The following is a 72,089-nucleotide window of genomic DNA, read 5'->3' on the forward strand; positions in this document are numbered from 1 at the left end:
CTGGACCAAAAGAGTATGGCATGTCATGGGCTACATATAGAGGGGCGCTGTTTCGCTAGCTCGGATGCTTTCTCTGGTGATATAGTTTCAGCATAGAGGAAGAGGCGAAGCAAGAAGGCTCACTCTAACCCAAATCTGTCCAGAATAATCCCAATGCGTTTCTATGGCAATAATATGCAGACCTAAGCTTGTCGTCTGCCTTCCCGCCTTTGGGACAAAGACTCCCATTGTTAGGGCGGAGACATGAGCATCTCTTCATTATATACAGATCTCTGGTTCAGCCTCTTGCGAATTGGAAAGGAAAGTTGGCGGGTGCACAGTGCACTGTTAGGATGCTGGAATACTCTAAATGTTTCACCAAAATTATATAATTACTCCTGTCAAATTTGTTATTCACCTCACACAAGTCAACAAAGTCTGTTTTTCTAACATTCTTTGTGAATGATAGTTCCTCAGTATTTGAAAAATCTTTCCAACACTCCCAGCCTCAATAATCACCAAGCCTCGGTTTGAAAGATCAAAATATCATGATCTGATGATCCTATATATCCAGTGGAAACGTCATAAAAAAACAGCTTTCTGACAGCTTTCGTGAAAAACTTTGAGGGCCCAGAATAGGCTAGTTGATACAATGTTGCAAGTTTGTTATCGAGAGCTTCGGGCATCACCCTGTGATCATTTTATAAAATGTTGAACTTCACTAGCAATAGCTCAAGTCAAGACAGATAGAAAGGGAGGCAGACAGACAGAGTAGAGAGATGTGATTGAAAGAACCAGAATTTTCATCAGGATATTTTCTAATGTTTTTAGGCTTTAGGCCTATGTATTTTACTTAGTTGATGATGGAAGTTATAGGCTTACTGCTGCATTGGCCTATAGGCTATCTCTGAGTTCTATGCTCTCATTTCTTTAGCCGCCAATGGATCACAGTGTATCAATGTGTCCATATGGCAGAGGCTAGTGCTCTAGCCATAGTTTAATTTTAACCGGGGGCGCTACTTTGGTCTTAGAGCATTTCACTCCCATTTGTGAATACAAATAGTCAAGTATGATCACATTTATAGTAAAATAAATGCAGCAGTAGCTGTTTCAAAGTATTTCTGCCGCTTTGTTTCATAGCTGGTAAATTAATCGCACAAAGTCAAAGAACTACGAATCGTATATAGCCTATCCCACCTCGTGCTGCAACACCACCTGCCTAGGGGCTGTGCGTACGTGAAGATCTGAGTTAAATAATCATTTTTAGAAGCGCTGCGCACAGGCATAAAAGTTGGTCTAATTGACCAGAAACTAAAGTCTACTGAAGTGAGACTTTGTCCTTGTGTTTCTTGGCTATTTACATTGTTTTGTTCACAAGCTAGGTTGTTTTTCAATGTTTGAGTTTCAACTGCTAGGGAAGAGAAGACAACGCTGCTACTAGTCAGACTCTCAAACTCACATGCACAAACATGACTCAAGTCGCGTTACCACGTGTCTTGTGTTTTGTTGGTGTAATTTTAGCGGGGAAAATGTATTTTGGCTGGTAGATTTTTAAATCTACCTGACACAGTGGTTGGTGGACCAAAAATTTAATTTTAGGCACTGACTATGTTTCTATACACTTCTACATGAATGTGTATGCTACCATGATTATGGATAATCCTGAATGAATCGTGATCAATGATGAGTGAGAAAGTTATAGACGCACAAATATCATACCACCTAATAAATGCTAACCTCCCCTGTTATTGTAATGGTGAGATGTTCGCATGTCTTGGGGGTATGATATTTTTGATCCTGCTCAGATTTTTGCGTGTGTAACTTTCTCACTCGTCATTATTCACGATCCGTGGCGATTTTAGAATGTAAATCTTGGTGGGGCAAACTCCCTCTCTTTTTTAGATGCATGCCAGCAAAGCCACTACACAACAGTAAACAATACATTAACTGCACTACAACGGTGACAAACGGTGCCCACAAACTGTTACGGCCTACATAAAGCTGTCCCAACAGCAGAGCTTTCTTTTCAGCACCATGGAGTGAATCCTTACCACCGCTACACCTGGCTATCAGCGGAGCATTGTCTGGCAGCGAAACAGTTCATTCAGCCTCATTTACTGCCTTTTTTAAAAACATAGCTGATATGGCTGACTTGCTTAAACAAATGTGGTTTCTACCTACAATTGAGATGTACAAACTATGGCATAAGCGAACAACGAGTGTATAAGAGGCAATCCGTAATTTCAATTAAGACATTAATGAACGAGCTAGGACTGACGTAGTCAATATAACTATTTGTTCAGCACTTTTAACATGTACAGTGACAGAATTCAAAACATGGGCCGTTCTTACAGTATTCTCCCTGTACACCAAGTCAGAACCATAGGATAAATAAAGGGGGCATATAAGCAGACAATGAAAGCTCTTACAATATTTGATGATTACACTTCTCTAAAACAGGCTATAGGCTACATGTGCACAACCAAGTCAGAACAGTAGGCTAAGTTATGAGGGGGAAAGGGACCAAATTATTAGGGTGAGGCACATGGGCTACTAACATCTTACTACACAACATACACTTAGTATTACTTTCTTAGCTACAGTATACATATCTCCCTGGCATATTACATCATTTATGCAGCAGCATACAATACATTTTTGGACTCACCTTGTTGTGCTGTGCTCACTTGAACAGGAAGGTGGGGCGGCGGTGCTTCTTGTGGGCATATTTTGTCATCAAACTTTGTCATCAAAGTCTGGCATTCTCTGGATTTATGGTGCTTTCAAGACAACTGGGAACTCTGAAAAAAACAAGGTCGAATCATGACGTCGGTGATCTTTAGGTCGGAGTTCTAGAAAGAGGCCCAAGTTCCAGACTTGGAATTCCGAGATGGATGACCGTTCAAAACTTATTTTCCCAGTCAGAGCTAGTTTTTTTCAGAGTTCCCAGTAGTCTTGAACTCAGTGAAGTCACAGATTTCCCAGTCCCGAATTTCCAGTTGTTTTGAAAACGGCAGAAGTCATGCTGGATTGACATTATGGCCAATGTATTCAACCTTTTCTGGCCCATGGTGTGTTGCGAGTTAATGTTGATCCTTTTAAGCTTGGAAAAGAGACCCTTAAACCCAGACTTGGACCACACGCCCTCTCCACTGAATAGCAGGCTAGTGATTGCTTTGCAAAGCTTTGCAGTCCTTCCAAACCACTCATTGTTGAATTTGCGATTTCCAACTTGTTGTGTAATGTTTATGTCCAATGGCCGATGAGCACCTATACGTTTTATCTATAATTTCTCTTCATATGACAAGGATTGAAAAGGATTTGCCAGTAGATTATCGACTTGATTCATGATGATGACTGCTTGTCTAGCTTGCTAGCTAAGATTTTGAAAGTATGATGTTGACATGATCAGTCCAATCAAAGCTACGGTAGATATAATGTGATTTGATGTCATTTTATCTGTGGCCAATGACCTTGAGCCTTCTTGGGCACTTTTAATGTAAATCTTGGCAGCACCCAAGGGGCTTGAATTTTCGAGCTCTCCCTGTAGATTTTGCGGTGACGTAGTGTCCCCATGAGTGACAGAACACTAAGCCAATCACGGCGCAACTAGAGAACATTACCAACCCCTACACTCCGTATTTTCCTCTGGCTGCCCCACCAGCACAGAAAGCACTGAGCTAGGCTGAAACATCTGCATTTTGGAGCTGCCTTACTCAAGAAAGCAAAAAAGAGACCATGTTTGAATGCGGCTTTATTAAGTAAATTATTTATTTATTTTACATTGTTTGCAAACTGATATGTGACACGTATTAATGTCAAAATAATATGCAAAACAGGGAACAACAAAAAAAAGATTAATGCTAAACAGGTGGGGCTCAAACAGGTGGGGCTGAAAACAGGTGGGACTCTGCCCCACCTGCCCTGAATGACGGGTCGCCACTGTTCACGATTCATTCAGGATTATTCGTAATCATGGTAGCATCCATATTAATGTAGAAGTGTTTAGAAGCATATTATATTCTTATTTACAATAAAAGTGACTCCAAAATAACACAATACATTATTTACCATTCATTTCTATTGGGCACAAAATGGTCTGAAACACAACCAAAACAAAGAGCAATGCATTCAACAAATGTGTACGGTCTCAAGCATGATGCAGTCATTGCTCCCCTGACGTGGGCATGTTGTTGTCATACAGTATTCCATATAAGGCATCCAGACCTTATGAAATTTATACAGTATACCTTTAATCTTGTAATAAATTAAAATCTAGTGATACATAACGTTTCTGCCGTCCATTGTGACATTGTGGGAGGATAACCAACCTTTCAATTAATAGCAATGCATTTCTTAGCCGCTATAAATGCTAGGTTACACAGTTTCATCTGATAAGTCTCTAGTATCAACAGTTCCAAGCAAACAAAAACAGGGAGAAGGGAGAATCTGTAGACATGCTGAGAAAAGAACATACTCTTTGCCAGAATTCAGCCAGCCTTCACAAGAGCATAACATATTGAAAAATTTCCCCTTTTGTGTTTTACACCTCCAGCAGAGGAACTACATTTCTGGCATATAGTATGTTCTATGGATGGTCTTAAACTGCAGTAATTTATGTCTGAGATTATATGAACATGACTGAACATTCAAACATATCTACATCCATTCATCATCATCAGTAGTGTCTACCAGGTCTTCCTCACATTTTTGTTTTACATGTTTTGTGTCATCGGGAAAGCCCTTGATACAGTTTGGAAATCAACTTTAGAGGTTTGTCAGACTGCCTTAAAATAGTTTAATTTTTTGAAGCTTCTGGCTTGTCCAGTGTGCACAGAAGTGTTGCATCTGCAAAAGTTCACCTCAGTGCCGTCACAGACAGGTCTTCCCTGCTTGCCTGACCCTGCTGAGACCCCTGTCACCATCTGATCCTGCTCAGATGAGGCATGACAAATGATTACCTTGGTGTACATTTATACATTATTTATCCAAGAATAGAATCAATGGTTCAATTATTGAAATTACCATTTTTCCCAGATCCCAGATTATAGCCTACCCATCAACTCAAGATGGAACTTTGTATCCATTCACTGATTGTTATAATATACTGCAAAATTCACCTGAGCTCCATAGACTGGTCTTCACTGGCTGTCTGACCCTGCTGGGACCACTGTCACCATCTGATCCTGCTAAGACATGATGAGCATAGTGATGTGTACTGAATGTGCACCTTACAGTGAAGCCTGTAGAGCTGTTTATACTGTGTCAGTGTGCAAAGTAGGGAATTAACTAGGGAATCTGACAGATCAATAATGTTCCATTGCTATACTGACTGTGATTGGGGCAAAAATCATATCTAACGTTAGACAACAGCTGCCTTTGTTCGCACACTCTGTGGTGTCTGCGTGGTCCTAAATCCAGCCGGCTGAAACCACCAAACAGCCTATCCGACCGCTCTGAGGCGTCAGCATGTCCCCCCCCGTCCCATGAACCCGCCCCCCCCCCCCCCCGTCCCCCCGTCCCCAGTGAAAGTAGCGGCCCTGATTTTAACTTCTGGAGTTTTATCAGTTGACTTCAGATTTTTATGGTTAACCACGTGACAATGATTTAGAGAAGCGAAAACGATATTATTGAAATGAAACTGTTCCACAAACATGTAAATATTAATAACTGGCACGCAGATCGTTAGAAATGGTAGGATACAGTGCCTTGCAAAAGTATTCAGCCCCCTTGGCATTTTTTCTATTTTGTTGTATTACAACCTGTAATTTAAATTGATTTTTATTTGGATTTCATGTAATGGACATACACAGAATAGTCCGAATTGGTGAAGTGAAATGACAAAAATTACTTGTTTCAGAAAATTCTAAATAACAAATAAAGGAAAAGTGGTGCGTGCATATGTATTCACCCCATTTGCTGTGAAGCCCCTAATTAAGATCTGGTGCAACCAATTACCATCAGAAGTCACATAATTAGTTAAATAAAGTCCACTTGTGTGCAATCTAAGTGTCACATGATCTGTCACATGATCTCAGTAAATATACACCTGTTCTGAAAGGCCCCAGAGTCTGCAACACCACTAAGCAAGGGGCACCACCAAACAAGCGGCACCATGAAGACCAAGGAGCTCTCCAAACAGGTCAGGGACAAAGTTGTGGAGAAGTACAGATCAGGGTTGGGTTATAAAAAAATATCCGAAACTTTGAACATCCCACAGAGCACCATTAAATCCATTATTACAAAATGGAAAGAACATGGCACCACAACAAACCTGCCAAGAGAGGGCCGCCCACCAAAGCTCACGGACCAGGCAAGGAGGGCATTAATCAGAGAGGCAACAAAGAGACCAAAGATAATCATGAAGGAGCTGCAAAGCTCCACAGCAGAGATTGGTGTATCTGTCCATAGGACCACTTTAAGCCGTACACTCCACAGAGTTGGGCTTTACAGAAGAGTGGGTACAAAAAAGCCATTGCTTAAAGAAAAAAATAAGCAAACACGTTTGGTGTTCGCCAAAAGGGATGTGGGAGACTCCCCAAACATATGGAAGAAGGTACTCTGGTCAGATGAGACTAAAATTGAGCTTTGTCTGGCGCAAACCCAACACCTCTGATCACCCCGAGAACACCATCCCCACAGTGAAGCATGGTGGTGGCAGCATCATGCTGTGGGGATGTTTTTCATCAGCAGGGACTGGAAAACTGGTCAGAATTGAAGGAATGATGGATGGCGCTATATACAGGGAAATTCTTGACGGAAACCTGTTTCAGTCTTCCAGAGATTTGAGACTGGGACGGAGGTTCACCTTCCAGCAGGACAATGACCCTAAGCATACTGCTAAAGCAACACTCGAGTGGTTTAAGGGGGTCTTGGAATGGCCTAGTCAAAGCCCAGACCTCAATCCAATTGAGAATCTGTGGTATGACTTAAAGGTTGCTGTACACCAGCGGAACCCATCCAACTTGAAGGAGCTGGAGCAGTTTTGCCTTGAAGAATGGGCAAAATTCCCAGTGGCTAGATTGCCAAGCTTATAGAGACATACCCCAAGAGACTTGCAGCTGTAATTGCTGCAAAAGGTGACTCTACAAAGTATTGACTTTGGGGGGTTATGTCTCTATACTATTGCATACTTTGTCTTTCACAAGAAAAAATATTTAGCATCTTCAAAGTGGTAGGCATGTTGTGTAAATCAAATGATACACCCCCCCCCCCCCCCCCCCCCCCCCCCCCCCAAAAAAAAAAAAAAAAAATTTATTCCAGGTTGTAAGGTAACAAAATAGGAAAAATGCCAAAAATGCCAAGGGGGGTGAATACTTTCGCAAGCCACTGTATATTGTAAGCTTCCACAAACTTCTTTACTATTACACCCATTTAAAAAAGCGCCTGCACACGTAGGAGGTCCGGTGAATAAACGGGCCTGCATATGGAAATCAAATGCCGTCCAACTGATTTGTTCTGGCACCGGGTCTGCCTCTCTCCACTACGCAATTAACATCCCTGTTTGACCTCTGTGTGTCTGTGTCTATGGAGAATGGCAGGTAAAGTCTCACCTGAAAGTACTGCCATGGTGAGTAAAACTACTGTAGTTGCTTCCATCTCTCCTGATGTAACAAGTGTTGGTGATTCAGACTGAATCTGTCCAAACAATTAATAAGGGTATTCGGTAATATTATATACAAATTAGATCAAATGTCTTCATAAGTGATACTGCAGCACAATGGAACAAATAACCAAACTCCAATGACGCTTCAATAAGGAAGCTGCACTGGATTTTCCCTGTCAAAGTGTTGACTTCTACATGTATATTACTATACTGATTATATAGATAACAATACTGGACTTTGGTGTTGACGTATTTAGTAAAGCAAACAGTTTGATAATCTATCATTGTTAAAACACAACTTTTCAAACCCTGAATTTGAGAGTGATTACATTTCCACAGACCCACCAAACAGTGTCATGTCCAGGCTGTCGAAATAGAAGATTGTGCCTTTAGATAGAAAATAGGTTAGTTTGAGATGCTTCCTCAGAAGGAGGGACTACCTATCCTATAACTAACCACCACCATCGGGAATCAATATTGTTTCATTTCATATTAATTGACGACGGCCATTGCCTCCTGACAGATTTCACCCCCAATGTCTATGCTATATTAGTTTAATTAATTAATACCTTCTGTTGACTGTGACATTTTATACATACAGTATAATGTATACAAAATATACATTATTGACAAATACTTATGGGAATGTCACTATTATCAGGCGTCCTACAAAGGTGAAGAGATATCAATGCTATTGATATTGTACATTTGTAAAAATGGAAGAATACTGAACATGTTTATTTTTTGTATTAAAGGTAGCTGAACAACAATTGATTTATGTCCATTGCACTTTTCTCTGCATTCTTCTCCTTTTATAGATCAATTGTCCCTCTTAAAATGGGCAATGTGCAGTTTCTACATCCATTATTGGACTTATAAGTTAATGATATGCACCTATTGATTCTTGAAGACTATAACTTTTAAATGCCTCATGAGCTTAGTTCAACTGTTGTTCCCCATCAGAACCCAAAATATAAGCTTGTTTTACGCCAGTGTTTGTAAACAAAGTAAATGTAAACAAACACTCAAAACATGGTTAAAACTATACTTTTGATATCATGGATGGTAAGTCCTTGCATCCATAGCTCTGTTTATGAATTTGAGAGTGGTTGTATTTCTCCAGACCCATCCCTCAGGGGTGGGAATCCACTTTCTTATTGTTTAAACTGCTGATTGCCCCTTTAAGTCTCTGCTGAGAGTATTGTAATGGTGAGAGAAATTCTGATTTATCAAATGTCTGTCATACAGACTGTAGGTCTGGCTCCACAAATAGAAGATGTAGTGTCGAGAACGATGCTGAGATGCTGTGATGACAAGAAATCCGCTGACACTGTCTTCGATTATAATTGTTTATTACATTGAAGATTTCAGCGCCAATTTACAGACTTCTGCAGACATCTGGAGAACAACCGGCCCAATCTCTTAATATGTTGTTACTACCCTCCTATGTCCCAACCATAGTATTTATAATCTTTGACATGATATGGGTGGTTTCCCCTACAGACCAATCCCAGGACGCCACATAACAGACTTCCTCTGTTTTAGGGTGCCCCTATAGAAATGCTCTCCAGATGCTTCCACAAGCTGAGTCAACTTCCTCTAACACACCATTTGCAAACGTCAGCAAAGTCATAAATTGTTTAGATACTACAAAGACAAAGCTGCAATAAGAGCAATCTACGGTAACACCAAAACCTGTCATGAGGAAGAAATAATAATGTTATTATAATATACAAATTGTATAAAACCAATTCTTCTGTCTATGAATTTGAGAGTGGTTTCAAATTTACCCAGCCCCATTCCTCAGCTTATTAAACAAAGTGGCAGCAGGGTCCGACTGTTGAAATAGAAGATTGTGCCTTTAAATCATTTTTTCCGTGTATTAATCTGTTATTCAATGCGTTTTTATGGGCTAATAGCATTTTTTTTTATATATATATACCTACAGGGTTCCTAAAATTTACGAAATGATCCTTGGTATGACCATCTTAGAAAAATTCCATATGTTAGCTTAGTAGAAACAGCTCCGGGTCCATAGACTCTAGGGGGTTAAAAGGTAAACTGAGTGTCTCCTGAGTGGCGCAGTGGTCTAAGGCACTCCATCGCAGTGCTAACTGTGCCACTAGAAATCCTGGTTTGAATCCAGGCTCTGTCGCAGCCGGCCGCGACCGGGAGACTCATGGGCGGCGCACAATTGGACCAGCGTCGTCCAGGGTAGGGGAGGGAATGGCCGGCAGGGATGTAGCTCAGTTGATAGGGCATGGCGTTTGCAACGCCAGGGTTGTGGGTTCGATTCCCACGGGGGGCCAGTATGAAAAAAAGATATATGTATTCACTAACTGTAAGTCGCTCTGGATAAGAGCGTCTGCTAAATGACTAAAATGAAAATGAAAAAATGTAAACAGGTTATTATGAGATCCATCCTCATGGTAGGAGGGACTAAACATCCAGTACACATTTACATTTACATTTACGTCATTTAGCAGACGCTCTTATCCAGAGCGACTTACAAATTGCATTCACCTTATAGCCAGTGGGATAACCACTTTACAATATGTTTATTTTTTCATTTTTTTTTTTCTTCTCTTTCTTTGGGGTGGGGTAATGGGGGGTAGAAGGATTACTTTATCCTATCCCAGGCATTCCTTAAAGAGGAACACTCCCCTATGTATTTATATATATATATATATATATATATATATATATACTGTATATATAAAAACATTACTGTAGAAGTGTTCAGAAACATATTATATTCTTATTTACAATAAAAGTGACTGAAAAATGACAGAATACTGTACATTATTTACCATTCATTTCTATTGGGTACAACATAATCTGAAACACAACCAAAATAAACTGCAAATGCTTCCAACAAGTTTGTAGAGTCACAAGCTTTATGTAGTCATTGCGGGCTAGGAATATGGGACAAAATACTAAACTTTTGACTACTTTAATACACTATAAGTAAATTTGTCCAAATACTTATGACACCTTCAAATGGGGGACTAGATACATAAAGTGCTTTCATTTCTATAAACAACAAAACAGATATGTTTGAAAATACCCTCAAATAAAAGGTAACATTCTGTACCGTCACCTAATATAAAACATTTTATCTCAAATCCAAAACGCTGGAGTATGGAGCCAAATTAAACGTTTTAGCATCACTGTCCACATATGTACGTAGGTGAGTGTAACTAAACCAGATGAATATATTACACCACCACGATCAGGAGTCAGTATTGCTTCATGTATTTTTAATTGACAGCAGCCAGTACTTTTATTCCACATTACTGTTGACTGTGTCATTTTTCTCTGTATAAATAGTTATCTACTCTATATTTTGGGGGCAATGGTTACAGTGGACTGTACTTACATTGTAGCCTATTTAGGGTTAGGGCTTAGGTTATGGTTAGGCCTATTGGTCATGGTTAGGGATTAGGGTTAAGTTTACTGCTGTATATTGTAACTAATTGTAATAATGAGTAATACTTGTTACACTGCAATTACATGAGTAGTTACAGCGTTTTAAGGATCCTTCATGTAATGTAAACTGTTACCTACATTTTTTCTAATAAAATTGTTTTGTAAGGCTTCTTTATCCATCACCAGGCAATTTCTGATTCTATTTGACCAATACTAATAACTACCTTGCGCTATTTCATCAAGTTTTCTGTGAATCTAATAGGTAATATCAGTCAATGGTTTTACCATTTCGAAGGTGGGAGGACTTCGAACTCTACAACTGGATGTGTTCCACTTGAACTAAATTCTGCACACACACAGACTGCTGCTGCACAAGCAGGATGTCCTAGAGACGGATTCTTCTAATTGGATTTTCCCCATATATGTTATCTTCATTTACTGGCTGTTATAGGTAAGAGGGAATCATTTGAATGACTTATTCTGCCTTGTGAAATTATAAATGTGCGTTGTCATTGTTGGCTGTGTGGCCTATTTCGTGGAATAAAAAGCAAATGACGTTAAATTCAGGCCCGATCAGCCTGTTTAGAATGCATCTTGGTGAGCAGAAAAATTGCCAATTTCAGCCCATTCAACGAGACTTATGGTTTTCATGTTCTTTATGGCTCTCAATGAAAATATTTGTATGTAACTCACACATTGTAACTCAAACCTGTTCTTGCCTCCCCAGGGTTTTGTTATGGAGCAGGTGTATTATCAGACAGGTCCCTGGTTGGGGCGATAGGAGGTAGTGTGACATTTAACAGAGCATCAGCCCAGCCATTTGTAACATTACAATGGAAAGTCAATGGTACAACTAATATATTAAACTACGTCAGCATTTCCGACACTTTAAAGCCTGAAAATGGATACAAAGGCAGGATCAATCTGGACAGATCCTCAGGATCCCTGGAGCTCATGAATCTTGTTCTGACTGACAGTGGACAATACACAGTGACCATTATAACACCTGAAGCAGGATCAGAGGATGAAAACACCAAACTGGAAGTGTATGGTAAGATGTTTTGTATTCTACTTTTATCAGTCAATACTTTCCCCTCCATTTTCTAGCTTTAGGTTTCACATCATCAGTCCAAATCCTTCATTGTAAGGCTGGACTGCAGAAACATTTCAAAGCCATATATACCATACTACCATACCATAATGCTGACACACCATATTTTAGTAAATGGTTTTGAAGTAAAGAACACATTTATTCTGGCCAAATCTCAGACATATCTAGTTGATTTTCAAGTTATGTTCTGTAAGTGGATTAAGCTACTGTTTGTCATTACCTTTGCATTAGTAGGTGTTTCTCAAATCCAATGATTTCACTAAGTGTCAACCATTACTTATGACCATCTCTTCCCATTCACAATTATGTTATTTTTATGTGTTGTATATTACTAGTGTATGATGTTATTGAACAAGGCCAAATCTGTTATCTGCCTAGTGCACAACATTTACATTTTTCTCAACATCATTAATGAAGTAAAGGTGTGTTAAATGCATTGTCTACATATTTGAGGAGACACATTCAGTACCTCTCAGAATGAATATGGTCAGCTTGTGATGGAATTCCAAATCTATTTGTTATTAATACCACTGTTGAGCTCTTCTGAATAACACTTACATGTGTGCTCCATTCTGCTGTGTTGATGAAAATGTGTGATACTGAAGCCAAGCCCTGAATATTGTATGGCTTTGGATGAAATAGACTACCAAGGAAAGAGAAAGTTGTTGCTCCTCCTTTGGCACCTCCCCCCTATCTTACCACTGGCTGAATGGCAGCTTTGAGGTCACAGCCAGTGATGGAGTTCAGTTTGGTGATGGGAACAACACCCTCACCATAGTCAGTGTGACCCGGTGTGACAAGGGACCGTTCAGCTGTAATGTGTCCAACCCTGTCAGCAGTCACATCAACTGCCAGAATGTAACCCTCACTATCAGCTGTGAGTCTCTAACCTGCATGTCTAACTCTTCTTAGTTCACTGCATGTGGACAAAGCCATTCATGTAACCTTTGTTTACCTTTCACAATGCACTTCATATGGTCATCTTCATAGTGCCTCCTGCAGTGCGTGTCTGCTACTGTAAACTTAATCTGTTTAGAAATAACAAGACTCACCATCATATTAATAATCCACTATATTCTGGTATTGAATATGGCATTTATCATGCTTTGGCACGGTGTTATCTTTCTGTGGCTTTCATTTCTACCCAATCAGGCCCACCTACTGTATGTTTTGGGTGGCTGATTGCTGGTGATGGGATACCTAAACAAGATAGATGCATTTTGTGCTGACATTTCTTGCGTTGGTCATTTCAACATGGTCTCTATACTCTAGAGCACTACTGTACATCACTTTTGGTTGAATTACCTTCATTAATGCTGGTGTTAAACATGGATCATGCATTGCAGATGGTCTAGAAAACACAGTAATGAAGGTGATCCCATCAGATGTACATTATGAAACAGGATCAGACCTCAATTTGTCGTGCTCAGCTGAGTCCAGTCCTCCTGCCCAGTTTCAGTGGGCTCTGAATTGAACACTGCTGTCCAATAAGGGACCAGAACTCAGGCTGGAGAACATCCAGGCCAGTCAGAGTGGTAGCTACAGCTGCTCAGCCCATAATACCAGAACCCTGAGGTACCAGACATCTGAGCTCTATGACATCACTGTGCTGGGTAAGTGGTAGAGAGGAAATGGAGATGGAGAAAGTCATGGGAGGAGAGAGAGTGACTGGTTCTGAGGGAGTCAGTGGTTGAACTGTTTGTGTTCAAGTCCTTTGCAAGGTCCTTGAGTACACATTTTTCCTTTTCCTTCCATTTTGTACAAACATTTGGATGGGTAGCCTTCTTGTGTGTAGCAGAGAAGATAGTCCCTTTCAACAGAGACAGTGTCTACAACACATGGGAAGAGAGATCTATGAGTGGCACGCAAGACAACAAAGCAGATGGCATTGGATTATTAGCTGATACTGTACTGAATACTGTTATGGGTTATTCAATGCAGTGTTTGTTGTCAAGTTGAGGTTTGTGCTCAAGTCCTATCCAAGGTGTTTGAGTACACCTTTTCCTTCCATTTTGTAAAAGCGTTTGGACGGGATGCCTTCTTCTGTATGTAGCAGAGAACAGGGACGGCCTGTTCAATAGGGCGATATGGGCGACGCACTGCCAAACGGGAAAAGGAAGGGATTTTTTTCTAATCAATTATATCACGGCAACAGTACTAGTTATCAGTGTTCTAATCTGATCTGACTGCCACTAAATGTCAAATCAGGCTAAAGTCGTGCTTCAAATGGCCCCGCCCGTTTTTGGGGCGATTTCAGTCAGGTTGAAAATCGCCCAGAAGTCTCTCATAGCCTGTCATGTAAAATCTATTTTTTTCAAATTTCAAAGCTTTCAATACATTCTCTATGGGTGTCTGTGGGCTTGCACTTACGCGCTTTCGTCATACGTGACGTAACCATGAACGTAACTAAGAAAATAGCAGCTAGCAGCGTCTCTGTTGCGACCTGCAGTGTGGCGTTATTTTATGTTTTTAATTTGTAGACTTAGTTTACAAACATTCTGCCAACCATGGATTTTTACAGTGGTGGGTTTTGGACTGATCTTGTTGATCGTGTACATACCCGCTACGAACGGACTAAATAATGAAAACGCTGCTGGCAGCTGAATCCAATACAGCTGGGAGACTTGGCTGGATGACAGAGTCCCGGACAGAGAAGTGGAGCCGGCCGGCTTCACCCTGGTCAGAGCGGACCGCGATCCTGGTAAGAGAGCGACTCTGTACCCCCCGACATTGAACTGCTTTCTGTGTCACTGCGACCTTACTATCTGCCCCGTGAGTTCCCCCAATTGTTTGTTACCGTTGTGTACTGTTGATAATCACAAGTTTACTGGAGAACTGAGACCAAGTAGAGACTTTGGACAGGGTGGATATGGTATAATAAAGGCAGTTTATTCAGAGGTAAAGATATCTGGAATCGCGTGCACGGACCCGTTCGTCAAACTCTTAGGGAGCTATCTGAAGAGAGCCCCGAAAACATTGTGTGCAGACATTTTATACAATAAATGATGTAGGTTGAATCTAGTAGTTCTGATCTTCTGATTGGTCCTGATGAGTTGGGCGAGGTCCCCTCCACTGTTGCATTGGCTCTGAGTTGGGTTCTCTGTCTTCAAATGTTCAGCCTAAAGAGAGGGGATTTTTGTGTGTGTGTGTGTGTGTGTTTAACAGTGATGATGTGTGTGTGTGTGTGTGTTATCAGTGATGATGTGTGTGTGTGTGTGTGTGTGTGTGTGTGTCCTCAGAGCAAGAACTCGTGAGTTGGAAGAACTGAGAGACCTATGGCGTGGGTGTTGTCCTTGGCCACCTGCTGACAAGGCTGACAAGATAGGACTCTTTTGTCCATTGTTATAGGATAGGAACAGCATTGATTGAAAACAAACGCCCAACACAAAATGGGTCATGCACAAGATTTTAGTCAGACCAAGCTATAACATTATATATTTACTACGACAGTACATTCAACCAAAAGCTAATATAACAAAGGCATCAGAGATTATTTATAATCTGTCACAGAAACTGGAATCCATCTCCCCAGATCAGTCAATAAATGCTTCTGGTATTGACTTATATGCTGCCCCTGTCTTCATGTTGTTGCTGGACATATCTTTTTTAAAATGTGTGTAGGTCACCTAAATCATCAGAAAAATTGCCCCTCCTGAGAATTTTTTCAGGAGCCGCCACTGGCAGAGAAGTCCCTTCCAACAGAGACTCTGTGTTCAACACATGGGAAGAGAGCTCTGAGTGGCACATGAGACAAAGCAGATAGCATTGGATTATTAGCTAATACTGTACTGTATATGGGTTATTCCATGCAGCGTTTGTTGTCAAGTTGCTGTGGTTGTGAGGACATTTTCCAAAGGAGCATTCTATGTTGTAGCTTGTCAATGCTCTGTCATGCAGTGAGGAAAAAGCAAACCATCCAACATGATCGTCCCTTTGTTACCATTCAATGGCCTGAATAGTGTCCATATACTGAGAAGAATGAACACATACAGTGCCTATAGAAAGTCTACACCCCCTTGAACTTTTTTTCACATTTTGCTGCCTTAAAATTAAATCTAAAAAGGATTACATAAAAATAAATCCTACAGATCTACACAACCTACTCCACTTATTACTTTGTAAAAGCCCCTTTGACAGCCACTACAGCTGTGAATCATTTTCATTAAGATTCTACCAACTTCACACAACTCTTAGTGCAACATATATCTATCGTTTTTATCAAAATTGATCAACCTCATAATTTTTGGTTGGGAATTCTGGTGTGTCTTTGGCATAAAAATGTGTGCAATTGTCTCGCTGGTAGAATCTTAATGAAAATGAATCACAGCTGTAATGGCTGCCAAAGGTGCTTCCACTAAGTATTATTTCAGGGGGGTTGAGACTAATCCAATTCTGATATTTCTGTAAAAAAATATATAATATATAACTTTCTTTCACTTTGAAATTGTGGACTAGGCTGTGTACTGTGCCTTGCAAAATTATTCATCCCTCTTGGCGTTTTTCCTATTTTGTTGCATTACAACCTGTAATTTAAATGGATTTTTATTTGGATTTCATGTAATGGACATACACAAAATAGTCCAAATTGGTGAGGTGAAAAGTAAAAAAATTATAAAAAATAAATAACGGAAAAGTGGTGCGTGCATATGTATCCACCCCCTTTGCTATGAAGCCCCTAAATAAGATCTGGTGCAACCAATTACCTTCAGAAGTCACATAATTTGTTAAATAAAGTCCAACTGTGTGCAATCTAAGTGTCACATGATCTGTCACATGATCTCAGTATATATACACCTGTTCTGAAAGGCCCCAGAGTCTGCAACACCACTAAGCAAGGGGCACCACCAAGCAAGCGGCACCATGAAGACCAAGGAGCTCTCCAAACAGGTCAGGGACAAAGTTGTGGAGAAGTACAGATCAGGGTTGGGTTATAAAAAAATATCTGAAACTTTGAACATCCCACGGAGCACCATTAAATTATTTAAAAAATGGAAAGAATATGGCACCACAACATACCTGCCAAGAAAGGGCCGCCCACCAAAACTCATGGACCAGGCAAGGAGGGCATTAATCAGAGAGGCAACAAAGAGACCAAAGATAACCCTGAAGGAGCTGCAAAGCTCCACAGCGGAGATTGGAGTATCTGTCCATAGGACCACTTTAAGCCGCACACTCCACAGAGCTGGGCTTTACGGAAGAGTGGCCAGAAAAATGGCATTGCTTAAAGAAAAAAATAAGCAAACACGTTTGGTGTTCACCAAAAGGCATGTGGGAGACTGCCCAAACATATGGAAGAAGGTACTCTGGTCAGATGAGACTAAAATTGAGCTTTTTGGCCATCAAGGAAAACGCTATGTCTGGCGCAACCCCAACACCTCTCATTACCTCTCATTTCCCAGTCCCTGCTGATGTTTTTCATCGGCAGGGACTGAGAAACTGGTCAGAATTGAAGGAATGATGGATGGCGCTAAATACAGGGAAATTCTTGAGGAAAACCTGTTTCAGTCTGCCAGAGATTTGAGACTGGGACGGCGGTTCACCTTCCAGCAGGACAATGACCCTAAGTATACTGCTAATGCAACACTCGAGTGGTTTAAGGGGAAACATTTAAACGTCTTAAATGGCCTAGTCAAAGCCCAGACCTCAATCCAATTGAGAATCTGTGGTATGACTTAAACATTGCTGTACACCAGCGGAACCCATCCAACTGGAAGGAGCTGGAGCAGTTTTGCCTTGAAGAATGGGCAAAAATCCCAGTGGCTAGATGTGCCAAGCTTATAGAGACATACCCCAAGAGACTTGCAGCTGTAATTGCTACAAAAGGTGGCTCTACAAAGTATTGACTTTGGGGGGTTGAATAGTTATGCACGCTCAATGTGCATCTTCAAAGTGGTAGGCATATTGTGTAAATCAAATGATACAAACCCCCCAAAAATCAATTTTAATTCTTTAAGGTTCTGTATTTACGTTCAACCCTGTGTTCTTGAACGTAGCCCTGTTTCTTTGTGTTCTTGAACGTAGCCCTGTCTTTCATTTTTGTTCATTGATTTCACTTGTGTTTGTTACTCACCTGGTCTCATTAGCTCCTTATTTAGTTCAGTTCATTCTGTTTGTGCCTTGTGAGGTATTGTTCATTTTGACTCTACTAAGCCTTTTCCTAGCTCGTTTGTGAGAACCAGTTATAGCCTTCAGTCCTAGTTTTTGATTCTCCTGCCTGTTTGCCTACCTGTGTATGACCATTGCCTGCCTTTGACCACGATTCCTGCCTTTTGCGAAGGAGAAATAAACACCTGCCGCGCTCTGCGCGTGACTCTACACCTATTCATTACAAATTCCAGGTTGTAAGGAAACAAAATAGGAAAAATGCCAAGGGGGTTGAATACTTTCGCAAACCACTGTAGATCTGTAGGAAAATTAAAGCCGGACTACGGTTTGCAACTGCACATGTGGGCAAAGATCGTACTTTTTGGAGAAATGTCCTCTGGTCTGATGAAACAAAAATAGAACTGTTTGGCCATAATGACCATCGTTAAGTTTGGAGGAAAAAGGGGGATGCTTGCAAGCCGAAGAACACCATCCCAACCGTGAAGCACGGGGTGGCAGCATCATGCTGTGGGGGTGCTTTGCTGCAGGAGGGACTGGTACACTTCACAAAATAGATGGCATCATGAGGAAGGAAAAATATGTGGATATATTGAAGCAACATCTCAAGACATCAGTCAGGTTGTTAAAGCTTGGTCGCAAATGGGTCTTCCAAATGGATAATGACCCCAAGCATACTTCCAAAGTTGTGGCAAAATATCTTAAGGACAACAAAGTCAAGGTATTGGAGTGGCCATCACAAAGCCCTGACCTCAATCCTATAGAAAATGTGTGGGCATAACTGAAAAAGCGTGTGCGAGCAAGGAGACCTACAAACCTGACTCAGTTACACCAGCTCTGTCAGGAGGAATGGGCCAAAATTCACCCAACTTATTGTGGGAAGCTTGTGGAAGGCTACCCGAAATGTTTGACCCAAGTTAAACAATTTAAAGTCAATGCTACCAAATACTAATTTTGTGTATATAAACTTCTGACCCACTGGGAATGTGATGAAAGAAATAAAAGCTGAAATAAATAATTATCTCTACTATTATTCTGACATTTCACATTCTTAAAATAAAGTGGTGATCCTCACTGACCTAAGACAGGGTCGTTTTACTAGGATTAAATGTCAGGAATTGTGAAAAACAGTGTTTAAATGTATTTGGCTAAGGTGTATGTAAACTTACGACTTCAACTGTAGATATTCTATAGGCACTGTATGGGCAGAATGAGGGAGAGCTTAGTATAGCTTTAACAGCTCTTCCGCATTACACTTTTAGCCTTAATCGTTCATTCACATGTTTCATATACCATGTGCAGGCCTACTTTCTTTATCATACACACACTTTACCATGGTGCATGTTCATGTCACGTGTGCTCATTGTGTCTTCAGGAATCTGTTACTGTTTGACAAGATAATATATAATCTACATTATAATCTAGGCAAATCTATTATCAAATCAACCTATCTGATTCATAATATAACCATTATCTTTCACAGAACCAATATCTGGTGCTACCCAGATGCACTGTAATGTGCAGTACTGCTTGTTCATTGTGTGTAGAATTTCTCTCATCTGTGTATGGTTCTCTCCCTGGTCTCTGCAGCGGAGGGCTCTCTTACTCCAGGTCTGTCTGCTGGTGCCATCGCTGGGATTGTGATTGGAGTATTGCTGGTTGTGGGAGTGGCAGTTGGTGTGGCAGTCTACTTCATGAAGAAAAAGGGGTGAGTAAAACAATTATACAGTGGGGAAAAAAAGTATTTAGTCAGCCACCAATTGTGCAAGTTCTCCCACTTAAAAAGAAGAGAGAGGCCTGTAATTTTCATCATAGGTACACGTCAACTATGACAGACAAACTGAGAATTTTTTTTCCAGAAAATCACATTGTAGGATTTTTAATTAATGTATTTGCAAATTATGGTGGAAAATAAGTATTTGGTCACCTACAAACAAGCAAGATTTCTGGCTTTCACAGACCTGTAACTTCTTCTTTAAGAGGCTCCTCTGTCCTCCACTCGTTACCTGTATTAATGGCACCTGTTTGAACTTGTTATCAGTATAAAAGACACCTGTCCACAACCTCAAACAGTCACACTCCAAACTCCACTATGACCAAGACCAAAGAGCTGTCAAAGGACACCAGAAACAAAATTGTAGACCTGCACCAGGCTGGGAAGACTGAATCTGCAATAGGTAAGCAGCTTGGTTTGAAGAAATCAACTGTGGGAGCAATTATTAGGAAATGGAAGACATACAAGACCACTGATAATCTCCCTCGATCTGGGGCTCCACGCAAGATCTCGTACTCCTGAGTGGCGCAGTGGTCTAAGGCACTGCATCGCAGTGCTAACTGTGTCACTAGAGATCCTGGTTCGTATCCAGGCTCTGTCGCAGCCGGCCGCGACCGGGAGACTCATGGGCGGCGCACAATTGGCCCAGCGTCGTCCAGGGTAGGGGAGGGAATGGCCGGCCGGAATGTAGCTCAGTTGATAGAGCATGGCGTTTGCAACGCCAGGGTTGTGGGTTCGATTCCCACGGGGGGCCAGTATAAAAAAATATGTATTCACTAACTGTTAGTCGCTCTGGATAAGAGCGTCTGCTAAATGACTAAAATGTAAATGTAAAATCTCACCCTGTGGGGTCAAAATGATCACAAGAACGGTGAGCAAAAATCCCAGAACCACACGGGGGGACCTAGTGAATGACCTGCAGAGAGCTGGGACCAAAGTAACAAAGCCTACCATCAGAAACACACTACGCCGCCAGGGACTGAAATCCTGCAGTGCCAGACGTGTCCCCCTGCTTAAGCCAGTACATGTCCAGGCCCGTCTGAAGTTTGCTAGAGTGCATTTGGATGATCCAGAAGAGGATTGGGAGAATATCATATGGTCAGATGAAACCAAAATAGAACTTTTTGGTAAAAACTCAACTCGTCGTGTTTGGAGGACAAAGAATGCTGAGTTGCATCCAAAGAACACCATACCTACTGTGAAGCATGGGGGTGGAAACATCATGCTTTGGGGCTGTTTTTCTGCAAAGGGACCAGGACGACTGATCCGTGTAAAGGAAAGAATGAATGGGGCCATGTATCGTGAGATTTTGAGTGAAAACCTCCTTCCATCAACAAGGGCATTGAAAATGAAACGTGGCTGGGTCTTTCAGCATGACAATGATCCCAAACACACCGCCCGGGCAACGAAGGAGTGGCTTCGTAAGAAGCATTTCAAGGTCCTGGAGTGGCCTAGCCAGTCTCCAGATCTCAACCCCATAGAACATCTTTGGAGGGAGTTGAAAGTCTGTGTTGCCCAGCGACAGCCCCAAAACATCACTGCTCTAGAGGAGATCTGCATGGAGGAATGGGCCAAAATACCAGCAACAGTGTGTGAAAACCTTGTGAAGACTTACAGAAAACGTTTGACCTGTGTCATTGCCAACAAAGGGTATATAACAAAGTATTGAGAAACTTTTGTTATTGACCAAATACTTATTTTCCACCATAATTTGCAAATAAATTCATTAAAAATCCTACAATGTGATTTTCTGGATTTTTTTTCCTCATTCTGTCTGTCATAGTTGACGTGTACCTATGATGAAAATTACAGGCCTCTCTCATATTTTTAAGTGGGAGAACTTGCACAATTGGTGGCTGACTAAATACTTATTTTCCCCACTGTATTTTGTTGTAAGATAATTTTTCATTCTGACACAAGACAGTTTGAAATCAGATTATTTTATTCAGGGATAAATAAAGAATGATATTACAGAAAATATTATTTATCAACTGTTTGAATGGAAAAGATTTACAATGGAATTCATTTCACTAGTGTATTCTTAATTTTTGGCATTTATCCTTGCTCTGTATGGTGTATTTGGGTTAAATTGATTGGGTAAGCTTTGAAATAGCTTTACTAGCTCAATGCTGTTTTGTCAGACAACCAAATAGTTAGCAGTTCTTTAAGATACAGTACAGTAAACCAATGAAGTCTAATTTGTTTGTTGCTCAATTCTCTGTAGAATCAACCACCTGTAAATCTACCACCTGTAAAGCATTTGGTAGCTAAGCTAAGGGCCAAATCTGAGGTGGATCATTTTAGATAAATAGTATAACAGTAGTATACATGTACATTGAAAAACAACGCAGGCCCAATAGTATCTGAAGGAGAATCAGTTATAAATGTCACTGCAATTTGCTATCAATCAATCAAATTGTATTTATAAAGCCCTTTTTACATCAGCAGATGCCACAAAGTGCTATACAGAAACCTAGCTCAAAACCCCAAACAGCAAGCAATGCAGATGTAGAAGTACGGTGGCTAGGAAAAACTCCCTAGAAAGGCAGAAACCTAGAGAGGAACCAGGCTCTGAGGGGTGGCCAGTCCCCTTCTGGCTGTTCCGGGTGGAGATTATAACAGTACATGGCCATTAAGGCCAGATTTTTCTCCAAGATGTTCATACGTTCATAGATGACCAGCAGGGTCAAAATATAATCACAGTGGTTGTAGAGGTTGCAACAGGTCAGTACATCAGGAGTAAATGTCACTTGGCTTTTCATAGCCGGGCATATAGATGTTGAAATAGCAGGTGCGGTAGAGAGAGAGTTGAAAACAGCAGGTCTGGGACAAGGTAGCACATCCGGTGAAGAGGTCAGGGTTCCATAGCCGCAGGCAGAAGAGCGGAAACTGGAGCAGCAGCACGAAGAGGTGGACTGGGGACAGCAAGGAGTCATCAGGCCAGGTAGTCCTGAGGCATGGTCCTAGGGCTCAGGTCCTCCGGGATGGGAGGGAGAGAGGGAGAGAGAGAATTAGAGGGAGCATACTTAAATTCACCCAGGACACCGGATAAGACAGTTGAATAACACCAGATATAACAGACTGACCCTAGCCCCCCGGCAAATAGACTATTGCAGCATAGATACAGGAGGCTGAGACAGGGGGGGTCGGGAGACACTGTGGCCCTTTCCGATGATACCCCCAGACAGGGCCAACCAGGCAGGATATAACCCCACCTACTTTGCCAAAACACAGCCCCCACACCACCAGAGGGATATCAACAGACCACCAACCTACTACCCTGAGACAAGGCTGAGTATAGCCCATGAAGGTCTCCTCCACTGCACAAGCCCGAGGGAGCAACAAACCGGACAGGAAGATCACGTCAGTGACTCAACCCAGTCAAGTGATGCACCCCTCCTAGGGATGGCATGGAAAGCACCAGTAAGCCAGTGACTCAGCCGCCGTAATAGGGTCAGAGGCAGAGAATCCCAATGGAGAGACAGGAACTGGCCAGGTAGAGACTGCAAGGGCGGTTTGTCGCTCCAGTGCCTTTCCGTTCACCTTCGCACCCCTGGGCCAGACTACACTCAATCATAGGACCTACTGAAGAGATGAGTCTTCAGTAAAAACTTAAAGGTCGAGACCGAGTCTGCGTCTCTCACATGGATAGGCAGACCATTCCATAAAAATTGAGCTCTATAGGAGAAAGCCCTGCCTCCAGCTGTTTGCTTAGAAATTCTAGGGACAATAAGGAGGCCTGCGTCTTGTGACCGTAGCGTACGTGTAGGTATGTACTGCAGGACCAAATCGGAGAGATAGGTAGGAGCAAACCCATGTAATGCTTTGTAGGTTAGCAGTAAAATCTTGAAGTCAGCCCTAGCCTTAACAGGAAGCCAATGTAGAGAGGCTAGCACTGGAGTAATATGATCACATTTTTTGGTTCTAGTCAAGATTCTAGCAGCCGTGTTTAGCACTAACTGAAGTTTATTCAGTGCTTTATCCGGGTAGCCGGAGAGTAGAGCATTACAGTAGTTTAATCTAGAAGTGACAAAAGCATGGATTAGCTTTTCTGCATCATTTTTGGACAAAAGGTTTCTGATTTTTGCAATGTTACGAAGATGGAAAAAAGCTGTCCTTGAAATATTCTTGATATGTTCGTCAAAAGAGAGATCAGGGTCCAGAGTAACGCCAAGGACTGTACAACCATCAAGATTAATTGTCAGATCAACAGAAGATCTCTTTGTTTCTTGGGACCTAGAACTAGCATCTCTGTTTTGTCCGAGTTTTAAAGTAAAAACTTTGCCGCCATCCACTTCCTTACGTCTGAAACACATGCTTCCAGGGTAGGCAATTTTGGGGCTTCACCATGTTTCATCGAAATGTAGAGCTGTGTGTTGTCCGCATAACAATGAAAGTTAACATTGTGTTTCCGAATGACATCACCAAGAGGTAAAATATATAGTGAAAACAATAGTCCTAAAACGGAACCTTGAGGAACACCGAAACATACAATTGATTTGTCAGAGGACAAACCATCCACAGAGACGAACTGATATCTTTCCGACAGATAAGATCTAAACCAGGCAAGAAGTTGTTTGTGTAGACCAATTAAGGTTTCCAATCTCTCCAAAAGAATGTGGTGATCGATGGTTTTAAAAGCAGCACTAAGGTCTAGGAGCACGAGGACAGATGCAGAGCCTTGGTCTGACGCCATTAAAAGGTAATTTACCACCTTCACGAGTGCGGTCTCAGTGCTATGATGGGGTCTAAAACCAGACTGAAGCGTTTCGTATAAATGTTTTGTCTTCAGGAAGGCAGTGAGTTGCTGCGCAACAGCTTTTTCTAAAACATTTGAGTGGAATGGGAGATTCGATATAGGCCGATAGGTTTTTACATTTTCTGGGTCAAGGTTTGGCTTTTTCAAGAGAGGCTTTATTGCTGCCACTTTTAGTGAGTTTGGTACACATCCAGTGGATAGGGAGCCATTTATTATGTTCAACATAGGAGGGCCAAGCACAGGAAGTAGTTATTTCAGTAGTTTAGTTGGAATAGGGTCCAGTATGCAGCTTGAAGGTTTAGAGGCCATGACTATTTTCATGAATGTGTCAAGAGATATAGGATTCAAAAACTTGAGTGTCTCCATTGATCCTAGGTCCTGGCAGTTTTGTGCAGACTCAGGACAGCTGAGCTTTGGAGAAATACGCAGATTCAAAGAGGAGTCCGTAATTTGCTTTCTAATGATCATGATCTTTTCGTCGAATAAGTTTTCATCATGAATTCATCACTGCTGAAGTGAAAGGCATCCTCTCTTGGGGAATGCTGCGTTTTAGTTAGCTTTGCGACAGTATCAAATAGAAATGTTGGATTGTTCTTATTCTCCTCAAGTATGTTGGAAAAATAGGATGATCGAGCAGCAGTGAGGGCTCTTCGATATTGCTCTGTACTTTCTTTCCAAGCTAGTAGGAAGACTTCCAGTTTGGTGGAGCGCCATTTCCGTTCCAATTTTCTGGAGGCTTGCTTCAGGGCTCGGGTATTTTCTGTATACCAGGGAGCTAGTTTCCTGTGACAAATGTTTTTTGTTTTTATGGTTTCGCCTGCATCTAGGATATTACGCAAGGTTAAATTTAGATCCTCAGTTCGGTCGTAAACTGATTTTTGTACTCCGACGTCCTTGAGCAATTGGAGGGGGGTCTGGAAGGGCCTCTAGGAATCTTTGGGTTGTCCGAGAATTTATAGCACGGCTTTTGATGGTCCTTGGTTGGGGTCTGAGCAGATGATTTGTTGCGTTGGCAAACGTAATAAAATGGTGGTCCGATAGTCCAGGGTTATGAGAAAAAACATTTAGATCCACAATATTTATTCCACGGGACAAAACTAGATCCAGGGTATGACTGTGGCAATGAGTAGGTCCATAGACATGTTGGACAAAACCCACTGAGTCGATGATGACGAAAGCCTTTTGGAGTGGGTCTGTGGACTTTTCCATGTGAATATTAAAGTCACCAAAAATTTGAATATTATCTGCCATGACTGCAAGGTCCGATGGGAATTCAGGGAACTCAGTGAGGAACTCTGTATACGGCCCAGGAGGCCTGTAAACAGTACATATAAAAAGTGATTGAGTAGGCTGCATAGATTTCATGACTAGAAGCTCAAAATACGAAAACGCAGTCATTTTTTGGGGGGGTAAATTTACATTTGCTATCGTAAATGTTAGCAACACCTCCGCCTTTGCGGGATGCGGAGGGGATATGGTCACTAGTGTAACCAGGAGGAGAGGCCTCATTTAACACAGTAAATTCATCAGGCTTAAGCCATGTTTCAGTCAGGCCAATCACATCAAGATTATGATCAGTGATTAGTTAATTGACCATAACTGCCTTGGAAGTGAGGGATCTAACATTAAGTAGCCCTATTTTGAGATGTGAGAGATCACAATCTCTTTCAATAATGACAGGAATGGAGGAGGTCTTTATTCCAGTGAGATTGCTAAGGCAATCACTGCCATGTTTAGTTTTGCTCAACCTAGATCGAGGCACAGACACGGTCTCAATGGGGATAGCTGAGCTTACTACACTGACTGTGCTAGTGGCAGACTCCACTAAATTGGGAGGTATGTTCTCTATGTGGTTAACCTCTACGGGATCCGTGTCCCTGTACTGGGACGGTTAGTGCTCAATATGCGATATGTGACTATAATGGTAAACAACGCCAACTTTCCGGGACATAGACATGGACTGAAATCCTGCAGCACCCGCAAGGTCCCCCTGCTCAAGAAAGCACATATACATGCCCGTCTGAAGTTTGCCAATGAACATCTGAATGATTCACAGGAGAACTGGTTGAAAGTGTTGTGGTCAGATGAGACCAAAATCGAGCTCTTTGGCATCAACTCAACTCGCCGTGTTTGGAGGAGGAGGAATGCTGCCTATGACCCCAAGAACACCATCCCCACCGTCAAACATGGAGGTGGAAACATTATGCTTTGGGGGTGTTTTTCTGCTAAGGGGACAGGACAACTTCACTGCAACAAAGGTATGATGGATGGGACCATGTACCGTCAAATCTTGGGAGAGAACCTCCTTCCCTTATCCAGGGCATTGAAAATGGGTTGTGGATGGGTATTCCAGCATGACAATGACCCAAAACACACGGCCAAGGCAACAAAGGAGTGGCTCAAGAAGAAGCACATTAAGGTCCTGGAGTGGCCTAGCCAGTCTCCAGACCGTAATCCCATAGAAAATCTGTGGAGGGAGCTGAAGGTTCGAGTTGCCAAACATCACCCTCGAAACCTTAATGACTTGGAGAAGATCTGCAAAGAGGAGTGGAACAAAATCCCTCCTGAGATGTGTGCAAACCTGGTGGCCAACTACAAGAAACGTCTGACCTCTGTGATTGCCAACAAGGGCTTTGCCACCAAGTACTAAGTCATGTTTTGCAGAGGGGTCAAATACTTATTTCTCTCATTAAAATGCAAATCAATGTATAACATTTTTGACATGCGTTTTTCTGGATTTTGTTGTTGTTATTCTGTCTCTCACTGTTCAAATAAACCTACCATTAAAATTATAGACTGATCATGTCTTTGTCAGTGGGCAAACGTACAAAATCAGCAGGGGATCAAATATTTTTTTCCCTCACTGTATATGATAATATAATAGTTAACATACACTAGATTATCAAAAGTATGTGGACACCTGCTCGTCGAACATCTCATTCCAAAATCATGGGCATTAATATGGAGTTGGTCCCCCCTTTGCTGCTATAACAGCTTCCACTTTTCTGGGAAAGCTTTCCACTAGATGTTGCAACATTGCTGCGGGGACTTGCTTCCTTTCAGCCACAAGAGCATTAGTGAGGTTGGGCACTGATGTTGGGCGATTAGGCCTGCAGTTGGCGTTCCAAAGGTGTTCGATGGGGTTGAGGTCAGGGCTCTGTGCAGGCCAGTCAAGTTCTTCCAAAATGATCTCGACAAACCATTTCTGTATGGACCTTGCTTTGTGCACGGGGGCATTGTAATACAGAAACAGGAAAGAAAGGGCGTTCCCCAAACTGTTGCCACAAAGTTGGAAGCACAGAATCGTCTAGAATGTCATTGTATGTTGTAACATTAAGATATCCCTTCACTGGAACTAAGGGGCCTAGCCCAAACCATGAAAAACAGCCCCAGACCATTGTTCCTCCTCCACCAAACTTTACAGTTTGCACTATTCATTGGGGCAGGTGGCGTTCTTAGGCTTGTGTGCGGCTGCTCGGCATCGGAAACCAATTTCATGAAGCTCCCGACGAACAGTTCTTGTGCTGAAGTTGCTTCCAGAGGCAGTTTGGAACTCTGTAGTGAGTGTTGCAACCGAGGAGAGACGATATTTACGCGCTACACGCTTCAGCACTCGGCGGTCCCATTCTGTGAGCTGTGTCTGTTTGTCAATAACTGCTGGTGCGCAATGTCTAATATTAAAGAAGTCTCGAGTTATTGCTCTCCTGAGTTAGAATACCTCATGATAAGCTGTAGACCACACTATCTACCAAGAGAGTTCTCATCTATATTATTCGTAGCCGTCTATTTACCACCACAAACCGATGCTTGCACTAAGAACGCACTTAACGAGCTGTATAAGGCATTAAGCAAACAATAAAATGCTCATCCTAGTGGCCGTGGACTTTAATGCAGGCAAACTTAAATCTGTTTTACTTCAATTCTACCAGCATGTCACATGTGCTACCAGAAAAAAAAACTCTAGACCACCTTTACTCCACACACAGAGACACATACAAAGCTCTCCCTCGCCCTCCATTTGGCAAATCTGACCATAATTCTATCCTCCCGATTCCTGCTTACAAGCAAACACTAAAGCAGGAAGTACCAGTGACTCGCTCAATATGGAAGTGGTCAGATGACGCGGATGCTACGCTACAGGACTGTTTTGCTAGCACAGACTGGAATATGCTCCGGGATTCATCCAATGGCATTCAGGAGTATACCACCTCATTCACCGGCTTCATCGATAAGTGCATCGACGAAGTCATCCCCACAGTGACCGTACGTACATTTCCCAACCAGAAGCCATGGATTACAGGCAACATCCACACTGAGCTAAAGGCTAGAGCTGCCGCTTTCAAGGAGCGGGACACTAATCCGGACATTTATAAGAAATCAAGCTAGGCCCTCAGAAGAACCATCAAATAGGCAAAGCGTCAATACAGGACTAAAATTGAATCCTACTACACTGTCTCTAATGCTCGTCGGATGTGGAAGGGCTTGAAAAATATTACGGACTACAAAGGGAAACCCAGCTGGGAGCTGCCCAGTGACACGATCCTACCAGACGAGCTAAATGCCTTTTGTGTTCGCTTCGAGGCAAGCAACACTGAAGCATGCATGAGAGCACCAGCTGTGTGATCACGCTCTCCGTAGCCGATGTGAGCAAGACCTTTAAACAGGTCAACATTCACAAAGCCGCGGGGCCAGACGGATTACCAGGACGTGTACTCGAAACATGTACGGACCAACTGGCAAGTGTCTTCAATGACACTTTCAACCTCTCCTTGACCGAGTCTGTAATACCTACATGTTTCAAACAGACCACCATAGTCCCTGTGCCCAATAAAGTGAAGGTAACCTGCTTAAAGGATTACTGCCCCGTAGCCCTCACGTTGGTAGCCATGAAGTGCTTTGAAAGGCTGGTCATGGCTCACATCAACACCATCATGCCGGAAACCCTAGACCCACTCCAATTCGCATACCGCCCCAACAGATCCACATATGACGCAATCTCAATCACACTCCACACTGCCCTTTCCCACCTGGACAAAAGGAACACCTATGTGAGAATGCTGTTCATTGACTACATCTCAGCGTTCAACACCATAGTGCCCAAAAAGCTCATCACTAAGCTAAGGACCCTGGGACTAAACACCTCCCTCTGCAACTGGATCCTGGACTTCCTGACGGACCTCCCCCAGGTGGTAAGGGTAGGCAACAACACATCTGCCATGCTGATCCTCAACACTGGGGCCCCTCAGTGGTGCGTGCTTAGTCCCCTCCTGTACTCCCTGTTCACCCACGACTGTGTGGCCAAGCACGACTCTAACACCTTCATCAAGTTTGCTGACGACACAACAGTGGTAGGCCTGATCACCGACAATGATGAGACAGTCTATTGGGAGGAGGTCAGAGACCTGGCAGTGTGGTGCCAGGACAACAACCTCTCCCTCAATGTGAGTAAGACAAAGGAGCTGAATGTGGAATATATATATATAGGAGGTCCGAACAGGCCCCCATTAACATCGACGGGGCTGAAGTGGAGCGGGTCGAGAGTTTTTCAAGTTCCTTGGTGTCCACATCACCAACAAACTGTCATGGTCCAAACACTCCTTCACGCCTGGCATGCAAGGATGAGGTTAAATTACTTCTCTCTTTTAACAGTGTAATATTTCTGAAACTTCCTCATTAAATATTTTAAAGCACGTCTCTCTCTTTTAAAGGGCAATTCCGCCACTTTTCAACCTCATATTCATTATCTCCAGCACCGATCCAGTGACTACGTATGTGAAAACAGCACTTTTCTATGATCTGTGGTTAAAAAGATAAAAAGGAAGGTCCTGGGTAGGATATATATTTTTTTATTTTATTGTGATTTTTAAAACCTGCAAACAGTTTTTAGCCAGAGGGAGGGTATTTTCTTGCTCCCCATGTCACCGCAAATTAGTTTTTCATAAGAAGAGACTGAAACAACATTCTTGACCAAATATACATGTTCCCCTCATATCAGGCCCATAGACTGCAGTTACTGAAAATGCAGTTAAGAAATGATTAGAATCAAATGCTGAGGAAGTTCTAAGTTCCCTCAATAACTCATGTTGTATTCATGCTATCCTAAAGGAGGGGTGGGGGGGAGACAGCGAGTGGGGCAAAGAAGAGGAGAGAGAGAAAGTGAGAAAGCGAGAGAGAGGAAGGAGAGGTTATGGATGACATTCCATTCAAAGCCCATTAGAGGCCTGACCTCAACCCCATCGAACACCTTTGGAACGCCAACTGAAAGCCAGGCCTAATCGCCCAACATCAGTGCCCAACCTCACTAATGCTCTTGTGGCTGACAGGAAGCAAGTCCCCGCAGCAATGTTCCAACATCTAGTGGAAAGCTTTCCCAGAAAAGTGGAAGCTGTTATAGCAGCAAAGGGGGGACCAACTCCATATTAATGCCCATGATTTTGGAATGAGATGTTCGACGAGCAGGTGTCCACATACTTTTGGTAATCTAGTGTATGTTAACTATTATATTATCATATAGTTATTATAACTATTATATTGACCCATCTTTATCTACACTGTGACGAGGCTATTTGCAATTATTATCATTATTCTCTTCAGTCTTACACAACGCTGATATTTACTATTGTGATCAGGATCTCTGATAGGAAGACAAGCTATGATACAGTACAAGTAGCCCAGTGTGCAGCTCTTTTTACTCAAAATGGCAGAATCAAAGGAATAAAAGCAGGCCAGTCGCTTATCTGTGAACCTGCAGTATGTCAATATTGTCAATAACGGATGTGCTATACATTGGTATTACATATTAGCCTACATCCATATCAGATACACAAATGTACTATGGAAGCTATGAAAACCGAAATACATGACATGACAGTGCATAGTACCTGGTTTCCTCCTGGTCCCCCTCCGTTAGCAGAGCTTGTACCTGTTGAGATGACACACAAACTGCAGTTAGAGATGGGGCTGTAGTTTACAGTATTTAGGCTTCACAGTCCTGAAGCGCTGATTAACTTTGAGTGTCTATACTCACACCTTCATTGAAAGCATTGCATTAGATTACAGGCATGATGCTTAACATTAGTAGGTTATCATTTGTTAATATTTTGTGTGTCTGTGTAGAAAATTATGGTAAGCAGGAGCAGAGAGATTGTTTGCCCACGTAGACAGAGGAAATTAGGTATTTAGAGAGCTGGGAACTACCCATTGGGCACATATGTCAATTCAACATCTATTCCGCATTGATTCAACTTAATTTCATTGAAATGATGTGGAAACAACGTTGATTCAACCAGTGTGTGCCCAGTGGGTAGAGATATGGAGATCCATTTACTATTAGAGAGTGGTAGTAGATAGAGCAGAAGTAAATGTAGACCAGAAGGTCATCAGGTGGGCATATACAGTACCAGTAAACAGTTTGGACACACCTACTCATTCCAGGGTTTTTCTTTATTTTTTACTATTTTCTACATTGTAGAATAATAGTGAAGACATCAAAACTATGAAATAACACGTGGAATCGTGTAGTAACCAATTAAGTGTTAAACAAATCAAAATATGTTTTATATTTGAGATTCTTCAAAGTAGCCACCCTTTGCCTTGATGACAGCTTTGCACACTCTTGGCATTCTCTCAACCAGCTACATAAGGTAGTCACCTGGAATGCATTTCAATTAACAGGTGTGCCTTCTTAAAAGTTAATTTGTGGAATTTCTTTCCTTCTTAATGCGTTTGAGTGACACGATCCTACCAGACGAGCTAAATGGGGGGGTTATGGATGACATTCCATTCAAAGCCCATAAAAGGCAAATGTAAAATCAAATCAAATGTTATTTGTCACATACATGTGTTTAGCAGATGTTATAGCGGGTGTAGCGAAATGCTTGTGCTTCTAGCTCCGACAGTGCAGTAATATCTAACAAGTAATATCTAACAATTTCACAAAATATACCCAATACACACAAAACTAGTAAGGAATGGGATTTAAGAATATATACATATATGAACAAGCAGTGACAGAGCGGCATGGACTAAGATACAGTAGAATATTATAGAATAGAATGCAGTATATACATATGAGATGAATAGTGCAAGGTATGTAAACATTATTGAAGTGACTAGTGTTCCATTTCTTAAAGTGGCCAGTGATTTCAATAGGCAGCAGCAGCCTCTAATGTGCTAGTGATGGCTATTTAACAGTCTGATGGCCTTGAGATAGTAGCTGTTTTTAATTATTCTCGGTCCCAGCTTTGATGCACCTGTACTGACCTCGCCTTCTGGATGATAGCGGGGTGAACAGGCAGTGGCTCAGGTGGTTGATGTCCTTGATGATTTTTTTGGCCTTCCTGTGACATCGGGTGTTGTATGTGTCTTGGAGGGCGGCTAGTTTGCCCCCGGTAATGCGTTCTGCAGACCGCACCACCCTCTGTAGAGCCCTGTGGTTGTGGGCGGTGTAGTTGCCGTACCAGGCGGTGATACAGCCCGACAGGATGCTCTCAATTGTGCATCTGTAAAAGTTTGTGAGGGTTTTAGGTGCTAGGCTGAATTTCTTCAGCCTCCTGAGGTTGAAGAGGCTCTGTTGCACCTTCTTCACCACACTGTCTGCGTGGGTGGACCATTTCAGTTTGTTGGTGATGTGTACGCCAAGGAACTTGAAGCTTTCCACCTTCTCCACCGCTTCCCCGTCGATGTGGATAGGGGGGTGCACCCTCTGCTGTTTCCTGAAGTCCACGATCATCTCCTTGTTTTGTTGATGTTGAGTGAGAGGTTATTTTCCTGGCACCACACTCTCAGAGCCCTCACCTCCTCCCTGTAGGTGGTCTCGTCATTGTTGGTAATCAAGCCTACTACTGTTGTGTCGTCTGCAATTTAATGATTGAATTGGAGGCATGCTTGACCACGCAGTCATGGGTGAACAGGGAGTACAGGAGGGGGCTGAGCACGCACCCTTGTGGGGCCCCAGTGTTGAGGATCAGCAATGTTGTTTCCTACCTTCACCACCTGGGGGCGGCCCATCAGGAAGTCCAGGACCCAGTTGCACAGGGCGGGGTTCAGACCCAGGGCCTCGAGCTTAATGATGAATTTGGAGGGTACTATGGTGTTGAATGCTGAGCTATAGTCAATGAACAGTATTCTTACATAGGTATTCCTCTTGTTCAGATGGGATAGGGCAGTGTGCAGTGCGATGGCGATTGCATCGTCTGTGGATCTATTGGGGCTGTAAGCAAATTGAAGTGGGTCTAGGGTGAGAGGAAAGGTAGAGGTGATATGACCCTTGACTAGTCTCTCAAAGCACTTCATGATGAAAGAGGTGAGTGCTACATGGCGATAGTCATTTAGTTCAGTTACCTTTGCTTTCTTGGGTACAGGAACAAGGGTGGCCATCTTGAAGCATGTGGGAACAGCAGACTGGGAAAGGAAGAGATTGGATATGTCCATAAACACACCAGCCAGCTGGTCTGCGCATGCTCTGAGGACGTGGCTAGGGATGCCATCTGGGCCGGCAGCCTTGCGTGGGTTAACATGCTTAAATGCCTTGATCACGTCAGCCATCGAGAAGGAGAGGCCACAGTCCTCGGTAGTGTTGTGGATAATAACCACCACACTTTATTACAAATAAGGTCTTACAGAGTTTTTGTTGCATCAAGAAATGACTTTATTAAAGTTTTCAACAAAGCCGATACCCGTCTGCAGAGGGGCACACATTCTTAAGGTCTTCCTCCATCTTATATAGTCCTCTTCAGTTTTCCCACTCTTTTATTGCTCCGCCCACTTCCTTTGTCCCTGAGGACGGCTGAACTATTACTCCAACCAATCACCCGCTCCCCTGTACCTCACCCCCTCAAGCTGTAATCAATCAAGAAGATACCAAGGAGACAAAGGTCTAGCCCAAACTCTATTCAACCCTGGTGCCGCTCCCTTCACTGTGTTTGAAGAGAGAGACAAAAACAAACGGCCCAATTCAGTTAGCCACAAAGAATTTTAACTATATGTTCATGATTAACTAAATTTCATCTGATAATCCATTCAAACTACACATCAGTAGTGGGCCTCGTCAGTGGCACTGTGTTATCCTCAAAGCGGGCGAAGAAGGTGTTTAGCTTGTCTGGAAGCGAGGTGTCGGACACGTGGCTGGTTTTCCTTTTGTAGTCCGTGATTGTCTGTAGACCCTGCCACATACGTCTCGTGTCTGAGCCATTGAATTGCGACTCCACTTTGTCTCTATACTGATGTTTTGCCAGTTTAATTGCCTTGAGGAGTGAGTAGCTACACTGTTTGAATTCTGCCATATCCCCAGTCACCTTGCCATGGTTGAATGCGGTGGTTCGCGCTTTCAGATTTGCGCGAATGCTGCCATCTATCCATGGTTTCTGGTTAGGGTAGGTTTTAATAGTCACAGTGGGCACAACATCACCTATACACTTCCTGATAAACTCAGTCACCGTTTCAGTGTACATGTCTAAATTATTTTCTGAAGCTACCCGGAACATATCCCAGTCCGCATGATCAAAACAATCTTGAAGCATGGATTCCGATTGGTCAGACCAGCGTTGAATAGTCCTTAGCACGGGTACTTCCTGTTTGAGTTTCTGCCTATAGGAAGGGAGAAGCAAAATGGAGTCGTGGTCAGATTTTCCGAAAGAAGGGCGGGGGAGGGCCTTATAACCATCCCGGAAATTCGAATAGCAATGATCGAGGATTTTAGCAGCGCGAGTACAACAGTCGATATGTTGATAGAACTTCGGCAGCCTAGTCCTCAAATTAGGTTTGTTAAAATCCCCGGCTACAATAAATGCAGCCACAGGATATGTGCTTTCCAGTTTGCATAAAGTCCAGTGAAGTTCTTTGAGGTCCGTCGTGGTATCGGCTTGAGGGGGGATATACACGGCCGTGACTAAACCGAAGAAAATTATCTTGGGAGATAATACGGTCGGCATTTGATTGTGAGATATTCTAGATCGGGTGAACAAAAGGACTCGAGTTCCTGTATGTTACTACAATTACACCACGAGTCGTTAATCATGAAACACACACCTCCGCCCTTCTGCTTCCCGGAGAGATATTTATTCCTGTCGGCGCGATGAACTGAGAACCCCTCTGGCTGGACCGATTCTGACAGAATATCCCGAGAGAGCCATGTTTCCGTGAAACAAAGTATGTTACAGGCCTTGATGTCTCTCTGGAAAGAAATCCTTGCCCTGAGCTCGTCGAGCTTGTTAACCAGAGATTGAACGTTAGCGAGTAATATACTTGGAAGCGGTGGGTGGTGTGAGCGCCTCCTAAGTTGAACCGGCAGGCCGCTCCGAGTGCCTCTCCTCCGCCGGCGATGTTTTGGGTCAGTCGCTGGAATCAGTTCAGTTGCCCTGGGGAGAGCAAACAAAGGATCTACTTCGGGAAAGTCGTATTCCTGGTTGTAATGCTGGTGAGTTACCGCCGCTCTGATATCCAATAGTTTTCCCCGTCTGTATGTAATGATACAAAACACTTTCTGAGCTAATAGTGTAAAAAATACTACATAAAAAAACAAAATACTGCAACATTTCCTAAGAGCTAGTCGCGAGGCCGCCATCTTCGTCGGCGCCATTGTGTAAACAATGGTCACTGCCAGGAATAATGCAGCATTGCAGCCCTTTTACAATGTGCTGGTAAATTGTAACATGTATCATGTTGGGACCTAGCCCCATTTAAATTCCTCCTCTTGCTTTACATGTCAAACTTTACTCTTTGGAGTCATATTTATGAGCACCATAAGACTGGCATAGCAGCCAGTTTAGTATTGGTTCATGGGCCATAGCCAGTTGCTGAATCATGTCTGTGCCCTCTGGTGGTATAGATATATTCATATTTTGTGGCTGTTTTTTAAATTGAGAATGCTGTATTTCATGTTGTTCTCTTCTGAATGCATCAACCATAATTAAATAAGATGGTGCTCTTTAGTCAAAGGGATGACATACAATAAGTTAATCTCCATAACTATGGCCTGTGAAAGAAAGTGTTTTCTTTAACCCAGACCTGTCCACTAACCGATATATTGTTATCCTTCTCACAATTGTCCTACTGTACATCCATAACAAGGGTTGAGTGAAGTTGATGATGTAGTCAGGTGAAATGGTCATACCTGCAGACACACCAGATCAGACACACCTTACTCACCTTCACAGTGACAGTAACCTTGTCCCAAGGCTATTTCGCAGTGGGAAAGAGATTACAGTGACAGTAACTTCCAGTCAGTTTAGTTACTGATTACCACAGTAATGCTAAGAGGTCAGGGAACTTGACTTTGACCCAGTTAACCAGGGGGATATAATACAAAAAACCACAGGGGTTGGCTACAGGGGCCGTAGTGTGTAGGCTTTTGTTCCAGCCCAGCTCTAACACATGATTCAATATAATCAACTAATGATGGTCATCAACTGAAACATTGTGCTTTGGGGCAACAGGTAATTTACGATTGAGTAGCAGTCAAAGAAGGGAGGAGGCAAGAGAGGAAGACATTTTACACAAATCTGAACTCACCCAATACATTCTAGTGTACACACTATGGGTGGTCCTCTGTAGCTCAGCTGGTAGAGCACGGCGCTTGCAAGGTAGTGGGTTCAATCCCCAGGACCACCCATACACACAAAAAAAAAATGTATGCACGCATGACTGTAAGTCGCTTTGGATAAAAGCGTCTGCTAAATGGCATATTATTATTATTTATATTATTATTATTATTATTATTATTATTATTATTATTATTATTATTATCCTTTAAACCAGCCTACTCTTTGAGCAAGGTAACAAGGAAATAAAACAGAATGTTTTAGCAACACAATTTCAGTGTGATAACTGTACAACATATTGAGCAAATTGTTAGCCACTCACATGGGTCTGTGAGAAGCTTCCACTTTTTCTTATTTTCACACTTGTGTGTGTTAAAATTAAACATGGTTGCGGCGGGGTTGCGTGCTTTGAACATGTACATGTACTTCCTCATAGATTCTCAGAAGGCCAAAGTGCATCATGGATTTCAGCAGTGACAGTTGGTGTAACTATTTGGGGCTTTTCATGAGAAGAGACAAAAGCAACATTCTTGACCAAATATACAATGCATTCGGAAAGTATTCAGAACCCTTGACTTTTTCCACATTTTGTTACTTTACAGCCTTATTCTAAAATGGGTTAAATAAAGCATTTTCCTCATCAATCTACAGACAATAACCCATAATGACAAAGCAAAAACAGGTTTTTAGATTGTTTTGCAAATTTATAAAAAACATAAATAAATACCTTATTTACATGAGTATTCAGACCCTTTGCTATGAGACTCGAAATTGAGCTCAGTTGCATCCTGTTTCTATTGATCATCCTTGAGATGTTTCTACAACTTGATTGGAGTCCACCTGTCATAAATTCAATTGATTGGACATGATTTGGAAAGATACACACACGTCTATATAAGGTCCCACAGTTGACAGTGCATTTCAGAGCAAATACCAAGCCATGAGGTCGAAGGAATTGTCTGTAGAGCTCTGAGACAGAATTGTGCCGAGAAACAGATCTGGGGAAGGGTACCAAAACATTTCTGCAGCATTGAAGGTCCCCAAGAACACAGTGGCCTCCATCATTCTTAAATGGAAGAAGTTTGGAACCACCAAGACTCTTCCTAAAGCTGTCTACCCGGCCAAACTGAGCAATCGGGGGAGAAGGGCCTTGGTCAGGGAGGTAACCAAGAACCTGATGGTCACTCTGACAGAGCTCCAGAGTTCCTCTGTGGAGATGGGAGAACCTTCCAGAAGGACAACCATCTCTGCAGCACTCCACCAATCAGGACTTTATGGTAGAGTGGCCAGACGGATGCCACTCCTCAGTAAAAGGCACATGACAGCCCACTTGGAGTTTGCCAGAAGGCACCTAAAGGACTCTCACACCATGAGAAACAAGATTCTCTGGTCTGATGAAACCAAGATTTAACTATTTGGCCTGAATGCCAAGCGTCACGTCTGGAGGAAACCTGACACCATCCCTACAGTGAGCATGGTGGTGGCAGTATCATGCTCTGGGGATGTTTTTCAGTGGCAGGGACTAGGAGACTAGTCAGGATAGAGGGAAAGATGAACATAGCAAAGTACAGAGATTCTTGATGATAACCTGCTTCAGAGCGCTCAGGACCTCAGACTAGGGGCGAAGGTTCACCTTCCAACAGGACAATGACCCTAAGCACACAGCCAAGACAACGCAGGAGTGGCTTCGGGACAAGTCTCTGAATGTCCTTGAGTGGCCCAGCCAGAGCCCAGACTTGAACTCTGGAGAGACCTGAAAATAGCTGTGCAGCGATGCTCCCCATCCAACCTGACAGAGCTTCAGAGGATCTGCAGAAAAGAATGGGAGAAACTCCCCAAATACAGGTGTGCCAAGCTTGTAGCATCATACCCAAGAAGACTCGAGGCTGTAATCGCTGCCAAAGGTGCTTCAACAAAGTACTGGGTAAAGGGTCTGATTACCAATGTAAATGTAATATTTATTTTTAATACATTTGCAAAAATTTCTAAAAACCGGTTTTTCCTTTGTCATTATGGGGTACTGTGTGTAGATTGATGAGGGGAAGAAACAATTTAATCAATTTTAGAATAAGGTTGTAACGTAACATAATGTGGAAAAAGTCAAAAGGGTCTGAATGCTTTCTGAATGCACTGTAAATGTTCCTTTATATCAGACCCATAGACTGCAGAAATTGAAAGTGCAGTTAAGAATTTATTAGCATCAAATGCTGAGGAAGTCCTAAGCATAGCATTAGGAATTATAATAATGTAATAGAATGTCTATGGTTCTAAGTTCCCCTAAGAATTAATGTTGTATCCATGCTATCTTGAGAGAGAGAGAGAGAGAGAGAGAGAGAGAGAGAGAGAGAGAGAGAGAGAGAGAGAGAGAGAGAGAGAGAGAGAGAGAGAGAGAGAGAGAGAGAGAGAGAGAGAGAGGAGAGAGAGAGAGAGAGAGAGAGAGAGAGAGAGAGAGAGAGAGAGAGACTGGCAAAGAGCAAGGGGAGGAGAGCAAGAAAGTGAGAAAGAGAGAGAGGAGGGAGAGGTTATTGATGACATAACATTCAAAGGCCATAAAAGGCAAATGGTGTGCAAACATCAGTCACTGCCAGGAATGATGTAGCATTGCAGTCCTTTTACATTGTGCTGTTAAAATGCAACATGCATTGTGTTGGGACCTATCCCCATTTCCATTCCTCCTCCTGTAGCTTTACTCTTTGGAGCCATATTTTGAGCACCATCAAGAATACACTCTTAGAAAAAATTGTTCCAAAAGGGTTCTTAGCCTGTCCCCATAGGATAACCCTTTTTGGTGGTAGGTAGAACCATTTTGGGTTCTATGTAGAGCCCTCTCGGATAAAGGGTTCTACATGGAACACAAAAGGGTTCTACCTGAAACCAAAAATGGTTCTTCAAAGGGTTATCCTATGGGGACAGCTGAAGAACCATTTTAGGTTCTAGATAGCACCTTTTTTTCTAAGAGTGTAGACTGGCATAGCATCCTGTTTAGTTTCGGCTCATGGGCCATACATAGCCAGTTGCTGAATCAGGTCTATGCTCTCTGGTGGTATAGATTCATAATTTGTGGTGTTGTTTTAAAGGGAGACTGCACTTCCTAATTTGGCCTCATTTTAGATTTGGTTCATTAAGAACTGCTAGCGGCCATGACTGAATTCAAATGTGAGTTGGTTTCAGGGTGTGGTTTGATGTGGGTGTCTTGTGTGTGTGTTCGCAGGTGGGAAGCGTTAGCCAAATTATTTCACCAATTAGCTTCAACCGTGGCAATGTTGGTTTGACTTTGGATAGCCTATCTACAGGGCTAGTTAGGAACCGTCAATAACTTACACAATGTAAATGGGACAATATGTTCATATTGCACACGTAGTTTTCTCATTAAATGCTTTCAATATTTAAATACGTCCCATTTACATTGTGTAATTTACCCCTGGTCCCTAACTAGCCCCATAGGGATATCCAAAGTCAACCCAAAGTTACCACAGTGTCATGTGTCAATGTGCAGCGGTAGGACGGAGTCAGGCGCAGGACACAGAACTGAGTAAACGATGTACTTTACTCGAAAAATAAACACTGATTTCCACAGAGGGAAAACACACCAGCTCACATAAGTCTTAGACACAAAACAAAGAACAAACACGTACAAAACCATGTGGGAACCAGAGGGTTAAATAGGGAAATCATATAATGTAATGGGAACCAGGTGTGTACAATCAAGACAAAACAAATGGAAAAAGAAACGTAGATCGGTGGCAGCTAGAAAGCCGGTGACGACGACCGCCGAACACCGCCCGAACAAGGAGAGGCACCAACTTCGGCGGAAGTCGTGACACACAGGCATTATGATTGGGTCGCATGCAGCTGCACACCGAAATGAAAATTACTTGAGTAATGCCAGCTGTGGGCAGGATTCAAACAAACCCAACCTTAATTTACGTTGTGATGCTGTCACGATTTAACTGGATATGAACCCAAATGCAGACAACTACACAGAGCCAGAGAAGGTTTAACAGGTTTATTTACAAAGTTCAATTGTCCAGGTTTCCAAAAATAGGGGAAGAGCAAGTCCAGGTTTACAGGGAGGGTAACAGATCCAGGTTCTGAGCAGGAGTGGTACCGTAACGTCCTAGTGTCCGTGGTGAGTCCAAAAGGGAGGTCCGGTAGTGGAAAGCAGGATGGTGGTGGCAGGAGTGAAGCGGAGGCAGGAGTCAGGTTCCAATAATCTGTGGCACAGGAGAAAAGTAAATAGAACAGGCCAAAAATACAAAGAGCGAAAACAAGCAGGTTGAGTCAACAGCGAGACTAACATGGTCATCTTGACTATGATCTGACGATGAGTGGCAAGTTTGACCGGGTCTTTAAGGCTGAGGTGATTATGGTGAATAAGCTGCAGCTGGAACCCTGACTCCCGCACACCAGACTTCACTCCTGCAATCAAGAACAAACAGAGGGGAGTGGGAGAGCAGAGAGAGAGCTACCTAGCAGCAGTAGGCCTAACAGATGCAATTGCGACCACAAGTCACACAAAACTCTGTTTTGGATGAAACTGACTTTATAACCAAAATTATCCTACTTACAGTTTGTATTCAATTTTGACAGTAGAATAAATGTTTATGACTCATGGATGACACATAAGCTGTTTTATAAATTAGAAGTTGTTTTATAGGTGCAGTTGCTCTTTAAATTGAAAATGTCCTATTTCTGAATGTATCAACCAGAATTCAATAAGGTGGTGCTCCTCAGCCAAAGGGATGACACATCTCCATAACTGGATATGCTCAGTGAAATAAAATGTTTTCTTTAATTCAGTCCAGCTGGCCACATTATTATCCTTCTTCTCTACCTTTTACCTCACAAGTGTTCTACATACATAACTAAGGTTGAGCCATAGACAATGATAGAGGCCAAAAGGCCGTATTAGCATGGCCAGTGCCATTGAGGGCTTCCACCATTTTAATGCAGTCAATTGGGTGGGACTTCCAACTTCATTGGCTGATCCCTCCTGGTGACCCTGTTGGAGTCATGTCCTACTGGGTCATCAGGAGGGATCAGTCAATCATGAAGAAGAAAATGGACTACTTCAAAATGGAGATAGCCTATAATGGCACAGATACAAAGATGAGTCTTAAAACTATGTCTATAGATTGAGTGCAGTGAAATGGTAGGGCATAGAACAAACTGCAGGCGGATCACCCACTGGTGGCTCCTGGTCACACCTCCACGTACATCTGCAGCGGGCCATCCGCAGGCAGAAGGCGAGCGCCGACCTCCACCGCAGTGAAGGTCCGGTCTACGCTCCTGGAGATCGAGTCTGGCTCTCGACTCGAAACCTGCCCCTCCGCCTGCCCTGCTGGAAGCTTGGCCGGCGGTTTGTGGGGCCATTTAAAGTCCTGAGGAGATTGAATGAGGTGTGTTACAGGTTGCAACTGCCTAATGACTATCACATTAACCCCTCGTTCCATGTGTCTCTCCTCAGGCCGGTGGTAGCTGGTCCACTCCAGGAGAGTGAGATAAGAGAGACCCCTCCGCCCCCACTGGACATCGAGGGGGCTCTGGCGTACTCAGTCCGGTCCATCGTGGATTCGAGACGTCGGATGGGGGGTCTACAATATCTCGTGGAATGGGAGGGGTACGGTCCGGAGGAACGGTGCTGGGTGCCTCGGAGGGACATTTTAGATCCATCCCTCCTGACTGAGTTCTATCGTAGTCATCCTACGCGCCCTGCTCCACGTCCTCCTGGCCGTCCCCGAGGCCGGGGTCGGCGCACGGCTGAAGCCGCGCGTCAAGGGGGGGTACTGTCACGAATTCCGCCGAGACTGCTCCTCCTCCTTGTTCGGGCAGGCTTCGGCATTCGTCGTCCCCGGAGTACTAGCTGCTACCAATTGATGTTCTCTATGTTTGTTTGGTTTTGTCTGATTGGTGTACCTGTGTCTTATCACGTATTGATTATGTCACCTAAAGTTTCCTTTGGTTTTGTTTGTAGTTGTGTGTTGTTGTCCGCCTGTCCGTTGGTGATTTGTATTTTGCTCTCGTGGATTTAAGTGTATTGACGCACTGTTTGCGTAATCACTTATATTTTGTGTTTTGACGCACAGTTTGCATATCGCTCGCCTCCGTTGTGTTGAGGCCCGTTATTTTGTATTGTCGTGTTTTTGACAAGTAAAGTCTGTTGGACTAAGCTTCTGTGTCCTGCGCCTGACTCCAACACCACATCCACATCAGCCATTGACAAAATGTCACTGCAATTTGCTATCAATCAATCAAATTGTATTTATAAAGCCCTTTTTACATCAGCAGATGCCAAAAAGTGCTATGCAGAAACCTAGCCTAAAACCCCAAACAGCAAGCAATGCAGATGTAGAAGTACTGTGGCTAGAAAAAACTCCCTAGAAAGGCAGAAACCTAGAGAGGAACCAGGCTCTGAGGGGTGGCCAGTCCCCTTCTGGCTGTTCCGGGTGGAGATTATAACAGTACATGGCCATTAAGGCCAGATTTTTCTCCAAGATGTTCATACGTTCATAGATGACCAGAAGGGTCAAAATATAATCACAGTGGTTGTAGAGGTTGCAACAGGTCAGTACATCAGGAGTAAATGTCACTTGGCTTTTCATAGCCGGGCATTTAGAGGTTGAAATAGCAGGTGCGGTAGAGAGAGAGTTGAAAACAGCAGGTCTGGGACAAGGTAGCACGTCCGGTGAAGAGGTCAGGGTTCCATAGCTGCAGGCAGAAGAGTGGAAACTGGAGCAGCAGCACGACGAGGTGGACTGGGGACAGCAAGGAGTCATCAGGCCAGGTAGTCCTGAGGCATGGTCCTAGGGCTCAGGTCCTCCGGGATGGGAGGGAGAGAGGGAGAGAGAGAATTAGAGGGAGCATACTTAAATTCACACAGGACACCGGATAAGACAGGAGAATAACACCAGATATAACAGACTGACCCTAGCCCCCCGGCACATAGACTATTGCAGCATAGATACAGGAGGCTGAGACAGGGGGGGTCGGGAGACACTGTGGCCCTGTCCGATGATACCCCCAGACAGGGCCAACCAGGCAGGATATAACCCCACCTACTTTGCCAAAGCACAGCCCACACACCACCAGAGGGATATCAACAGACCACCAACCTACTACCCTGAGACAAGGCTGAGTATAGCCCACGAAGGTCTCCTCCACTGCACAAGCCCGAGGGAGCAACAAACCGGACAGGAAGATCACGTCAGTGACTCAACCCACTCAAGTGATGCACCCCTCCTAGGGACGGCATGGAAAGCACCAGTAAGCCAGTGACTCAGCCCCCGTAATAGTGTCAGAGGCAGAGAATCCCAATGGAGAGACAGGAACTGGCCAGGCAGAGACTGCAAGGACGGTTTGTCGCTCCAGTGCCTTTGCGTTCACCTTCGCACCCCTGGGCCAGACTACACTCAATCATAGGACCTACTGAAGAGATGAGTCTTCAGTAAAAACGTAAAGGTCGAGACCGAGTCTGCGTCTCTCACATGGCTGAGTATAGCCCATGAAGGTCTCCTCCACTGCACAAGCCCGAGGGAGCAACAAACCGGACAGGAAGATCACGTCAGTGACTCAACCCACTCAAGTGATGCACCCCTCCTAGGGACGGCATGGAAAGCACCAGTAAGCCAGTGACTCAGCCCCCGTAATAGGGTCAGAGGCAGAGAATCCCAATGGAGAGACAGGAACTGGCCAGGCAGAGACTGCAAGGACGGTTTGTCGCTCCAGTGCCTTTGCGTTCACCTTCGCACCCCTGGGCCAGACTACACTCAATCATAGGACCTACTGAAGAGATGAGTCTTCAGTAAAAACGTAAAGGTCGAGACCGAGTCTGCGTCTTTGAGCTCTATAGGAGAAAGCCCTGCCTCCAGCTGTTTGCTTAGAAATTCTAGGGACAATAAGGAGGTCTGCGTCTTGTGACCGTAGCGTACGTGTAGGTAAGTACGGCAGGACCAAATCGGAGAGATAGGTAGGAGCAAACCCATGTAATGCTTTGTAGGTTAGCAGTAAAATCTTGAAGTCAGCCCTAGCCTTAACAGGAAGCCAATGTAGAGAGGCTAGCACTGGAGTAATATGATCAAATTTTTTGGTTCTAGTCAAGATTCTAGCAGCCATGTTTAGCACTAACTGAAATTTATTTAGTGCTTTATCCGGGTAGCCGGAGAGTAGACCATTACAGTAGTTTAATCTAGAAGTGACAAAAGCATGGATTAGCTTTTCTGCATAATTTTTGGACAAAAAGTTTCTGATTTTTGCAATGTTACGAAGATGGAAAAAAGCTGTCCTTTAAATATTCTTGATATGTTTGTCAAAAGAGAGATCAGGGTCCAGAGTAACGCCAAGGTCCTTCACAGTTTTTTTTTTGACGACTGTACAAACATCAACATTAATTGTCAGATCAACAGAAGATTTCTTAGTTTTTTGGGACCTAGAACTAGCATCTCTGTTTTGTCCGAGTTTAGAAGTAAAAACTTTGCCGCCATCCACTTCCATACGTCTGAAACACATGCTTCCAGAGTAGGCAATTTTGGGGCTTCACCATGTTTCATCGAAATGTAGAGCTGTGTGTAGTCCGCATAACAATGAAAGTTAACATTGTGTTTCCGAATGACATCACCAAGAGGTAAAATATATAGTGAAAACAATAGTCCTAAAACGGAACCTTGTAGAACACCGAAACATACAATTGATTTGTCAGAGGACAAACCATCCACAGAGACGAACTGATATCTTTCCGACAGATAAGATCTAAACCAGGCAAGAAGTTGTTCGTGTAGACCAATTAAGGTTTCCAATCTCTCCAAAAGAATGTGGTGATCGATGGTTTCAAAAGCAGCACTAAGGTCTAGGAGCACGAGGACAGATGCAGAGCCTTGGTCTGACGCCATTAAAAGGTAATTTACCACCTTCACGAGTGCGGTCTCAGTGCTATGATGGGGTCTAAAACCAGACTGAAGCGTTTCGTATACATTTTCTGTCTTCAGGAAGGCAGTGATTTGCTGCTTTTTCTAAAACATTTGAGTGGAATGGGAGATTCGATATAGGCCGATAGGTTTTTAAATTTTCTGGGTCAAGGTTTGGCTTTTTCAAGAGAGGCTTTATTACTGCCACTTTTAGTGAGTTTGGTACATTTCCAGTGGATAGGGAGCCATTTATTATGTTCAACATAGGAGGGCCAAGCACAGGAAGTAGTTATTTCAGCAGTTTAGTTGGAATAGGGTCCAGTATGCAGCTTGAAGGTTTAGAGGCCATGACTATTTTCATGAATGTGTCAAGAGATATAGGATTCAAAAACTTGAGTGTCTCCATTGATCCTAGGTCCTGGCAGTTTTGTGCAGACTCAGGACAGTTGAGCTTTGGAGAAATACGCAGATTCAAAGAGGAGTCCGTAATTTGCTTTCTAATGATCATGATCTTTTCGTCGAATAAGTTTTCGTCATGAATTCATCACTGCTGAAGTGAAAGGCATCCTCTCTTGGGGAATGCTGCATTTTAGTTAGCTTTGCGACAGTATCAAATAGAAATGTTGGATTGTTTGTAGTGTATTAAGATTATGACTTTCTTAATGGGTTTAAGTGGAACCTTTAAGGATGTTTATTTTAGTATCAAGAGGGAATGTTTTAGTGTAACGCCACATACAACAGACAGGAAGTGTGTGTTGTAGACAGGGGATTGGACAGTAGAGGGAGCCACCCACATCTTGGGAAGATTATATATACTGGGGAAAAACGAAGAAGAGGTTAGAGCGACCATTGCAATCTGGGACGTCGCTCTCCGGGTGGGCATGACACCTGTAAAACTTATGCTGAAAGCTTGTGATATGAATAAACTTATGATCAAGGTTCAGTATGAGCGGACTCCTTTGTTTATCAGCAATAGTTGGCAGCATTGACTCGATACTACAAATGGCGTCACGAAAAGGGAAGGACTGCATCTCTCCTTTGTTCCATTCAGCCGCCAAGCTAACTCGTTCTGAAGTCATGGCCAGATAAGGGTGAGTTTTCCCTCACCGCTTTGGGAGTTTGTTAGTTTGGATGCTATTTGATTGTGCCCTGGAGAGATGTACCGTTAGGAACGAAGTGTGCTTTGTGTTGCGTTATTGCTGAGAACTGGGGGTCTGGCTAATCATTATAAAAAAAATGTGCACTGGTAAACAGCGCAAAAGGGGGGAGAGCCTATAGATTGGCAATAGAGATATGTTGCTTGAATAGGGAGTCAATAACAATCGATGGAATTGAATAAGGCCAAGATATGTATACAAGTTAGAACATTGCAGGATTTGATAAGCCCTCGGAACGAACGAGGCGACCATAGGGTGGGCCTAAATCCTAATAACGCATTCGGTGTGATTAGGTGTGTTCTGGGAACTCGGGTTTGGAATATACATTCTATTGATGTTACCTCTCAGCTGGTGGTTGACGAAGCATTTGTCTGAAGTAACCTCTCATAGAATATCCATAACTCACGGCAGCCTAAAGTTAGTGAAAAGGAAAAAGTAATTTAAGGCGCAATGTCGGGTACATTGTTTTCATGCTACATGTTGCATACAGGCTAATGCCAAATGCTAATGCTAATATGCTGCATGCTAACATGTGACCTTAGAGGTCCACTGCGATGGAATAAAGCCTCTTAAATTATGTTTGTGTGTGTGTGGAATTCAGGATCTATGTTTTGTGAGCGCTGTTAAATGTTGTTTGACTATGAGGGGAAAACGGAGGTACAGCAGGACTGTTAACTGTCTGTTTGGGTTGGGGAGAGAGCTAAGAATCTCCCTTCCACGGTGAAATCGTATGGTTAAATGTAATGCGCATGCGTGTGATTTTACTAAACTACAACACGTTTGATTTTACTACACTAGGTTACGACACGGGGGATTTTACGGCACTAGATTATGACACGTTTGATTTTACGGCACTACACTACAACACGAGGGATTTTACTAAAACTACAACAAGGGGGATTTTGGGTAAATGGGTCATACTTCTGTTACACTGCAGGGGGAGACAGAGACACAGACGAGGGAACAAAGAGGAGAGATTTTAACACGAATGGAATCTTCTAGTTGTTACATCGGCTGTTGGTTAAAGATGAAACTGTTTTTGTGACCTATTGAATTGATAAATGAGAGAGAGATGTTGACGGATTAAAAATATAAATAAATAAATAAAATAAAAATGTTATTGAGCTATTTGAATGCGATTCCTGAGTTGATTCTTAGAGCGAATGTGACTGGAGGAATATTGAATGCTGGAAATAACTCAGGGAATGTATAAACTTTAAATTCTTGTCTGTTTCTATGCTCTTTTGTCATATGAGAGGAACGATAGGACGAGAGGAGAGAGAGAGAGAGAAAGAGAGGAGGGGCTGGCGTGTACGTCACGTGACAAGGATCGAGTCAAAAAGGTTTTGGTACTGTTCTGTTTACAAAATCTTCCCCTACAGGATATTTGATGTTATGACAATTTCACAGAGGCTTGGCAAATACTGATTCATTAAAAATTTGCATTTTGGAGTTTCTGGGCATCACTTGGGTTGATTGGAGTTGTGTTGGGAATCGAGTACTGCCATTATTCTGTAAAATTAAAATAATTGGGTGCTTATAAAGCAAGGGGGTTTATGGGTATTGTAGTGATTGTAGGGTTAGAGGGCTTTGTTTTTAGGATTGCTGTGAAGTTGACTACTTGCATTTACTTTCCTGATGGGTTGTGGTAAGATAGCCACTAATTGATAAATTGGTAAGATAGGATATAGAAATAAAAAAAATGGTTTTAATTATTCATAATTTTTAAATGATTTTTTAATTGATTTTTTATTTTAATAAAAAATATTATTTGAATAAAATGTTTAATTGAATTTTTTTAATATTCATATTTTTGTTGATTGATTAAAAAATATATATATAATTTATTTTATTTTTATTTTTTTGTTGTTGTTTAGTTTATATTAATAATTAAAGGGGGGAAGCCATAGGCTATATAGTCTAAAATAAAATAATTCACAATAAAGGAATATAAAAGGGTTGTTACAATGGGGAAAAACGACATCAAGGCTATGAAGGTAATTACACCTGTTGATATAGTACAAAATAGTAATCCTTTAACTAAAGTATTGCAAGGTTATCCGGCAAATGAAACAAAAGTTGCCCTTCATTCTCAAACAAAAACTGATAAAAGATTCCAGCGATAAGATAAACAAAGGTATAGAGAAAATGCTAAAGGAAGAGAAGGCGACAGAAAAACTAATGGCAGAAGTTAGTACACCTTTCTCACATACGGATTCAGCAAAAAGACCCCCACCTTATGAGAAGGACGTAGAGCTTAGGGATGTTTATCCTCAGCTTCCAGTGATCATCCAGGAGGGTGATTATTGCATCAGAGATGAAGATGAACGAATAATAGACAGAGGACAAGCAGAAACGACAATAAAAATGCATCCAAAACTCCAGAAGTAAGAAAAAACCGAGATGTCTGGAAACTAAGAGAAGAATGAGGTTCGGAAAGATGAAGATACAGAAGAGAAGAAAAACTGCTGAGAAAAGAATCCCAAGAATTGGAGGAGAAGAATACATTGAGGTCAAGGAAAAAGGCCACTAGTAAGAAGATGATGGAAGATGATATTTCGAGGACAGAACTTAGAATATAAGCTGTTGAAGAATCCTGATATGTCAACAACAAGAAAGAACAGGACGAAGAAACTCTCAGAAAACTCAGAATTGGAGAGGAAGAGGACGAGAAGGCTTAGAAGGAGGAGGAAGATTCCAGCTACACTTCCAGCAACTTTCAGAAGAGTGTTATAATTGTGGACAGGTTGGTTACTTTACCTGTGAGTGCAATGGGCCAGGAGGAAACAACAGAGGACATTTCTGAGGAAGATAAAGGAGCAAGTGAAGATCACCTGTTCTCCAGGTGAACCCTTAAAGGAGCAAGGATTCTAGATTGCCTAGAAGATCCGAAGGGGGGTGTCAGCTGATAGCACCGATTTAGGGAGAGGAAGAAAATATCCAACAATTGAAGTGAAATAAAAAGGACTATGAGAAATGATGGTGAATAGTGGAAAAGCTTTTATCTGTGTTGAGCCTAAAGAGGTTAAACATCTCACTATGTAAAATTAACTAATTAGGATAGGGATTTGAGTTTGTAAAACAGTTAATTACTCTTAAGGAACCAATTGAGCTCTGCTATAAAAATCAAAGAGAAATTAAAATAGACATACTAATATTAGAACATATACCTATTACATTGTTGGGAAGAGATGCATTGTGTAAATTGAACTGTACAATAAGATGTACACTAAACGGCTGTCTGGTAGAATATTTTAAAAGAGTAGGGTTTTTGGGAATCTATTAGACTGCCTATTAGACAATCTGTCTGAAAAATAAAGTTAAAAGGGGTGATTTATTCTGGGTTACATTCCTACACCAAGAGATTTCAGGCTGGGCTAAAAGATGTTTAGTCGTTTGCCAAGTCTGTGTGTGAAGAAGTCAGAAGCAGGTGGGGACTTCCCGATCACATATTCTAAAAATTGGTGGTAAAGGGATTTTGTGAATAAATCAGTGGAAAAGGTTTTTTAGGTTAGGAGAAAAGATTAGATTTAAAAAGTTAGGAGAACTAGGGTTGAAGGAACTCTAAGACAGTAAACTAAGTTTCAAAGTTAGTAGTAAGAGAGAGAGAACAGTGGTGAAGGACATTTTAGAGTTTAGTGGGAAGATAGAAATGGTAGGAGTTTAGATCTGTTAGGAGCAGATGCATTGAGAAAGTATGCGTTGCTGAATGATAAGAGAAGATTGAGGGTGATTGAGTATCTATACTTACAGTTCCCAGCAGGAAGATCAAAGTAATTGTAGGTGTATTTTTTATAATCAAAAGTTTGAAAGTGAGGGATTAGAGGTAGGACTGAGAGTTAAAAAAAAGTGACACTAGTGGTGATAGAGGGAAATACAAGTAAGGAGTTAAAAGTCTTAGGGAAAATAGATGAAGTAACAACGTATTAAAACAACAGTGAGAAGCAATTTAACTCTTTCAACATTGATAGTTATTAAAGCCATAAATATATCGCATTTGATTACAAGGGAACCAATAGCTCCAGCACCAATTTTAGAGGAAAAAGACTGTTATTAGGGTTAGGATGGGGACGTTCCTCCCACATGGAGAGATAATTATGGAGAAGAAGTATTGTTATCATGACCAGAAGTAGAAGCTGTTGCACCTAGTCAAAGGAAGTATAGTTTGTACAATGATATGAAGTGGAAGAGGGTTATGAGTGATTGTTCATTTAGTTTGCGTAATGTTACAGAGAAAGATCAGGGAGAATATATGTGTACTTATCTAGTGCAAGCATTAAAATTTGTTCCGGTTAAGAATTAGTGGTTAAAAGGCTATGTAATTCGTAAAGTGACGCTTATAATGGAAGAGTTGAAGTCTGTTGAAGCTTCCACAGTCACCAAGGGAGTTCAGGAGAAGTATATTACAGTAGCCACTCCAACAGTAAATAATACACAGAGGATATTGGTAGCTTTCCCACTAGAAGTAGTTAAGGGTGTTAATACATCAACTAAATCAACTACTTTAATGGTAACTTTGGAAGGGATTAATGATGCGACGGCAATGACAAATGTAGGAAGTATGACACCGACACCGACAACAACTTTTCTGAAATTAAAGGGGGTAGCAAGAGGGACTCAGGAGTTTATGGTACGGATAGAGAGTGCTGTCAATGATAGTAAGGATAGGGTTAAAATAGGAGAGCAGATAGTGGTAGAGAACAATATAGATTCATCTGAAATAGTGAAGGATACTATCATGGAGGTACAGGATGAGGTCTTTGATTTTAATGACAGACAAGGAGAGGTATCTGATCAGTACCGCTCGTTAGGGAAGAGAGAAACTAAATGGAAGGCAAATGGTTTGATTCTTCTGTTGTGAAAATTAAAGATGGATGGGCAGGTAGGAATCTTTGGTTCCAGCAGCTAGCTCATTCTGTAAGATCAGTGAGGAATCTTGAGAATCCATGTCTGTTGAGAATTCCAGAACAGATAAAATAATGTCGTTGTCAAAACATTTGTTTAAGCCTAGGTTTAGGTGTTCTTGGTTAAATGAATTACCCTATGGGAATTTGTTAGATGGGAAGGAAAATCAGGTAACAGCGAACCCTGAAGCATTGGAGGTGAAACCAGTGAGGGCTAAAAGTTGTTTTTGTTCTAATAAAACATATGATGTAAGGGGTATGTTTATGGAAATATCAGATTGGGATGATTATATGATAACTTTGGGTAAGCATGACCTTAAGGGTAGTAATGAGAAATATAATGTTACTTTTTATGTTCCAGTTAGTAAGAAGAGCAGGACTTTGATGGTGGAAGATCAGATTTTGCCTGACAATGTGACTATTGGGAATTTTAGAGATATTTGGAGGGTTTGTGGTGATAAAGCGTATATATTCTTACCCTATGGATGGACAGGATGTTGTTACATGTCAACGTTGAAGCTTCCATATGAGGTTTTTACCATTAAAAGAGGGGTAGCACCGGACACAGATAAATCTGAATCTAGGTTTGGAAGTAGGGTGAAAAGGGACATGGCGACATGTCATAGTCTTGAAGCCTATCATTGGAGGATAAGTCTAAGAGAGAAGGGGGGACTTTTTCCATGGTATGGTGTAACATTTCTGGCAGATCATATTGATAATATTACCTATACTTTGATTCCAGATAGTTATAGATGCATTGAAGAATATAAGGGATGCGTTTGGTAGATCTGAAGGAGCTGGATGGTCAGCGAAGACTTGGTTGCAAGATCAGTTAGGCCCAGTTGGAGCAGTGATGGTTCAGATTTAATAGCAGTTTTGATAGCACTGTGTGTGATGTTTGTAATTTGTTACTGACCTTTGAGAAAGCTATGATATTGAGATAGGTTGGAGTTGTGATGCCTGGAGACAACACTCAGATGCCGTTGTTGACTGTTCCTGATCTGGATGAAGATGGACAAGTGGGACTGGATTGATGGATAAATATCCTTTTTGATTATTTGATCATTTTTTCAATTTTTTTCGATATTAGTGTGATTTTAGTATGATGTTATGAATCAAAGGGGGGAAATATGATAATGTAATTCATACATCATTTATATATAATTTTTATATTCTTAGTTGATATTGATGTTTAATTTGAAAGTGTTGTTTTGCAAAAGATACTGTTTGGTCTTTTATTTTCTTCCAGAAGCATTTGGGGGAATATGTAGAGATTGAAATACTCAAACAAGGACAATATGAAGGGACAATATGAAAGGAGAATGACTGGAGGAGATGGAACAAGGAAGGTGTGGAAATGTTCCCATTCCATCATCAACGATGCATTGGAAGAGGAGACTACGGGGGAGATGAAGTGTAGTGAACTACATTCCAGTGTCTGCAATGAAATATAGACATATTTGCATGTGTAATACATAATATGTGTCATATTCTTAGGTATTACTTTTTGTAGTATGATATTTGATGTTATTGGATACATGTGGGAATCTTAGATGTTTTTGTTTATTTCGTGAATGCTTAGGGACAGGGAGTCTAGGCAGGGATAGAGGTCCACTATAGGGTCCGATGGGTCGACCAGCCTGAGAGTGGAAATTTTTTGGATAGTATTTTGTTTGCAGGGGCTTACATGTGTATTTAATTGCATCATAGTTTCAAATGCATTGATAAAGATTTATGAATTCATCGGGAGTACCTAGTTGGTTGCCTGGGGCAGAGGGACCGTGAGAGAATTTTACTGTCTTGATTGATGGATGGATTTGGAACGAAGGTTGCCAGACAGTTTTTCGCTCTCACACTCCATAAAGATTTGTTCATATTTCATAGTAATGTATTCACACTTCATAAACATTTATTCATATTTCATGGAAAGGTATTTACACTCTAGAGAAGAATGTTTTTTGGTTTAATGTTAAAGATACTCAATAAGATAAATTGTTACTTGTCATAATCCTATTTTGTTTGTTTTCGATACTTTTAGTTCGTCTCGAAGGGGGGATATGTAGTGTATTAAGATTACGACTTTCTTAATGGGTTTAAGTGGAACTTTTGAGGATGTTTATTTTAGTATCAAGAGGGAATGTTTTAGTGTAACGCCACATACAACAGACAGGAAGTGTGTGTTGTAGACAGGGGATTGGACAGTAGAGGGAGCCACCCACATCTTGGGAAGATTATATATACTGGGGAAAAATGAAAAAGAGGTTAGAGCGACCATTGCAATCTGGGACGTCGCTCTCCGGGTGGGCCTGACACCTGTAAAACTTATGCTGAAAGCTTGTGATATGAATAAACTTATGATCAAGGTTCAGTATGAGCGGACTCCTTTGTTTATCAGCAATAGTTGCCAGCATTGACTCGATACTACATGTTCTTATTCTCCTCAAGTATGTTGGAAAAATAGGATGATCGAGCAGCAGTGAGGGCTCTTCGATATTGCTCTGTACTTTCTTTCCAAGCTAGTAGGAAGACTTCCAGTTTGGTGGAGCGCCATTTCCTTTCCAATTTTCTGGAGGCTTGCTTCAGGGCTCGGGTATTTTCTGTATACCAGGGAGCTAGTTTCCTGTGACAAATGTTTTTTGTTTTTATGGTTTCGCCTGCATTACGCAAGGTTAAATTTGGATCCTCAGTTCGGTCGTAAACTGATTTTTGTACTCCGACGTCCTTGAGCAATTGGAGGGGGGTCTGGAAGGGCCTCTAGGAATCTTTGGGTTGTCCGAGAATTTATAGCACGGCTTTTGATGGTCCTTGGTTGGGGTCTGAGCAGATGATTTGTTGCGTTGGCAAACGTAATAAAATGGTGGTCCGATAGTCCAGGGTTATGAGAAAAAACATTTAGATCCACAATATTTATTCCACGGGACAAAACTAGATCCAGGGTATGACTGTGGCAATGAGTAGGTCCATAGACATGTTGGACAAAACCCACTGAGTCGATGATGGCTCCGAAAGCCTTTTGGAGTGTGTCTGTGGACTTTTCCATGTGAATATTAAAGTCACCAACAATTTGAATATTATCTGCCATGACTGCAAGGTCCGATGGGAATTCAGGGAACTCAGTGAGGAACTCTGTATACGGCCCAGGAGGCCTGTAAACAGTACCTATAAAAAGTGATTGAGTAGGCTGCATAGATTTCATGACTAGAAGCTCAAAATACGAAAACGCAGTCATTTTTGGGGGGGTAAATTTACATTTGCTATCGTAAATGTTAGCAACACCTCCGCCTTTGCGGGATGCGCGGGGGATATGGTCACTAGTGTAACCAGGAGGAGAGGCCTCATTTAACACAGTAAATTCATCAGGCTTAAGCCTTGTTTCAGTCAGGCCAATCACATCAAGATTATGATCAGTGATTAGTTAATTGACCATAACTGCCTTGGAAGTGAGGGATCTAACATTAAGTAGCCCTATTTTGAGATGTGAGAGATCACAATCTCTTTCAATAATGACAGGAATGGAGGAGGTCTTTATTCCAGTGAGATTGCTAAGGCAAACACTGCCATGTTTAGTTTTGCTCAACCTAGATCGAGGCACAGACATTGTCTCAATGGGGATAGCTGAGCTGACTACATTGACTGTGCTAGTGGCAGACTCCACTAAATTGGCAGGTATGTTCTCTATGTGGTTAACCTCTACGGGATCCGTGTCCCTGTACCGGGACGGTTGCTGCTCAATATGCGATATGTGACTATAATGGTAAACAACGCCAACTTTCCGGGACATAGACATGTCTTATACGGTCAGAAAGCTTAAATTCTTGTTAATCTAACTGCAGTGTCCAATTTACAGTAGCTATTACAGCAAGAAAATACCATGCTATTGTTTGAGGATAGTGCACAACAAAACACTTTTGTCACGGCAACTGGTTTGGTACATTCACCTCTGAAGGTAAATTATGTACATTCACTAATCTTGCTCTTATTTGTCATCCTGAGGGTCCCAAAGATAAAATGTAGCATAGTTTTGTTTGATAAAATCTATTTTTATATTCAAATGTAGGGACTGGGTTCTACAGTTTGATCCCCTGCTGTCTCTGGCTCTGAACAATTCTGAAAATGTGGGAAAACTCCTGGCATACATGATACAAAATATTGTGTAGTATTGTAATTCTTCACTGGATCAGTCTTAAACTTTGCACACATAATGCTGCCATCTTGTGGACAAAATCTAAATTAAACAGATTCCTTCATCACTGTCTGGCCTTTCTCTTGCATTTCAAAGATGATGTAAAAAAAATAAAAAAATATTGTTGGTTTGTATTGTCTTTTACCAGATCGAATGTGTTATATTCTTCTACATTCATTTCTCATTTCCACAAACATCAAAGTGTGTCCTTTCAAATGGTACCAATAATATGCATATCCTTGCTTCAGGTCCTGAGCTACAGGCAGTTAGATTTGGGTATGTCATTTTAGGCGAAAATATTCAAGTAACCAAACACACATTAATGGAATCAGATATGCAGTCATGAGTCATAATAAGAGAGGGATTCAAAATAAATAGTAATTAACAATGTGTGAAGGCTGTGGAAAGGTCAATTGAAGGGCAGTTGTCCATTTCCTATAGGTCATAGTAGACAGATAACAACCAAAGTATTGCTCCGCCTCATGAAGGGGAGATATAGTGAGTATAATTTACAGCAAACAGAGTTTAGAATCTGAAAACAGATGGACCCTCACTGTATTTGGCTGGCAGGGCTGGTTGTCAATGGTTGTTATGAACAAATATAATTCTACAGAATTTGTTGGTGGTTCAATGGTGTGGACTTGCCTCATCTAAATTAGGCTTACATGTGTCTCTGCAAATAACAATAATAATTTCTCAAAGATACTGACTGCTCCCTAATTTACATTAGTTTCTTCAAGAAAGAATCCTCCAGTGGAAGGAGTGTTGGCAACAGTAAGTATGAGTTCTGTGTCTCACATGCATCCATTGATTTAGTAAATTAATAATTGATGTACACTACCAGTCAAACGTTTGGACACACCTACTCATTCAAGGGTTTTTCTTTATTTTTACTATTTTTTTACATTGTAAAATAATAGTGAAGACATCAAAACTATGAAATAACACATATGGAATCATGTAGTAAACAAAAACGTGTTAAACAAATCAAATTATATTTTATATTTGAGATTCTTCAAATAGCCACCCTTTGCCTTGATGACAGCTTTGCACACTCTTGGCATTCTCTCAACCAACTTCACCTGGAATGCTTTTGTCGTGTCGCGTCGGCTACAGGTGCTCTTGCTGTAAAACAAAGGAGTCTGCCTATGCTGCCCTTTGATTAGAAAGTCTTTATTCATTATCACAAGCTTACAGCATAAGTTTACAGACACGCGTTGTCTGGAGAGCAGTGGCCTCGAATTATAATAACCGCTCTGGGGTTTATTGTCTAAAACCCTTCTTATATAGACAATACCAAAATAAGGGTTACCCCCTCTTCTGGCCAATCACCAGTCTCCCCTCGGGCGTCACCCTCCAAGCGGCACATTTCAAATAACATCATAAAACATCCCCCCTCTGGCCTGAACAACCAACATTCCATTTCGTCATGAAAAACATTTAACAAAGACATAATTTTAATACACTACATATTCCCCCCTTCGAGACAAAACTAAAAAGTCTCGACAACAATAGGATTATGACCATTAACAATTTATCTTATTGAGTATCTTTAACCTTAAACCAAAAACATTCTTCTCTAGAGTGTAAATACCTTTCTATGAAATAACTGTTTATGAAGTATGAATACATTACTCTGACATATGAAGAAATCTCTATGGAGTGTAAGAGCGAAAAACTGTCTGGCAGCCATCCATCCATATCAATCAAGACATTAAAATTCTCTCACGGTCCCTCTGCCCCAGGCAACCACCGTCGGTACTCCAGATAACCTCATTAACCATGTCAATGCATTTGAAACTATGATGCAATTAAATACACATGTAAGCCCCTGCAAACAAAATCCTATCCATAAACATCCATTGTACGGCTGGTCAACCCATTGGACCGGACAATGAAACTCTCCCTTCCTAGCCTCTCTGTCCCTAACCATTCACCGAAATAAACAAAAACATCTAAGATCCTCACATGTATTCAATAACATCAAACATCATTCTACAAAATTAATACCTGAGACTATTACACAATTATGTATTACACATGTCTATATTTCATTGCAAACACTGGAATGTAGTCCACTACACTTCATCTCCCTGTAGTGTCCTCTTCCAATGGACTTGTTGATGATGGAATCAGCCACACCCTCCTTGTTTCATCTCCTCCAGTCATATTGTCCCTTCATATTGTCTTTGTTTGAGTATTCCAATCTCCACATGTTCTCCCAAATGCTTCTGGAATGACAAGAAAATAAACGACCAAACAGTATCTTTTGCAAAACAAACACTTTCAAATTAAACCTCAATTTCACCCAAGAATTTAAAAAATGACATATAAATGATGTATGAATCACATTAACCTATCCCCCCCTTGATTCATAAAATCATTCTAAAATCATACTAAAAAAATGTTTTCCTTGAAACAATAAAAATAAAATGATCAAATAAACAAAAAGGATATTTATCCATCAGTAGTCCATCTAGACCCCCTCGTCCGTCTTCGTCCAGATCCGGAACAGTCAACACCGGCATCTGAGTGTTGCCTCCAGGCATCATTCTCCAACCTATTTCAATCTCATAGCTTCCTCAAAAGTCAGTAACATATTACAAACATCACACAGTGTTATCAAAGCTGAAACTAAAATCTGACCCATCACTGCCCCTACTGGGCCTAATTGATCTTGCAACCAAATCCTTTCAGATCTCCCAAACACATCCCTTATAATGCATATATAACCCCAGTGATCTTATCTGAACTATCTGGACTCAAAGTATAACTAATATTTATCAATATGATCTTCCCAAATGTTACACCATACCATGAATAAAGTCCCCCCTTCTCCCTGACCTTATCCTTCAATGATAGGCTTGAAGACTATGACATGTCGCCATGTCACCCTTTTAACCCTAGATTTAGCTGTGTCCAATGCTATCCCTCTTATAATGGTAAAACCTCATATGGAAGCTTCAACGTTGACATGTAACAAAATCCTGTCCATCCCTAATATAAGCTTTCCTACTACCTGATACATAAAAATTACATTATATTTGTCATCTCTAACCTTATCTTCATGCTCATCCAAAGTTATCATATAACATCCCAATCTAATATTCCCATAAACATACCCTTTACCTCATATGTTTTATTAGAACAAAAACAACTTTTAGCCCTCAATGTTTCACCTGAATACTTCAGGTTTCCGTTGTTACCTGATTTTCCTTTCCCATTTAACAATTTCCATAGGGTAATTAATTTAACCAATAGCACTTAAACCTAGGCTTAAACCACTGTTCTGACAACGACATTATTTTATCTGTCAATGACTGTTGCCAATACCACAGTCATGACAAAGCATAAGACTGACCCATACCTGACAGAGGCTGCGCAACCGTCTAACATGCTTGGGATGGAATTCTCAACAGACATGGACCCTCAAGATTCCTCACTGATCTTACAGAATGAGTTAATCTATCTCTAATTTCCACAACAGAAGAACGAGCGGCACTGATCAGATACCTCTCCCTGTCTGTCATTAAAATCAAAGACCTCATCCTGTATCTCCATGATGAATCTATATTCTCTCTACTACTCTCTGTTCTCCTATTTTACCCCTATTCGTACTATCATTGACAGCACTCTCCATCCGTAACATAAACCCCTGAGTCCTTCTTGCTAACCCCCTTTAATTTCAGAACAGTTGTTGTCGATGCCATACTCCCTACATCGTATCATTAATCCCTTCCAAAGTTACCATTAAAGTAGTTGATTTAGCTGCTGTATCAACCCTAATTACTTCTAGTGCAAAAGTTCCCATTATCCTCTGTGTATTATCTACTGTTGGAGTGACTGTAATCTACTCTTCCTGACCTCCTTTGGTGACTGTGGAAGCTTCAACAGATTTCAAATCTTCCATTATAGGCATCACTTTATGAATTACATAGCCCTTTAACCAATAATTCCTAACCAGAACAAATTCTAATGCTTGCCCTAAATAAGTACACATATATTCTCCATGACCTTTCTCTGTAACCTTACGCCAAATAAGTGAACAGTCACTCCTAACCCTCTTCTAAACTATACCTCCTTTTACTCCTGGTCCTGATAACAATACTTATTCTCCATAATTATCTCTCCATATGGGAGGAACGTCCCCATCCTAAACCCTAATAAGTATTTTTCCCCTAAAATTGGTGCTGAATTGGTTCCCTTATAATCAAATGCAATATATTTATGGCTTTAATAACTATCAATGTTGAAAGAGTTAACTTGCTTCTCCCTGTTGTTCTAATAAACTGAAGTGTTAATGTCCTTAGTTACTCCTAGTTTTCCCCAAAGAAAAAAAATTGTCTTTGCTTGTACTTCCATCTATCACCACTAGTGTCACTTTTTCCCCAAATCTCATTCCTTTCTCTAAATCCCTGACTTTCAAACCTTTGATTACACCAAATAGACCCATAATTACCTTGATCTCCCTACTCTAAAGTGTCATTCATTACTGTTCTCTCTCTCTTACTACTAACCTTAAAACTTAGCTTACTGTCTCAGAGTTCCTTCAACCCTAATCTACTCCTAACTTATTTTAATCTAATCTTTTCTCTCATAACATTTACAACTTTTCCCCTGATTTTCACAAAATCCCTTACCACCAAATTTGTAGAATATGTGATTGGGAAAGTTCCCCACCTGCTTCTGACTCATTACACACAGACTTGGCAAACGACTAAACACCTTTTAGCCTAGCCTGAAATCCCTTAGTGTAAGAATGTAACCCAGAATAATAGTCACCCCCTTTTAACTTTATTTTCCCAAACAGTTCGTCTAATAGACAGTCGTCTAGTGTACATTTTATTGTACAATTCAATTCAAACCATGCATCTCTTCCCAACACTGCCATAACAGCATCTTCTAATATTAGTACCTTAAGAGTAAGTAACTGTTTTACTACCTCAAATCCCTATCCTAATTAGTTATCAAGTAGTGAGATGTTTAACCTCTTTAGGCTGAACACAGATAAGTTTTCCCCTATTCACTATCACTTCTAATGGTCGGTTGTTTTTACTTCAATTGTTAGCTATTTTCTCTTCTTCTCTAATCGATTCTCTCAGCAATGCACCCCCCTTCCGGATCTCCTAGGTACTAACAGGTGATCTTGAATTGCCCCTGTATCTTCCTTAAAAATGTTCTCTGTTCTTCCTCCTCCTCCAATTCTGTGTCTGTCCAGAAACTGGCGGTCGATATGGAACATCTGGTCCCCCCTTGGCTGGTACAATTGCCTTTGATATTGTTCAGTTGAAGCTGTAACAGTGATTGTTGATTTGGTTCACTCTGATTCTTCATAACCAACACTTATTTTCTTCTTCTCCACCACCAGTTATAAGTTGTATTTGATTGAGTTTTCTTCGTCCTGTTCTTCTCGTCGTTGACATATCAGTATTCTTCAAAAGGTTCTCTTCTAAGTTCTGTCCTCGAAATATCATCTTCCATCATCTTCTTACTTTTCTTCAGCATCTTTGCCTCAATGTATTCTTCTTCTCCTCCAATTCTTGGGATTAAAAATGTTCTCCGCAGGTTTTCTCCTTGTCTCTTCTGTATCTTCAGCGTCTCGAGCTGTTCCTCTAGCTCCCTTACCTCTCCCAAAGTCGTCTCTTCCTCCAGGCCTGATACGCCTCGGTCTATATCTCCTATTTCTTCTTTGCCAGTCATTGTAGGATAAAATCCTCTTGAACATAAAGCACCCTTAATCTCCAAATCTTCATCGCTTTCTTCATCTTTGCTCTTGTATCCTTCTTCTTTCCTCTCTTGCCACTTCCTTCTGATCACAGAGTCATATCCACCCATGACCTCTCTCAATCACTCTCATCTTCATCATCCTCATCTCCTTAAGTTCCCAGACATCCCGGTTTTCCTTCCTTCTGGAGTTTTGGATTCATCTTTATCGTCGTTTCTGCTTGTATTCGTCTTCATCTCTGATGCCATAATCACCATGCTAGATGATCACTGAAAGCTTCCTTCTCGTAAGGTGGGTGTCTTTTTGCTGAATCCGTATGTGAGAAAGGTGTACTAACATCTGCCATTAGTCTTTCTAACACATCAACCCTTTTATATTCCTTTATTGTGAACTATGTTATTTTAGACTGTATAGCCTATGGCTTCCCCCCTTAAATTATTAATATAACCCTAACAACCCCCCAAATTTTTTTTTACTTTTTTTTGTTTTTTCCTCCTCCCCAAAAAATCAAATTAAATAAAATATGAATATTAAAAAATTCAATTAAATGCCTTATTCAAAAACCCTTTAATTAAAAATAAAAACCAATTAAAAATTATGAATAATTTAAAACCATTTTTTATTCCTATATCACCAATTTATCAATTAGTGTTGGCTATCTAACCACAACCCATCAACTGCAAGTAAATGCAAGTTAGTCATCTTCAGACTAAAATACCCATAAACAAAGCCTTCTAACCTTACCACCCTTCAATACTCCAATTCCCATAACCCCTTGCTCTATCAGCTCTAATTATCTTAAATTTACAGAAGAATGTCAGTCTTCGATTCCCAACACATCTGTAATCAAACCCCAGTGATACACAGAGCTCCCAAAATGCCATTTTTAATGAAATAGTATTTGCCAAGCCTATGTGAAATTGTCATAACATCACATATTTTGTTAGGATGATTTTGTGTACTAGCCTGATCCGATCCTCTGCTGCGTCACGTGATGTCACGTCATGTGACGTCACGCCACGCACACGTCAGCCCCTCCTCTCTCTCTCGTCTCGCCGTTCCATGTTCCTCTCATATTTCAAAAAACATAGAAACACACAAGATTTCAGCAGTTTATGCAATTAACCAAGTTATCCACATTCAATATTCGTCCGTTTTACATTCGCTCTAAGACTTTAACTCAGGACGAATTATAGATCGCTCAAAAACATTTTAAATTTTATTTTCATCCATCATTTAATTTAATTTAATTCAATCTATTATAATCCATTATCCTATATTTAATTTATAAATTTACTACATTTCAACAAATAGTTTCACGTTCGAATAACAGCCGTTTAACACCTAGGAGATTCTTTCCAAAATCTCTCTATTCGGTGGCTATTTTCCCCTTCAGACCCCCCAAATGGGACCTATGACCCTTACCCATAATGCCGTGTTTTGTAGGCTTAGCACATAACCACATGTTGTAGTTTTAGCCCTGTAAAATCAAAACGTGTCCTAATCTCGTGTCATAAACTCCCCCTTTCTGTAGTGTAGTGTCGCAAAATCATGCACATGCGCACATCCATTCAAAAACACGTTTTCACCGTGGAAGATTTTAGATCTCTCCCCAAACAGACAGAATAACCATCCAACTGTAACTCTCGTTTTCCCCTCCTAGTCAAACAACATTTAACAGCGCTCACAAAACATACAACCTGACTTACAGACAGTGACAAGTTTAAGAGACTTTAATCCATCGCAATGGAATCTCTAAAGATATCCGTTAGCATGTAGCACGCAACACAATTAGCATGTAGCATTAGCATTTAGCTTAGCCTAAGGTACACTGTGGCACAAAACACAATTAGCATGTAGCATTAGCATTTAGCCACGATGTAACACGTGACCCGTAACAATCCAGCCTTAGCCTTAGCCTCCAGCTAACTGCGGCCTACAACACAAATGAACATCCCGCACCGCGGCCAAATCATCATCATCGCAATTATCTCCGTCTAACTTTTTGTTGCCTTGAAAGATGAATCTCATATCAAGAGGTTATCCCCAACATATCTCCCGTCGGCTATAGAAGAAGTATAACATAAATACAACCATTCACTTCATAATTCCCGCTTAAGGAATCAACCTGACCCAGTCTAACTAAGCCCCGGATTTGTAGCCCACTCCTAAAGAATCGCCTCGGTCCGAGGTCTTTTCCGTATTCACGGTGCCCTAACTATGCAGACGTCTTCCAACATTTATTCTCTACCAATCCATTTGTACAATCCATTGTTGTAAACAGCGTTTACACATCAACCAAATTTAGAATATTTTCGTTCAGACTCCCAGTCAACAGCAATCACACCAACACCAGCCCAAAATCCCACTGTACATACTCTCATTTCCCCCGTGAGCAATCGACCCAATTAATGCCCAAATGATGATAAATCTCACCCTTAGCCGGCTTGAACAATAATCGCCTCGCGTCTCAATAGGGAAAACGAAGAGAGATGCAGTCAGTACCCGTACTGGCCACCATTTGTCGTGTCGCGTCGGCTACAGGTGCTCTTGCTGTAAAACAAAGGAGTCTGCCTATGCTGCCCTTTGATTAGAAAGTCTTTATTCATTATCACAAGCTTACAGCATAAGTTTACAGACACGCGTTGTCTGGAGAGCAGTGGCCTCGAATTATAATAACCGCTCTGGGGTTTATTGTCTAAAACCCTTCTTATATAGACAATACCAAAATAAGGGTTACCCCCTCTTCTGGCCAATCACCAGTCTCCCCTCGGGCGTCACCCTCCAAGCGAAACATTTCAAATAACATCATAAAACATCCCCCCTCTGGCCTGAACAACCAACATTCCATTTCGTCATGAAAAACATTTAACAAAGACATAATTTTAATACACTACACTTTTCCAACAGTCTTGAAGGAGTTCCCACATATGCTGAACACTTGTTGGCTTTTCATTCACTCTGCGGTCCCACTCATCCCAAACCATCTCAATTGGGTTGAGGTTGGGGGATTGTGGAGGCCAGGTCATCTGATGCAGCACTCCATCACTCTCCTTCTTGGTAAAATAGCCCTTATACAGCCTGGAGGTGTGTTGGGTCATTGTCCTGTTGAAAAACAAATGATAGTCCCACTAAGCCCAAACCAGATGGGATGGCGTATCGCTGCAGAATGTTGTGGTTGCCATGCTGGTTAAGTATGCCTTGAATTCTAAATAAATCACAGACAGTGTCGCCAGCAAAGCACCCCCACACCATAACACCTCCTCCTCCATGCTTTATGGTGGGAAATACACATGCGGAGATCATCCGTTCACCCACACCGCGTCTCACAAAGACATGACGGTCGGAACCAAAAATCTCAAATTTGGACTCCAGACCAAAGGACAAATTTCCACCGGTCTAATGTCCAGTGCTTGTGTTTCTTGGCCCAAGCAGGTCTGTTCTTCTTATTGGTGTCCTTTAGCAGTGGTTTCTTTGCAGAAATTCGACCATGAAGGCCTGATTCACACAGTCCCCTCTGAACAGTTGATGTTGCGATGTGTCTGTTACTTGAACTCTGTGAAGCATTTATTTGGGGCTGCAGTTTCTGAGGCTGGTAACTCTAATGAACTTCTCCTCTGCAGCAGAGGTAACTCTGGGTCTTCCATTCCTGTGGCAGTCCTCATGAGAGCCAGTTTCATGATAGCGCTTGATGGTTTTTGCGACTGCACTTGAAGAAACTTTAAACGTTCTTAATTTTCCGTATTGACTGACCTTCATGTCTTAAAGTAATGATGGACTGTTGTTTCTCTTTCCTTATTTGAGCTGTTCTTGCCATAATATGGACTTGGTCTTTTACCAAATAGGGCTATCTTCTGTATACCCCTCCTACCTTGTCACAACACAACTGATTGGCTCAAACGCATTAAGAAGGAAAGAAATTCCACAAATTAACTTTTAAGAAGGCACACCTGTTAATTGAAATGCATTCCAGGTGACTACCTTATGTAGCTGGTTGAGAGAATGCCAAGAGTGTGCAAAGCTGTCATCAAGGCAAAGGGTGACTACTTTGAAGAATCTCAAATATAAAACATATTTTGATTTGTTTAACACTTAATTGGTTACTACACGATTCCACGTGTTATTTCATAGTTTTGATGTCTTCACTATTATTCTACAATGTAGAAAATAGTAAAAAATAAAGAAAAACCCTGGAATGAGTAGGTGTGTCCAAACTGTTTACTGGTACTCTTTATGCCCACCTGATCACCTTCTGGTCTACATTTACTTCTGCTCTATCTACTACCACTCTCTAATAGTAAATGGATCTCCATATCTCTACCCACTGGGCACACACTGGTTGAATCAACGTTGTTTCCACGTCATTTCAATGAAATTACGTTGAATCAATGCGGAATAGATGTTGAATTGACATATGTGCCCAATGGGTAGTTCCCAGCTCTCTAAATACCTAATTTCCTCTGTCTACGTGGGCAAACAATCTCTCTGCTCCTGCTTACCATAATTTTCTACACAGACACACAAAATATTAACAAATGATAACCTACTAATGTTAAGCATCATGCCTGTAATCTAAGGCAATGCTTTCAATGAAGGTGTGAGTATAGACACTCAAAGTTAATCAGCGCTTCAGGACTGTGAAGCCTAAATACTGTAAACTACAGCCCCATCTCTAACTGCAGTTTGTGTGTCATCTCAACAGGTACAAGCTCTGCTAACGGAGGGGGACCAGGAGGAAACCAGGTACTATGCACTGTCATGTCATGTATTTCGGTTTTCATAGCTTCCATAGTACATTTGTGTATCTGATATGGATGTAGGCTAATATGTAATACCAATGTATAGCACATTCGTTATTGACAATAATAACATACTGCAGGTTCACAGATAAGCGACTGGCCTGCTTTTATTCCTTTGATTCTGCCATTTTGAGTAAAAAGAGATGCACACTGGGCTACTTGTACTGTATCATAGCTTGTCTGCCTATCAGAGATCCTGATCACAATAGTAAATATCAGCGTTGTGTAAGACTGAAGAGAATAATGATAATAATTGCAAATAGCCTCGTCACAGCGTAGATAAAGATGGGTCAATATAATAGTTATAATAACTATATGATAATATAATAGTTAACATACACTAGATTACCAAAAGTATGTGGACACCTGCTCTTCGAACATCTCATTCCAAAATCATGGGCATTAATATGGAGTTGGTCCCCCCTTTGCTGCTATAACAGCTTCCACTTTTCTGGGAAAGCTTTCCACTAGATGTTGGAACATTGCTGCGGGGACTTGCTTCCTTTCAGCCACAAGAGCATTAGTGAGGTTGGGCACTTATGTTGGGCGATTAGGCCTGGCTTGCAGTTGGCGTTCCAAAGGTGTTCGATGGGGTTGAGGTCAGGGCTCTGTGCAGTCCAGTCAAGTTCTTCCACAATGATCTCGACAAACTATTTCTGTATGGACCTTGCTTTGTGCACAGGGGCATTGTAATACAGAAACAGGAAAGAAAGGGCCTTCCCCAAACTGTTGCCACAAAGTTGGAAGCACAGAATCGTCTAGAATGTCATTGTATGTTGTAGCATTAAGATTTCCCTTCACTGGAACTAAGGGGCCTAGCCCGAACCATGAAAAACAGCCCCAGACCATTATTCCTCCTCCACCAAACTTTACAGTTGGAACTATTCATTGGGGCAGGTAGTGTTCTAAGGCTTGTGTGCGGCTGCTCGGCAACAGAAACCAATTTCATGAAGCTCCCGACGAACAGTTATTGTTCTGAAGTTGCTTCCAGAGGCAGTTTGGAACACTTTAGTGAGTGTTGCAACCGAGGACAGACGATATTTACGCGCTACACGCTTCAGCACTCGGCGGTCCCATTCTGTGAGCTGTGTCTGTTTGTCAATAACTGCTGGTGCGCAATGTCTAATATTAAAGAAATCTCGAGGTATTGCTCTCCTGAGTTAGAATACCTCATGATAAGCTGTAGACCACACTATCTACCAAGAGAGTTCTCATCTATATTATTCGTAGCCGTCTATTTACCACCACAAACCGATGCTTGCACTAAGACCGCACTTAACGAGCTGTATAAGGCCATAAGCAAACAATAAAATGCTCATCCTAGTGGCCGGGGACTTTAATGCAGGCAAACTTAAATCTGTTTTACTTCAATTCTACCAGCATGTCACATGTGCAACCAGAAAAAAAAACTCTAGACCACCTTTACTCCACACACAGAGATACATACAAAGCTCTCCCTCGCCCTCCATTTGGCAAATCTGACCATAATTCTATCCTCCCGATTCCTGCTTACCAGCAAACACTAAAGCAGGAAGTAACAGTGACTCGCTCAATATGGAAGTGGTCAGATGACGCAGATGCTACGTTACAGGACTGTTTTGCTAGCACAGACTGGAATATGCTCCGGGATTCATCCAATGGCATTCAGGAGTATACCACCTCATTCACCGGCTTCATCAATAAGTGCATCCACGAAGTCGTCCCAACAGTGACCGTACGTACATTTCCCAACCAGAAGCCATGGATTATAGGCAACATCTGCACCGAGCTAAAGGCTAGAGCTGCCGCTTTCAAGGAGCGGGACACTAATCCAGACATTTATAAGAAATCAAGCTATGCCCTCAGACGAACCATCAAAAAGGCAAAGCGTCAATACAGTACTAAGTTGAATCCTACTACACCGTCTCTGATGCTCGTCGGATGTGGCAGGGCTTGAAAAATATTACGGACTACAAAGGGAAACCCAGCTGGGAGCTGCCCAGTGACACGATCCTACCAAACGAGCTAAATGCCTTTTGTGTTCGCTTCGAGGCAAGCAACACTGAAGCATGCATGAGAGCACCAGCTGTGTGATCACGCTCTCCGTATCCGATGTGAGCAAGACCTTTAAACAGGTCAATATACCCAAAGCTGCGGGACCAGACGGATAACAGGACGTGTACTCGAAAAATGTATGGACCAGCTGGCAAGTGTCTTCAATGACACTTTCAACCTCTCTTTGACCGAGTCTGTAATACCTACATGTTTCAAACAGACCACCATAGTCCCTGTGCCCAAGAAAGTGAAGGTAACCTGCTTAAAGGATTACTCTCCCGTAGCCCTCACGTTGGTAGCCATGAAGTGCTTTGAAAGGCTGGTCATGGCTCACATCAACACCATCATGCCGGAAACCCTAGACCCACTCCAATTCGCATACCGCCCCAACAGATCCACATATGACGCAATCTCAATCGTACTCCACACTGCCCTTTCCCACCTGGACAAAAGGAACACCTATGTGAGAATGCTGTTCATTGACTACATCTCAGCGTTCAACACCATAGTGCCCAAAAAGCTCATCACTAAGCTAAGGACCCTGGGACTAAACACCTCCCTCTGCAACTGGATCCTGGACTTCCTGACGGACCTCCCCCAGGTGGTAAGGGTAGGCAACAACACATCTGCCATGCTGATCCTCAACACTGGGGCCCCTCAGTGGTGCGTGCTTAGTCCCCTCCTGTACTCCCTGTTCACCCACGACTGTGTGGCCAAGCACGACTCTAACACCATCATCAAGTTTGCTGACGACACAACAGTGGTAGGCCTGATCACCGACAATGATGAGACAGTCTATTGGGAGGAGGTTAGAGACCTGGCAGTGTGGTGCCAGGACAACAACCTCTCCCTCAATGTGAGCAAGACAAAGGAGCTGAATGTGGAATATAGCAATAGGAGGTCCGAATAGGCCCCCATTAACATCGACGGGGCTGAAGTGGAGCGGGTCGAGAGTTTTTCAAGTTCCTTGGTGTCCACATCACCAACAAACTGTCATGGTCCAAACACACCAAGACAGTTGTGAAGAGGGCACGACAACACCTTTTCCCCATCAGGAGACTGAAAAGATTTGGCATGGGTCCCCAGATCCTCAAAAAGGTATACAGCTGCACCATCGAGAGCATCCAGACCGGTTGCATCCCCACCTAGTATGGCAATTGCTCGCATCTGACCATAAGGCACTACAGAGGGTAGTACGTACGGCCCAGTACATCACTGGGGCCAAGCTTCCTGACATCCATTACCTACAGTGGGGAGAACAAGTATTTGATACACTGCCGATTTTGCAAGTTTTCCTACTTACAAAGCATGTAGAGGTCTGTCATTTTTTTCATAGGTACACATCAACTGTGAGAGACGGAATCTAAAACAAAAATCCAGAAAATCACATTATATGATTTTTAAGTAATTAATTTGCATTTTATTGCATGACATAAGTATTTGATCACCTACCAACCAGTAAGAATTCCAGCTCTCACAGACCTGTTAGTTTTTCTTTAAGAAGCCCTCCTGTTCTCCACTCATTACCTGTATTAACTGCACCTGTTTGAACTCGTTACCTGTATAAAAGACACCTGTCCACACACTCAATCAAACAGACTCCAACCTCTCCACAATGGCCAAGACCAGAGAGCTGTGTAAGGACATCAGGGATAAAATTGTAGACCTGCACAAGGCTGGGATGGGCTACAGGAAAATGGGCAAGCAGCTTGGTGAGAAGGCAACAACTGTTGGCACAATTATTAGAAAATGGAAGAAGTTCAAGATGACGGTCAATCACCCTCGGTCTGGGGCTCCATGCAAGATCTCACCTCGTGGGGCATCAATGATCATGAGGAAGGTGAGGGATCAGCCCAGAACTACACGGCAGGACCTGGTCAATGACCTGAAGAGAGCTGGGACCACAGTCTCAAAGAAAACCATTAGTAACACACTACGCCGTCATGGATTAAAATCCTGCAGCGCACACACGGTCCCCCTGCTCAAGCCAGCGCATGTCCAGGCCCATCTGAAGTTTACCAATGACTATCTGGATGATCCAGAGGAGGAATGGGAGAAGGTCATGTGGTCTGATGAGACAAAAATATAGCTTTTTGGTCTAAACTCCACCCGACGTGTTTGGAGAAAGAAGAAGGATGAGTAAAACCCCAAGAACACCATCCCAACCGTGAAGCATGGAGGTGGAAACATCATTCTTTGGGGATGATTTTCTGAAAAGGGGACAGGACAACTGCACCGTATTGAGGGGAGGATGGATGGGGCCATGTATCGCGAGATCTTGGCCAACAACCTCCTTCCCTCAGTATAAGCATTGAAGATGGGTTGTGGCTGGATCTTCCAGCATGACAACGACCCGAAACACACAGCCAGGGCAACTAAGGAGTGGCTCCGTAAGAAGCATCTCAAGGTCCTGGAGTGGCCTAGCCAGTCTCCAGACCTGAACCCAATAGAAAATCTTTGGAGGGAGCTGAAAGTTTGTATTGCCCAGCGACAGCCCCGAAACCTGAAGGATCTGGAGAAGGTCTGTATGGAGGAGTGGGCCAAAATCTCTGCTGCAGTGTGTGCAAACCTGGTCAAGACCTACAGGAAACGTATGATCTCTGTAATTGCAAACAAAGGTTTCTGTACCAAATATTAAGTTCTGCTTTTCTGATGTATCAAATACTTATGTCATGCAATAAAATGAAAATTAATTACTTAAAAATCATACAATGTGATTTTCTGGATTTTTGTTTTAGATTCCGTCTCTCACAGTTGAAGTGTACCTATGATAAAAATGACAGACCTCTACATGCTTTGTAAGTAGGAAAACCTGCAAAATCGGCAGTGTATCAAATACTTGTTCTCCCCACTGTACATAAGGGACCGAAACGGCGGTTGCCGTATGATCGGTGGGACTCACCATATGGCAAACGGACGGCCCCTTACTAGACGTCCGCGGGGCGACGGCCCCAGGTCGAGCCCCCGGGCCCCGCCCCTCGCGAAGTCGCGAAACGAAGTCTCCAGGACCTTCGCTTTCCGGGATATGAATTGTTCTTTTTTGGTGGCAAATTCCTGCAGTACCGGACAGTTCCACAGTGTGGCGATG

The sequence above is a fragment of the Coregonus lavaretus genome (genome assembly GCF_964263955.1).
Source record: "Coregonus lavaretus genome assembly, chromosome: 13".
NCBI classification, from domain to species: Eukaryota; Metazoa; Chordata; class Actinopteri; order Salmoniformes; family Salmonidae; genus Coregonus; species Coregonus lavaretus.